General features: G+C 45.4%; 1 protein-coding gene across 1 annotated transcript; it reads left to right on the forward strand.

Moving 5' to 3' along the window:
• Window positions 1–32,336: 32,336 nt before the first annotated feature.
• On the forward strand, window positions 32,337–60,493 carry LOC146188145 (uncharacterized). The gene is made up of 2 exons (XM_084603665.1): window positions 32,337–32,675; window positions 58,124–60,493. Exons 1-2 carry the CDS (start codon window positions 32,455–32,457, stop codon window positions 58,464–58,466), a joined length of 564 nt encoding a protein of 187 aa, XP_084459791.1. The 5' UTR covers window positions 32,337–32,454; the 3' UTR covers window positions 58,467–60,493.
• The last annotated feature ends 455 nt before the right edge of the window (window positions 60,494–60,948 follow it).

The raw sequence follows: 60,948 nt of genomic DNA on the forward strand, positions 1-60,948 counted from the left end.
TCGCTAAACGTTGTCCGCAGTTTTGAGGAGTGTAGTGGTGGTAACAGTGATATGCTGTGCATTGTTAGCCAACTGGAGGACATGACACGGTGCCGTGAACTACGGTGCAAAGCAGTCACGCATCGATGACCACTTCAAGTGAACATCTAAATAAAGGGGCTGCATTGATGCACCAAGGTATCGTGCAGTTAGTTTTCATTCTTCGTCTGTTTTTGATCATTCGAATCCGTGCTTATTTCGAATCTTTTTCGCGGTCCCAAGGACTTCAAATTAACAAGGTTTTACTGTATTTTGTAGGAAGGACTTTGGAAGGAGAACTTTTCGGTGGTTTCGCAGTGCATCAGCTAAAACTTTGGTTTGCAGCTGTTACTCGGAAGTGTTTCGGCTAAATATTGAATTTCTTTATTTTCAAAAAATGTGTGCCATAAGGACAAATTGGCCAAAAGGCTGCATTATGTGGCTAGACAAAGCTCCTTGACAAAAGGTTGTTCACCAGGGGAATGAGGTGTCAATACAAGTGTGGCTAACATATAAACGTGCACACAGCTTCCAGTTTTGGATGGCATTGAACAGAAAACTGCTAAGACGAGTAAAGATGCCATGGAGGAAGATTATAGCTATTAGTTCAAAGAAATTATGAACAGAAGCAAAAAACGTCCCTATTAATTAAGGGAGTCGTAAAGCTTAGCGCGAAATTTGAATGAAATTTATTAGTTGCAAAGTTTCAAAACGATTATGTACATTCACGGGGATGTATATAATTATAATCCTATATGTATGTATGGCCTGTCGTTTGTTCTAGAAAACGAGATGGATGAAGCTTGATATCATTTCATATCCCGAACGTTGCACCACGAGTGAATTTTGATCGGGGCTTATAAACATCACGCGATCAGGTAACTTATACGTCTATGTAACACAAAGCCGTCCGTGGAGTGTGATATACAAGAGGGTATATTGCAAAAAATAATTTCTGCCCATAAAAATAGTAGGTTTAAAACAAATTTTTGTGAGTCTCCTGCCGATTCACCAACATCATACCAGTGTTCCTCGTTTATAGTCATCTGCTGTCTTCTTAAATTAGAAAACTCTGAAACCTACGTAAACACCAGAATTCAACCATTTATGTCGTGCTGTGAAATAATATTTTGAGACAATATCCTACGAAAACGCTAATAATATACCTTTTATGGATCTGTGAACGCACTATCAGCAGCATTTCCTTAATACAATGCATATGCTATAGGTTGGCTTATTTTTTATTTTTATTTATTCATACATACTGCAGCTCATATGTGCGCTATGGCAGGAGTGGGCTACAAAAGCAAAGATATATAAATCGTGTATCATATAACACGCAATCAAAGTACTATACAAAACGCAGAAAAAAAATACATAAGAACATTCACAATTACGCGAAGGGAATAATTGACCAGGGTTATGTATACTGGATGGTGGATGAAAAAATATGAGAATATGATCGAATAGACCCAGGTAATGAATTTCAGTTTTCAAGAGCGGGGAAAGAAACTGAATTTGATCACGTTAGTACGTGCGTGTTTGGCTACTAAGCTGAGGTCGTGATGGCTCCTTGTAGATGATGTTAGCGCGAAGGTAATGTAATTATCACGATAACTCTTAACTGAAGAGCTGACTATGGAATGCAAGAATTTTAAGGATTCGACACGGTGACGTGAAGAGAGCGTGGTTGTTCAAGGAAGAGAGCGTAGAAGAGGAAGAGCAGTCGCCATCGTAACGATGACGTATAAATCAAACAGCTTTTTTCTGAATTGCTTCAAGATTGTTAAATTTGAACTGTTTATAAGGGTTCCAAAGAACAGACGCATACTCGAGAACTTAACGGATTAAGGATTTATACATTAGTAATTTTCTTTCAATGGGGGATTGGTTGAGCGCTCGCATAAAGTAACCAAATGTTTTGTGCTTTACTACATATTGTTACGGAGCACAGTATATCGAGACGACGACGACGTGCTGATGTGAAGTAGAGAAGAAGACGACGCTCAGGCCTAGTTGACTTCGTTCTGTGGTATGCGTCTAACAGTGAACTAGCGTTTACCACTGTGTTCTTTCCTTAACATTTGGTGGAGGATTGCTGGAAGTACGTAGGTCACCAAACCTGGATCTCCGTATTGGCCGCCAGATTGGTACTATCACTATGCCATCCGACGCGACATATTCAGCGGCACCATAAGCTCCCACCGTTGTCTGAACGCCAAAAAATGCAGCTTCGGCCGGCGCCAAATCAAAGTTCTGGGTCATTCGGTTGACGCAAATGGTGTGCAGCCCGACCCTGACAAAGTTCGAGCTGTGCGCGACTTCCCTACTCCACGTAGCTCAAGTGACGTGCGAAGCTTTTTTGGCCTTTGTTCCTACTTCCGCCGCTTCATTCGGAACTTCGCATACATCGCTCGTCCGCTTACCTCTCTTCTGCAAAAAAACGCACCTTTCACATGGGGTTGTGACCAAGCCTATGTCTTTACGACGCTTATTTCGGCCCTCACCACCCCACTTGTTCTGGCGCACTTTAATCCTTCTGCACCTACCGAACTGCGCACCGACGCTAGCGGACATGGTATTGGTGCTATCCTTGCCCAGTCCCAGCATGGTTCCTCCCGCGTCATTGCTTATGCTAGCCGCCTGCTTTCGTCCTCTGAGCGCAATTATTCAATCACAGAGCGGGAATGCCTCGTTCTTGTTTGGGCGCTGACCAAATTCCGCCCTTATTTGTTTGGGTGGTCCTTCTGTGTAGTGACTGATCATCATGCTTTGTTTTGGCTGTCCTCACTTAAGGACCGCACAGGCCGCTTAGGTCACTGGGCCTTACGAATACAAGAGTATGAATTTACTGTGGTGTACACGTCCGGCCACTTACACCAAGACGCTGACTGCTTGTCCCGCCATCCCGTAAATCCTCCCGATTTGTCCGACCATACTGCTGACGACTATGTTTTGTCCATCTCGGACTTTATCAATATCGGCTCCGAACAGCGTCGTGATCCTGCCCTGCAACAAATTATTGACCAGCTGCGCAACATCCTCGATCCTTCCGCCAGCTTGTTTGTACTCCATAACGAGTCATTATACAGACGCAATATGCGTCCAGATGCGCGGACCTTTTACTGGTCGTTCCGGCTCATATGCGCTCTAGTGTCCTCGCCCAACTTCACGACGTTCCTACAGCAGGACACTTGGGAGTATCACGCACGTATGACAGTGTGCGACGCAGAGTTTTCTGGTCTTGTCTCTACCGATCTGTCCGTCGCTACGTCGCCGCTTGTTAGCTGTGTCAGCGCCGTAAGACACCCTCGCTTCAACCTAGTGGGCCCCTGCAACCAATTCCAGTGCCGAAAGAGCCGTTCTCTCGTGTGGGCCTCGATCTTCTTGGGCCTTTTCCGACATTGACTTTTGGAAACAAGTGGATTGCTGTGGCGACTGATTATACCACCCGATATGCTGTAACCAGTGCTATCCCTACCAGCTGCGCCTCCGACGTTGCCGACTTTCTTCTGCATGATTCTCATCTTGATTAATGGCGCTCCACGTCAACTGCTCACAGATCGTGGCCGCTGTTTCCTCTCTCAAGTGGCTCATGACCTTCTCCGCTCATGCGCTACTCGTCACCAGTTCACCACGGCCTACCATCCGCAAACGAATGGTCTTACTGAGCGCCTCAATCGCACTCTGACCAACATGCTGTCTATGTATGTGTCCGATCACCATCGTTACTGGGATGTCTCCTTACCTTTCGTCACGTTCGCCTATAACTCCTCACGCCATGATATCGCCGGATACTCTCCCTTTTATCTACTCTTCGGTCGTGACCCTTAACTCCCATTCGACACCTTGCTGCCTCTTGACGACTCTTCCTGCAGCTACGCTTCGGATGCCATCGCCCGCGCTGATGCCGCCCGCCACATTGCTTGAGAGCGTCTTGGAGCGTCTCAGCGCTCTCAAAAACGTCGTTACGACCTTCATCACTGAGACGTCCACTACCCTCCTCGTTCCCTCGTACTTCTTTGGCACCCGGCTCGCCGTGTAGGTATGTGTGAGAAACGTTTGCCTCGTTACGTGGGCCCTTACTCCGTCTTGCGGCAAGTCACCGATGTGACCTATGAGATCGCCCCTTTACATCCCAAGAACCCTTCCACAACCCCTCATTCAGAACTCGTGCATGTCGCCCGCCTAAAACCGTATAATTCAAGTTCTCCTGTGTAGGACGCACCAGGACGGTGCTTCTTCGGCGCGGGAAATACTGTTACGGAGCACAGTATATCGAGACGACGACGACGTGCTGATGTGAAGTAGGGAAGAAGACGACGCTCAGGCCTAGCTGACTTCGTTCTGTGGTGTGCGGTGTGTGGTGCGCGTCTAACAGTGAACTAGCGTTTACCACTGTGTTCTTTCCTTAACAATATGTAATCAATGTGGTTAGACCTACAAATGTTATGTGTAAAAATAACACCAAGGTACTCAAACACAGGAACTTTATCTATGGTACGGCCATTGAAAGATTAACTGAAAAATGGGGGGGAAGACTTATTACAGAACGGCAAGACAGTTTTTGTAAAATTAATTCTCATTTGCCTTGTGTTACACCAGTTGCAAAACCCATAAAAGGCTCTTGGAGACTCTAATGGTCATTAGGACCATTATTCACTTCATATAAAACACTGTTGTCAGAATATAGGCGAATATTAGAAAAGATATTCAATGGGAGATTGTCAAGGTATATTAAAAAAGTAGTGGCCCAAGGACGGAGCCTTGGGGTACTCCCCATGTCACATCAATAGCAGTGGAGTTAGTTGAGCTGTAAGATACGTACTGTGAGCGAAAGGACCAAAGCTTAAAATCCAGTTACCAAAATGAGGATTATTTCATTTTGAAGGTAGCGCGAAAAACGAGGACCAAGAGTAGAAGGACACAACACGAGCGCTTTTTTACAACTAAATTTTTTATTGAAAATGAGGATTATTTAGTACAGCATTAAGTTTAGCTATAAGTTTAGAGTGTAACACGGTGTCAAACGCTTTAGAGTGGTAAATAAAAATGGCATCGACCTGGTGGCCAACATCAAGGTTAAGGGAGATGTCATGCGAGAACTCTGCTAATTGCGCCAAAACCGTGCCTAAAGCCATGTTGTATATTGAATAGTAAATTATTTGATTCAGGAAAGACCATGATGGGTTTATAAATGACATGTTCAAGCATTTTGGGTGACTGTAATGTCATTGGAATTGGCCTGTTGTTGGACAAGCATCGCTTATCGTCAGATTTCTAAAGAGAGAGCATCTTCGCTAACGTCCAAGAAGATGGAACAGTAGAAGAGGATAAGGACTTATAGAATATGACAGTAAGAAATTTTGATGAACACAACGAATATTGAACTAAGAAAGCATTGGGTATCCCATCTGGGCCGGGGCATTTTTTGGCATTCAATTTTAATATAGGGTGGAGAATACCCTTCCTGCTAATCACAACATAATTGACTGCTATGGAAAAAACGATTTTGGTAAGAGGTGGTATAAAGTTGTATGAAACAAACACGGACTAAAAATATCTATTGAAGGCTTCTGATATTACTGCTGGGTCATTTATGACGTCATTATCTATTCTGAAAGAAGTAGATGCAACATTCCGAGGTAAAATGGAAGACCAAAATTTTCGAGGGTTAGTGCGAGACAGATCGTGCTGATAAAAGAAATCTTCAGCATTTCGCAGCTTAATATTAAGTTCATTCTTTGCTTTAAGAAATCTATCTAATTTACCGGATTATGTTTTTCGAACGCCCGAGTCTTCTAACGCGACGGGACAGATGCAAGATATCACGAGTCATCCAGGGAATGTGAGTGTTTTTTCTATTAGTTTTAAGGGGCGCGAACGTTGAATAAAAGCTTCACAAGACACTCAAAGTAATAAACAATGAAATTTATGTCCTGGCTGTCTGAAAGCGCACTAAACGTATCAAATTTATTTGATGAAACATCTGTAATGGCGTTGTTATCTGCGTGAGTGAAATCATAGAAACTAGAAAAGTATAGAGAGATTTGGAGATTGGACAGGGCAGTGTTAATAAAACGCCTTTGCGGTCGACAGACTGTCAATTACATCAAATGACAAATCTTGTTCGGCAAGATTAGCACTAAGAAAGAATAAATCGAGGATAGCATCAAGCCTGGTTGCAGTAGTACTGACTACAGTGATTCCAAAGGACAAGGGAATGTTTATTAATTCTCAGCAAATGTCAATGCCGAGACCGATTGCAGGCAACGAAGGCCAGTGGATACTGGGAGCATTGAAGTCACCCATGCAGATGGTTCTCGATTATGCAGTGTTAACCTCGCTCATGAAGTCTGTGACAGCATGAAGGACATCATGTGAAGGCCCAGAGGACTATATATGACACTCATTACAATGTGCCTATTATTTAGATAAACTTTACACCATACAGATTCTGTTTCTGAGGAGAAGGCAAGGTGGAAAATCTTAGTTCCTACCGTATGAGCAGAGCCACGCCCTTCTACGCCGCATTTCCTATCTAAGCGTACAGCAACAAAGCCAGGCGAAGTGAACTCGTAAATGTAAATACCACTATGTAGTCCTGTCTCTGCGATACTTATAACATTGACGGAATGGACCGAAATAAGAGACGACAAATCTGGAAGCATTTTGAGAATGCTACGAGCATTAATATTAAGGACGACATGGTTTTCAGAACGAAGTCAGCGAGAGGGTCGGTTAGAGGTTGAAAACACAGGGTCGAAAGAAACTCATTGAAAAGGGACAATTAGCAATAAGTTTAAGCTCACTTCCCAGTCATAACGAGTTTTGTCGATGAAAGAATGATATAAATCTTAACTTCGCGTCACGACCCCTGTCCCGAATGGAGGGTGATGCATCCCAGAGCTTTTTACGAAGTGATGAAATACAGGTCAAGCCATTATGAAATTGTGTGAGATAGCACCTTGTAACGACTATTTATATGGGTCATGATGACGTGAGTGCAAAAAACGCGTTCTCATGAACCTTCCAAGCGAAAGTAAAAAAGACGGGGGAGAGAACTGTTAAGGATATAGCGTTAGGCCCTTATTTAGCTCGAGGGTCGACATCAGCAATTTTCCAGTCTTGGGGGAAATCGTGCGCATATTTGGGGAATGAATTAGTACAAGCAAAAACCAGGCTGTCGATGGTACTTCGACTCCAGCGGCGACACGTTTCCCAAAACTCTGTAATACCACCTCCGTATGCTGTTAATTAATGTAGAGAATCTATTGGCTTACAAACGGATTTGCCATATTAAAATGTTTTCTTTCAAGATGCAGACCTACTCTTGAACAAAGACATAGAGTACCGTGCCTTAGCTGGGCTCTCATTTATATGCTGCCGTGGAAGGCAAGTGGCAGAATGGCTGGTTAATGTTTGACTTTGAAGTTGGAAGCCTGTCAGGCTCATAGAACGAAATCTCGTGCGCGAGAGCTGTGTCGAGATTTGTGCATGGTATCTGTGCACTGATGTGTCACTTTCTAATAACGGATGTATACGCAGGCCGGAGTGGTTCCTGTACGCGGAGGGACGGAGCCTGCTGCCCTGATTCACGACCTGCGGGGAGTCAATGGGCAATAATCACCTTACGTATAGAATTGCTTGTCAACATTGTATACACAATGACATATGATGGCCAGTATTACCCAGCCATTAGCAATGTCTTGCCCATAATTCGGTAATCATGGCATACTTTGGTAAATAATTTCCTGCCAGCATATATGGCTAGTCGGCAATAATTATAGCTTGGCATTCATTGGTCAATATCATCCCGCCAGTCCTAGTGGCTTGCCAGCATTGTATACATCTTCAGTTGCAGTAGCCGATACTGCCCTATAGTGGTGGCCACAGGCCTACATTGGACAGATCATGGTATGCATTGGTAAGTATTGTCCAGCCAGCATTGATGGCTTCTTAACATTGAATATATCTTAGCATACATTGGTCAATATCCCCCTTCCAATCGTGAAGGCTTCCCAACATTGTGTATATCTGCAGATAAAATGGTCGATGATGGCATACAATGGTAAATATTGTCCTGCCATTATAGCTGGCTTGTCGACATTTATTATATCTTCACATATATTGGTTAATGTAATCCCACCTGTATTAGTGGCTTCCCAACAATGTATACTTGTCGGTTCCAGTGGGCAGTATTGCCCAATGAGCTGTGGCGACTGGCCAGCACCGCACCTGTCATGGCATACATTGGCGAATATTGGAATGCCAATGTTTATTGCTTGTCAGCATTGAATGTATCTTGCATACATAGGTCAATATTCTTCTGCCAGTCGTGATGTCTTCCCAACATTGTATATCTGCAATCACAGTGGTCGATGTTGCCTGACAAAGTGTAATGGCTTGCCAAAAACCATACATCTTTACATAGGTCAGTCAATATTATCTTGCCATCAATGATGGCCTGTCAACTCGAAATATTTACTGACATATGACGGTCAATATTTTATTACTAGTTGAGATGGTTTTCCAATATTGTATGCATTATGGGTTTAGTGGTCTATATTTTATGGGTAGCTGCGATGGCTTGCAAACATTGCACGCATCATTGTATGCATTGATTGATATGAACCTGTTAGTTTAGCTGGCTTATCTACATTTATTACATTTTGGCATAGAGTTGTCGATGTGGCCCCGCCAGTTTTGGAGATTTATGACCGAATGAATAGGACGGTTGTAGTGGTCGATATTGTCCACTGAGTTTTGAACGCTGGAAAAACATTGCACATATCATGACATGTGTTGGCCGGAATTGGCTTGCAGATATTAACGAACAATTCTCAACCTCTATATCCTGATATACTTTTAACGTCCCGAACAATACTGTCCTGTCCTTCGCGATGGCTTTCAAGAATGTTTTATACATCGTCAACGATATAGTAGTAGAGAACATTTATTCAAGAAAAATGGCTTAGGATGTAAGGGCACATTGGTATAGGGTCCTCCCCCCATGCTTCGGTGGCTGAACCCCTGCCGGCGTAAGGCTTCATTTTCTTGACAAATCCATGCCATGAGATAAAGGCAGAGAGTCTTGACCCCAAACATTTTGAAAGCCCCGAAATGAATGACTGGGTGGCACTACGCATGTAAGCAGGGCATGTTTCGTGCAATGTTGCCATCGAGTCGGACGCGTGGCTAATGGCGTCTATGAAACGCATAGGAATGCCCCACTGTTAGCTGTTCGCCACTGTGAAGAAGTTTAGTACAGAGGTGGAACGCGAGCAGTTACAGACCCCACCATTCCTTCTATACGTTTTCAGCGTGATGCATAGGGCCAGTCATACCCCAAAAGTTTACGACTACTTCGTGGCCCTCATCGATAAAATCGCAACAAAACAGACGCATAATTAGTAAGAAAGAAACCCATCAAAGAATTAGCGGCGAGGGGGGGGGGGGGGGGGGCAGAAGAGTTCAGGATCTCGCTACAGAATAGATATTCAGCTCTAACCGAGGATGACGACATTACCCTAGAGCAATGAAAAATCATTTCAGAGATATCATTACTGAGTGCGCGGTAGAAGTACGCGGCAGGATAGTTAGAGAGGATACCGGGAAGCTGTCTAAGGAGACGAAATATTTGATTAAGAAACGCCAGAGTATGAAAGCTTCCAATCCAACAGACCAGATCGAATTGGCCGAAATATCAAAGCTAATGAATAAGCGCAAGGTGGCCGATATAAGGAAGTATAACATGGAGAAAATTGAGCATGCTGTAAAGAACGGGGGAAGCCTTAAAGCGGTAAAGAAGAAATTGGGCATAGGCAAAAACCAGATGTATGGGATAAGCGACAAGGCGGGCAACGTCATCACTAATATGGACAAGATAGTCAAATAGCCGAGGAGTTCTATATAGATCTCTGCAGTAGCCAAAGTAGTCAGGACCGTAATGAGACTGGCGGTAGGAAAAAACAGACAGACGTTCCACCAGTGACGAAGGACGAGGTCAAGAAAGCACTAGAAACTATGAAAAGGGGGAAATCAGCTGGAGAGGATCAGATAACTACAGATTTGCGTGCTAGAAAAACTGGCCACCCTGTATACGCAGTGCCTGGTGTCATCGACGGTACCGGAAGCATGGAAGAATGCAAACATTATCCTCATTCACAAGAAAGGGGACTCTAAGGACCTTAAAAATTACAGACCAATCAGCTTACTGTCTGTTACGTATAAGGTATCTACTAAGGTAATCGCTAATAGAATCAGGACAACCTTAGACTGCAATCAAGCAAAGGATCAAGCAGGGTTTCGGAAACGGTACTCTACTATCGATCATATCCATTCCATCAATCAGGTGATAGAAAAATGCTCGGAATATAACCAGCCCTTATACATAGCATTCATTGATTACGAAAAAGCATTTGACTCAGTTGAAACCTCGGCGGTGATGCCGGCATAGCGAAATCAGGGGGTAGACGAGCCGTACGTGAAAGTGCTGGAAGATATTGGCGCAGTTATGACAGCCGACCACTTTGTTTCTACTGCGGACAACCTGGTCATGTGTATCGGTACTGCCGCCACCGCGAAGAGGGGCAGTCCTTTCCGCTTGCTTCTGCTCGCCGCCGCTTCGACACTGATTCTGCCCAAATCGACGACGACCCTCCGGTCAGCAGGGAAACCGAATCCCCGGGCTTCCGCCGCCGCTCCTCCCCATCGCCACAGCGTTATTCGCCGACGCGTCGCAACACTACTGGCGTTAGCGGACGGCGGTCTCCTAGCCCTCACCGGGGAAACTAAGAGCTGCAACCTCGCGAGGGGAGGTTGCAACCAGTCTAAAAGTGTCGAAACCCTCACCACCGCCGCAATTGCCGACAACCCGGGCTTCTGACGCCGCCGCTAACATTGACATTTCCGCACTACCGCCGAAAATGCCGTACCAGATGATCAGCCATGACGACGAGGCTGACAGCGCCGACCTTGCCGCGCTTCCGCCGCAAATGCCGAAAGGGACGATCAACCCAGATAATTTTGTTAGCGCTGACCTCGCCGTTTCCATTGATGGGCTGGCGGTACATGCTCTGGTGGATACCGGGGCAGATTTTTCAATTATTAGCCAGAAACTGGCCGACACCCTGCGCAAAGTAAAAACTGAATGGACTGGGCCAGTAATAAGAAGTGCTGGGGGTCAGCTACTGGCACCGACAGGGAAATGCACTGCCCGGATAGGAATAGGAAACGCGGTGTTTGTTGGCAGCTTCGTTATTCTCCCTGACTGCTGCAAAGACCTCATCTTGGGCATGGACTTTCTGCGTCTTCATGGGGCTGTAATCAGCATCCGTGACAGCATCGTTGCCTTCACCAATAACCATGAAGACCTTGGCAATGCGCAAGTACCACTATTGCCCTTACGCGTCGCCAATGAGACGGTGACATTACCTCCGAGATCATGTTCTCTTGTTGAAGTGAAATGCGACGTGGCGCATACAGGCGATGGCGTCGCCGAACGGGCAGTTACCCTGGTACTCAGCCGAGGTGTTTCTATAGCTCGAGGGCTGGTCAACTTGACCAATGGGCATACCGAACTGCTGCTGACAAACTTCAGCGACGAGCGTCAGCAAATTCCGAAAGGCACAACTGTGGCCTTTTTCGACAGCCTCCCAAATGCGCAGCACTGTTGCTTACTGCAACAGAGAGGATCAGTGTGCAAGACACCCGTAACCATCGTTGATGTGAGCCCAAATCTGTCTTCTTCAGAGCGGGACCGCCTTTTGGATCTCATAGATCAATTTCGAGACTGTTTTGCTTCAGAATCGCGGATCGGCCAAACGCCTTTGACAAAACATCGAATTATCACGGATGACTCGATTCGCCCGATTCGACAAAATCCTTACCGTGTGGCTCCGAAAGAACGTGAAGCCATTCAGCGCCAGGTGGCCGAAATGCTTAGAGACGACGTTATCCAGCCGTCACAGAGTCCCTGGGCTTCCCCCGTGGTACTTGTTAAAAAGAAAGACGGCAGCTTACGATTTTGCATAGACTATCGCAAGCTCAACCAAGTGACCAAAAAAGACGTGTACCCTCTCCCTCGCATCGACGACTCCTTGGATCGCCTACGAAATGCACGTTACTTCTCGTCGATGGACTTGAAAAGTGGATATTGGCAAATCGAAGTGGATGAGAGGGTTCGGGAGAAGACAGCATTCATCACTCCCGACGGATTGTATGAGTTTAAAGTCCTTCCGTTCGGTTTATGCTCGGCGCCAGCAACATTTCAGAGACTGATGGACACTGTGCTTTCGGGACTTAAGTGGCAAACATGCTTGGTGTATCTTGACGACGTGATAGTGTTTTCGGCTACATTTGAAGAGCATCTACTCCGTTTGCTAGCTGTGTTTCAGGCCATACAATCTGCGGGCCTCACATTAAAACCCGAGAAGTGCCACTTCGGTTACGAGGAGCTGCAGTTCTTAGGCCACGTCGTCAGCCAAGAAGGTGTTCGGCCGGATCCTGAAAAGCTCTCCGCAGTCGCCAAGTTCCCAACACCTACGGACAAAAAGACATTGCGGCGCTTCTTGGGTCTTTGCGCCTATTACCGTCGATTTATTGCTGGCTTCTCACGAATAGCCTGGCCATTAACTTCACTGACTCGTGACAACGCTGTCTTTCGCTGGGGTGAAGAACAGCAACAAGCTTTCAATGAGCTGAGGAGGCGTCTACAGACACCACCTGTCCTGGCGCACTTTGATGACGACGCCCCTACACTGCTTCATACGGATGCCAGCAACGTGGGCTTAGGTGCTGTGTTAGTGCAGCGCCAGGATGGTGTGGAAAAGGTAATTGCCTACGCCAGCAGGACCCTATCTAAAGCAGAAGCGAACTACTCGGCAACCGAAAAAGAATACCTTGCAGTGGTATGGGCGGTTATGAAATTCCGCCCTTATTTGTACGCTCGCCCCTTTCAAGTCGTCAGCGACCATCACTCTCTCTGTTGGCTGACGAACTTAAAGGACCCTTCAGGGAGACTCGCGCGTTGGAGCCTTCGATTGCAAGAATTTGACATGGCAGTTATTTACAAATCTGGAAAGAAGCACACAGATGCAGATTGCCTTTCGCGAGCGCCGGTCGAACCATCCACTATGACCGATGAAGACACTGCGTTTTTAGGTGTCATAGATGACGCAACTCTTTCCCAACAGCAGCGAGAGGATCAGGAATTGCTCCCTCTTATTGATTTCTTGGAGAAGCGAACTACGGTTGTTCCGAAGATTTTCGCCCGAGTAATCTCTTCATTTTTTATTCGCAACAACGTCCTTTACAAGAAGAACTTCCGTCCTGGGGGAAACAGTCTTCTGCTCGTCGTCCCATCGGTTCTCCGCACTGAAGTTTTGCAAGCGTGCCACGACGAGCCAACCGCCGGTCACCTAGGCTACACCCGCACGTTGGCTAGAGTACAGCACGGATACTACTGGCCAAAACTGCCGGCGACAGTGAAGCGCTATGTACGTACGTGCATTGACTGCCAGCGCCGTAAATCACCCCCTGTAAAACCAGCTGGCCTACTCCACCCTCTTCAAGTGCCAGCGACACCTTTTAAGCAAATTGGCATGGACCTCCTGGGACCATTTCCGACGTCTACAGCCGGGAATAAATGGATAATTGTCGCCACTGATTATCTGACCCGCTACGCGGAGACCAAGGCTCTGCCAAGGGGTACCGCCGCCGAAGCAGCTAGGTTCTTCGTTGAGAACATTGTCCTGAGGCATGGCGCTCCGGCACTTATTATAACTGACCGAGGAACTACATTTACGGCCGAACTTTTGGAAATCGTTCTTCGCCTCAGTGTTACCAGTCACCGTAAAACTACTGCCTATCACCCTCAAACCAATGGGTTGACGGAACGCCTCAATAAGACCCTCGCAGACATGCTTTGCATGTACGTCGACGTAAACCACAAGAATTGGGACGAAATACTTCCCTACGTTACGTTCGCCTACAATACGGCCCGCCAAGACACCACTCGCATGACACCATTCAGCCTCCTTCACGGGCGACCAGTAACAACTATGCTGGATGCAATGTTGCTCCCGAATGCCGACACCGATTATCTCGATCAGGACGCCGAGGAATTCGCTCAGCGTGCAGAGGAAGCTCGCCAACTAGCTCGTGTGCGGATTCAAAATCAGCAGGAGCACGATGCACAACGCTACAATCAGAGACACCGGCATGTAATGTACGAACCTGGCGACAAAGTGTGGGTCTGGACACCTATTCGCCGCCGTGGACTCTCCGAAAAACTATTGCGACGATACTTTCGACCCTATGTTGTTCAGCGACGTTTAACCGACGTCACTTATGAGGTGATCCCAGACGGGGTGTCGACATCAAAGCGACGCCAGCACCAAGCTGACGTCGTCCACGTCGTGCGTATGAAGCCATACCACTCAGCCTGACCTTAACCTCCTACTTCCTTTTTTTTTTCACATCGGGACGATGCTTCCTAAGGAGGGGGGCAAATGCCGCATAGAAGACGACGCAAAAGATGACGACTATGGCAACACAAGCGCGAGCTGAAAGAAGAAGGAGGAAGCTTGATCGCAAGACTCGTTCTAGGCCAACAATCAAACCGTCTTATATTTCGACCCTCCTTGGCGTTCTGTCGAGACGTGACAATATATATAGCGGCTGCACAGCAACCATAGTTCTGCATAAAAAAGTAACAAAATTGCCATAAAGAAAGGTGTTAGGCAAGGAGTCACAATCTCCCCAGTACTATTCACAGCTTGTTTAGAGGAAGTATTCAGAGACTTGGAATGGGAGCAGTTAGGGATAAGGGTAGATGGAGAATACCTCAGTAATCTGCGATTTGCTGATGACATTGCCTTGCTAAGCAACTCGGGGGATGAACTGCAAATAATGATTGATGACCTAGACAGAAAAAGTAGAAAGGTAGGCTTGAAAATCAATATGCAGAAGACTAAGGTAATGTTCAACAGCCTCGGGAAGGAACAGCAGTTTACATTAGGTAGCGAAATACTGGAAGTAGTAGGCGAATATGTCTACTTTGGACAGGTAGTAACCGCAGATCCGGACCATGAAAAGGAAATAACAAGAAGAATAAGATTGGGATGGAGCGCATTTGGCAAGCACTCGCAGATTATGACTAGCAGCTTACCGGTATCGCTCAAGAGGAAAGTATACAACAGTTGCATCTTGCCTGTACTCACCTATGGGGCTGAAACATGGAGGCTAACTAAGAGAGTTCTACTTAAGTTGAGGACAACCCGGAGGGATATGGAACGAAAAATGGTAGGGGTAACATTAAGAGATAGAAAGCGTGCAGAGTGGGTCAGAGAAATAACTCAAGTTAACAACATTCTAGTGGAAATTAAGAAGAAGAAATGGACATAGGCAGGACATGTAGTGCGAAGAGAGGATAACCGATGGTCGCTGAGGGTAACAAACTGGATTCCAAGGGAAGGAAAGCGTAGCAGGGGACGGCAGAAAGTTAGGTGGGCGTATGAGATTAAGAAGTTCGCAGGGGTCAAGTGGATGCAGCTAGCACAGAACCGGGTTAAGTGGAGAAATATGGGAGAGGCCTTCGCCCTGCAGTGGGTATGATGAGGCTGATGATGATGATGATGATGACCGAAAATCCTCGCCGGTTAACTATGCTCCCAATGCATCGGCAATGTAACCAACATTACTAATCTGCGTTTTTAAGGCTGTAAAGCGTTTGGTCTTATAGTTACACGCGGTTAAAAGGTTTGGTAGCAGACGACGCAGCCCTCTAACGGCTTGCTAAGCAACTCAGCATCAAACAGGAAATTGCGTACATTTGAGACGCTCCGCCGCTCCGCGGCTCCACTACCACTGCCGCTACCCGTGCTCGAGTGGCCCTTTCGCTTTGCTATCTTCGCGTGCTTGCTTTTGCGCTGCTGCGTCTCGGTAGTCTCGCTGCGAATGCTGACTTGGCTACTGTGGCGTCAATATCTGAATTTTTGGTGCCATGCCAACCAAATGCGTCGCTGTTGGTTGCTCCAACATGCACTCGGTTCCGGGGGTCAGCCTTCATCGGTTTCCGAAGAGCGATAAGCGGCGCAAGTTATGGGTATTGGCGTTGAAGCGAGACCGATGGGAGCCGAGCAAGACAAGCGGTCTTTGTTCGGAGCACTTCAAAGCTGAGGACTTTGTGCATGACGCCGACATCGCCGCAAGTTTGCCGTGCAATCAGCTGAAACGACTTTTGAAGCCCGATGCGTTGCCTTCAGTTTTCGCACACTGCAAACGCAGCGAGAACCTTCGGCCAGCCTTCAAGAAGCGCCGTCGTATGGAGGTGATTATGCTTCTTTACAGTTGATATTACAGTGTTGCACCACAGCAGCCTTTATAGTTTTGTATTATTTTTGTAGATCGTGAATAACGCCTTAGCGGCGTCTGCTACTGCGAGCGTGGGCTCGTCTTCGGCAATCACTGCAGCGCCTGAAAGGAACCCAGGGGCCGTATTACAGACGGCTCACACTCACAATCACACTCACAATCTTCCTATTGGCCAGCGGCAACACGGCGGGAGTGGCCATCCTTTACATCATCGACGTCTGCTATTTACGTCATGAACACACTTGAAGTGATGACGTTGGCTACGGGCCAATTGTGAGCGGGGGTTGTGAGCGACGCGAGCCGCTCACAACTTGTTTGTGAGCGCTCACAAAGGGAAAATGGCGGAGATCTATGCGGCGGCCGGCGTTCTCGTGAGGCGGTAGCGGCGGCGCCCCGACGCGATCATCGGCGAAGGACGGTGTACAAAGACTGTTTGACGTGCCCGGCGAGATGTTTCGACGCTTGTTGCTACTCGAGAAGGATATAGTACAGTGACTGTGCGACGCGATGAAGTGAGATAGGTGTGTGCGGCCGAGTGCGCTGTGTGTGCGGCGGCAGATAATCTGTGCACTGCGCTTTTTCCGAACTGCTAGTAGCTTCCATGCCGCTACTGGCAACGAGGCGAACATCGGCTTCGCGCAGCCGACAGTTCGAAAGCGTTTGCGGCGGCGTACAGCTTGGGCGGCGGAGAAGAAAGGCTTCCTTCGTCACGGCAGCATACCCGGCGTCGTCGGGTTTGTCGACGGCACATCGGTCGTCTACGAGTAGCCTTGTGATGTCCCTGTTTCAGATATGAGATGCCAACATGATTTTGGCCATGAACCTCCCTACGTGGGATCTTGGCATGATGCTTTCTTCTGGAGATACTCTCGGCTGCACACAGGCATGACACAGGTTGAGGCCGGCCTGCTGCGAGTCGTCGAATTCACGACACTGAGCCGCGCTGCTGTTTGCAAGATAAATTACGGTACGCTCCACATGCCTCACATGTATTACCGTTTTTGGGCTTTTATAAAAGCTGGAACATAAGACACTAGTACATTGCTGAAATGCCTACGTAAGAAACGAAGATGGGGATGTGTGTGTTTGATGCCTGTATTGAGTATGAATGGAGCATCATTTATACCGATATGAAGTGCAAGGCTGTCCTTACAGCAGTGTTGCTGAAACGTTCAATCATTCATTGTCTGCACGCCCATGAATGTCATCGTCAGCAAAACCTGGCACTGAGCTACTTAATGCGACTCTTCCATTGTGTCAGTAAGGCTGTTAGTTAATGAGGCTGTTGAGGTCGACAACGACGTAACGAAGAATGGGCTTAACAGCGTGCCATTTTCGGTTATGCTGGTGAGAGGGGCACCTGTTGGAGACATGACTGCCAGTGCCATGGAATCCCGGTCCGGACTCTCCATAACGGTTATAGAACAAGGCATACACCTCCACAAGGTAATGGTTGATAACTGCATCGACGTGCTGTAGACCCGCTTCCAGTGCTTGCAAAAATACTAGACGTTCCTCTACCAGCCAGAGCGTGTAGCATGTGCCTTGTTGCATAACTTCGTTGGATGTCTTCCTGCCTGCCTGCAGACGAGAAGGGTGCTGCTGGCTTGGACAAGAAAGGGTCACATCTGTGCACTGGCTACTTGGAAGTGGGATCACTATTGCCATGCATACCTCTAGTGAAAAGTCATACAGAATCATGTTGTGAGCCTGTTCCACAGAACCTACCACCAGAGGCTGGCACAGCTGCCTATGGTGCGGCAACCGCTTTGGCGTCCATCACAGCACAGCAATCGGCCGTGATAAACCACACGTAGCTGACCAACTCATCACAGGCAGCCAAGTGCAGCGCCTTCTCGTTTCATGTCTGTGCCAGAAACCTGTTGAGATAAAGCTGCATCTTCTCGAACCATGCGTTAACACACCTCATCCGTCAAGTCAAATTTGTCTTTGTACACCCCCCCTTCACGGTTGCTTACAACCGTGTATGTTGGTGTTTGTGTGTGTGTGCATATGATTGAGTACATTATTAAAGTGTTTCACAACGAGGCAGCAATTGTGATGCCTATCGATATGGCAAGGCCTCACAGAAGTTTTTTAGAAACACTTGTATCCACTGTGCACCTTTATTTTCCTGCAGCATTTCACACACTTGAATATGCAGCAGCGAAACCAACTTCCTGCAATAGCATCGGCAGTTATTTGTCGTGCTGCACAATTGTGCTACACAGAGAGGACACACAAGAATAATTTTTAGAGCCTGTAAGCTGGCACAGTACTCATCGCAGGTCTGATATACTTCAGAAGCCAGAAATGAAAGTATTGCGCATAAACCTGCGACACAGAGGCAAAACACAAAAGATTAGTTGCTTAATGTTTAAAGGCTTGCATAGTAGTTGTCATAGGTTTGGCACATTTCAGAAGCAGGAAGCAAAGTATGGCACTTAGCAGTGCAGAAACATGACACAAGTAGTGCTATGTACAATGTTTGCATAAGGTAGTCTCCATTAGTGAACCTTCCAGGACTACAGGCCTGCATATACTGTTAGGACGCATAGAAAGCATTTGCCTAATGCTAAACAGTGTAAAGCTGACAAATTGAATGCATAATACTGCGAGTTTTAGTGCTCACAGCGATTGTAGCGTACGCAGAAAATCCCATAGGTATATAAACTGGTGCGAAAACATCACATATGCATCAAGCAAATGGTGTGTGGGCAGAAGGTATCGGTCAAAAACAAAGCAACTCAGTCATGAGAACAAAGAAAAAAAATACAGAGCACACTACAAAGAAAGCTACATCGAAAGCCCTGTCACGGTGGCACTGCAGTGAATGAAGGCTTCGGGTTCAGTCACGGCAGGGGTGCAAGCATTCCCATGATCATTATCTTTCCTAAACTATCCAGCTACATACAAACAGATGATTATGCAAGGACAGAGCTTCATTTTGGCCTACACTACATGCTTCACAGTCGTTTTGTATTTTCTAAAGAGAAACAAATAGAACCACGGAGCCTGCACGTTGCACTTTCAGCACTTTTCTCATCGATACTAGTAGGCGCCGACCGAAAACACCTTCGCAAGTTGTCTTTGTCCATTTCCGTGTCAAGCGCTCCATGAAATTTTATCGCTGCAGGCCCTGAACTTCGACTGCATTCTATTAGATTTTCAGCATGCTCACGGCACTTGCACGGTACTTTGATTACCGACGACGTTAAAAAAAGCAGCACCTTCTCGGGGAATCAGCTGTTTGCTTGCAGGCCGCCATGTGCACGCCATGACGCCGCCGGCGCACCCTCGCGGCAACAAAAGTTACCTAATAGCAAGTATAACTACAAAACTAAGAGCGCTTCAACTTGAGCTCAATGTTAATCAATACTAAAAATAGTACCTTGCCAAAATAAACCTTTGTTTGTTTTATTTATTGCGTATTAGTCGCGTCGTGTTAGAAAAAGTTGGGAGACGGTCCCTGCTCAGTTTTGTGCCACACTGTGGCATCAACATTTGCCGAGGATTCGGGACTACTAGGGCGGAGCCACGCTAAAAGTCGCTGGTAATTGGACGATTTCGTACTTCGTCACGATTGACGTCTCAAGGCTGCGTCACAGCTTCGTAATTTTGACGTCACGCTCACAAACTTGTGAGCGGAGTCCGTAATACGGCCCAAGATATCTGTCTCGATGTTTGCAGTAACCCTGCAGTGTCAACATGTGATGGTAAGTTGTATTAACTTACTTCAAAAAAGACGCTTTAGTGCGATATGGATAGGACACTGTCGCTGCATATGTGGCCGCGGCGCGCGAAAGCACTGACGTTTGGTGCTTGACAGAATTAAACCTCGCTAAAACTTGTATAGTTCTTTACAAGGAATAGCTTTTCTGCCACTGACCATGGAATGGCCACAATGGCCATGGCACATTTAGTGATGTATCGTCAAGTGACACATGGAAAAAATAATAAAAAATATTGTTTACTGACACCTTCCTGGTCACTTTATTGTCACAGTGCATCTCGACCCCTCGATTTCCAGCACCTATCTGAGCTTGTAGTTTCGTTCACCTTTCATTATGTTGGTCTTACTGCTATACCACTTTTGTTGGCTGTACAAACTCAGTTGTTTTTTCTACCGGTTTATACGTTTTGTGTGTCCATTGTTTGTTCTAATAAAGGCTGTTATCTGTACTTGTCTCCACGTTCTGGAAAATGGCATCTCTAGTTTCTCATTAGCACCTGATGTTGCACTTGTCTACATTGGCGCGTCTGCTATTGTACCCTATGACAGATTTTATTTTTCAATATACATATTGTTCATTTTGTTTGGATAGCCACTGTTTCAGGGTCACTGATATTTCTTTTTTTTAATAAAGCATAGTAGCTTATAGAAGGAAAAATTTAGATCAGTTCATCTGTCCACCGGCCAGCCGTGTTAAGTGCCTCGTCGGGCGGTTCGTTCCGCGAATGATGAGACGAATATTCATGGCTCTAGATATTACTTTTGCCATGACAAAGCTAGGCAATTACTTTATCAGCGAAAACGAAACTGAAACGCATGTTTTGCCTTTTGGCTTTTGAGGTACATAACAATGACAACCTACCACATACGTGACATATGCTTCATTGTACAAGCAAACATGTCGGATATTGAGTACACGGGCTTCAAGTGGTCCTAGGTAAGAGTGTTAATAAACTCGCTTCATATATGACAGGTTTTTGTGTACCGTACCTACTAAACTACGTTATTTCTATACAGCGGCATGATGCTCCGAAGTACGATACCTTCCCATCAACGCCACCAGCGTCATTTCGTGTTCATGGAACAAAGAGGAGATTCTGATTTTGAAAGACTTAAAACTTTCCTGCTTTCTTCGTTCACTTTACAAAGGACATCTATTCTTCTTATGTAATCGGCCTGGACGCACCGTACTGTCACTGAATCACCTCGCGTTTTTTACCCCTGCTCGGATTTGCCATGCAGTACCCGTGTTTGTCTGTAGAAATGAATTGAAGCAAACGGCTGTTTGCTCTTGGGTTATACTGGATTATGCTTGATTCATTAAATGTGATCCGAACTCCGCACAGGCTCCAATTAAATACTTTAAGGCGAATACAGCTGCGTGACACGTGTAGTCCGAGCACTTTGGCCACTGTGAAATGCTTTCAAACCTGTCGTACATAGACCACAGGTATTTTACCCGAATTTAGGTGTTCACAGGCGGCATCGCGTGTTCGTTTACATATTATAGTCGTATAAAAGCAAGAAGCATCACGCGCAACCGCTGTCAGCGCTTTGCAACAGCCGCCCCAGCAGACGACGCACACGTTTCCTGTCTCAAACAAGCGTCACTTCCGGCGATCGGTAATGGCGCCTGTTTTTCCAGTTTCGGTTCTAAAAATGCTGACTTTTGCGTCCCGCTTGCGCCGTAACTTCTCGGGCCTGAAAGGTTATATTTTTATGGTAGCATGCTCTACATGTATACTATACAAACGTAGCTTTTTTGATGCCTAGAAAATTTGGGTAAAGTAGGCCTTTAAGTGGTCCAAATCGAGCATTCTGCCTCCGAAAATGGGCGCATTTCCGCCATTTAGCCTCTGCAATTGTGCCTGCGTCTCCTTTAACCGCGCCTGTTCCGCTTCCAGAATTAGCATTCTATCCCTTTCTAGTTCTTTTCCTCTACCGAGGTTTCAACTTAGAAATTTTCCATGCGGACCCACGCACCCTTAAAACTTCCCTACCTGCTCGAACGCAGACAGAAACGCGAAACATGGACCGGGAAAACTCGCGGTTTCGATGTGTTGCTCCCCTTTGTACGCACTCCAGTGTCGATGTCAGCCGTCACCCTCATTGGAGCCCACGATGCGCTGTCGCTCGCCTCGGGCCTTGGGTGCGTTAAATATCGAATTCCGCGCGATTCTAGTTGAAAATCTTCTTTATGGTTCTTTGTAATACATCACAAAAATATGCCCCTTCCCAATATTGCAAAAGAAAAAACAGGATTTATTGTTTCCGGCTGCCTGAAGAATAAACAATGTGCTCCCCACGGTAAAACAAGAAAAAACCTTCCCTCAAAAAATTTCTTTACTGGTAATGTAATTTTTCAAAAAGGTCTTAGCTCCTAGCAAAACTTTCATTCTCTTACTCGATTTAATACATCTGTGCCAGGGCCTCCACTGTATATGGCCCTGTACAACGGTTCTGAGAAGACATTAGCCCACAGACCACGGTACAACTTTTTCTTCTTTACACCAAACAAATATTCCAGAGAGAAACTCCCTGAAAGAAATCTAACACTCTCGGTGACCTACCTGTAATATTCATAAATCCCACACGCTAATACTTCTCTGGAGACGACAAACTCAGGCAGCAGGCGCCGCAGCCTAACTTGGCAGACGGGGCGCAAGAATGGGTCAGAAACGTCGCGAAAAAACAAGAATCGATTGATAACCTGGCGTAAGAAGGGATGCCCCAGCCAAGAACCATCATCTTTAAACCGCCGGAAGAGATTCGTCTTGTTTCAGCGTTCCCATTCCGCCGCCCAAATGGAATTGGCAAAATTACTCGCGAACAATGCAACACTTGTAGCGCATAAAACACAGGCTCCTGAACCGTGTGCTTTGTTACACTGATACTACACACAAATCACGCTTCCGTTGTTACCTCTATACCTCGGGGACTCGGCTAGAGTGAATATGTCTGCATCGTCATCTGGATGGACACTTCCACTCTGCAACCTAAGATGTTCAATTATTTATGGGCATCTAAAGGGTCTAGATAGCAGCGCCTAGGCGAGACCCCGCCGCCGCTCCTGCTGCCGTAGTCGTAGTCTGCAAACTTTGATTCGCAAGCGATAATAGACAGATGAATAGAAGGGTGGATGGATTGATGGATGTTAGAAATTTCCGTTTTGAAACTGGGTGTGATAGTCTTCACCATGCTCAACATTTCGTTTTTTACGTTTTGAAGCGAAAAGCTTCACTAGGAGTCTCGCGTCTGCGCCGTCGTTAGAAACATACATAACTCCCCGCTTTAACCAAGCCGTAGGAACGTGCCTTAGTGGTCTATGGGGGTAACGTGAATGCAATGGTCCTGGCAGGCTGAGTTTGATATAACCGTCCCATGTGAAACAAGAGACCCAAGTTGGCAGCTACTGCCGGGGGACCACGGTATGGACACGGACACTGACACGGAACGCAGCGACGAGCGGTTATACATGACGTAGTATTGCTTTTGCAATAATAGCCACAGCTGCGCATGCGCAAACTACGTGAAGTCACAGCTAGGAGAGGCGCAGGTGGTCGGAGCCGCCGCCACGACTCCGCCGGTTGACCTTTAGCCGGTGCCGCGCTCTTTCTCCGGGCTGTGTTTATGTCTATACAGAAGTGTAACGGTGATGATGATGCGAAATCAGAGTAAAGTTTAATCTTATGTGATGTACGGCTGTAATCAATGTTTCACCGTGATGACAAGCCGTGGAATATCTACAAGGTGCAACCGTGAATAACAAGGCAAGCCACGACTACGCCAATGAACCACAAGCTAAGCCGTCGCATCACTGAAGCTTTTCGCTTCTGATATCCAGGCTTAACCAAGCCTGAATATCACTACCAATTTTTAACTTAGATATTGCTTCCGTCTCGACTGCGGGATATGGTTCGTTCGAAACTCGCCTCCGGACACCCACCGGTAAAAATGGATTCAAGCTTCCTCCGGCCTGGCGCTCGGCTCTCACAGGGATGTGTGCTTGGAAGAGGCCCCTCAAACACTGCTGCGCTCCCTCTGGGACAAAATTAGTTCGACCACTAAGCCTGCAAAAGTAATTCGAGCTACCATATTTCACAGGGTTCAAAACTGAAAACGAGGCGTGTCTTGCACATGTGAAAACACAGAAAAATCCTTGCAGTTTCAAGTGTCAAACGCTCTTAACCAGCTCGCTGAAAGACGTAAAGGTTCACCATCACTGATGAAAATCACTTCTTAAAGAATCACTGTCGTCCAGGGCAAGTTCACATATCTGGCTGTCTGAGTTTGCGAGAAGATATTTGTTGCAACGTTGTAATGACTACAATGTTGCAAAAAAAGCGCTTGTCGATAGCACTTTCGGCTAGCAGCCCTAAGATTGTGGAACTTTTCCAGCTTTCGCTGTAGCGAACTTCACTGCTTTAATAAACATTGGAGTTTAGAAAGAGTGGCTCCCTATAGTTTTGATAGCAGTACATGTTTTTTCACTTTCACTCCATGATGACGTCACATTCAGCATCAGCGTTTTACTGTGTTTGAAATTCCCCCTCGAAGATATTTTGCTACGACGTCCCTTGGTTTATTAGTGCGACGTTTTCTTCACCACACCGCATTTCCTTGCACATTAGCCATACAAAGTTATCGCTTTAAAACTTCACGAGTGTGAACATCGGCTCCGAGAGTGGGAAAGAAACGTTCTAACTGGTATTTACATGTTCGACTGTCGATCTACAGGGCCTTGAATATTTGGGGGCTGGGATTTAAAAAAATTCCTATGCAAAATCTACTGCCCCATTCGAGCTGAAATAACGTTCACAAAGTAGCAAAATATCGTCTACGTTATCTGATAAGTGATTCAACATTGGTACTTGCCTAGATTTTTCGAAATCGAGAAAAGCTGCTCTCGGCGGCGTGCACAATTTTCGCAGAAGAGAGTCGAAAAGCTATTTTGACATGATACGTCATCTGTCGACCAGTGAGACAAGCTCCATCCCGGCCGTTGGCACGCTTGCCTTGCTGCCCGACAGATGACGCATCATGTCAAAATAGCTTTTCGACTCTCTTCTGCGAAAATTGTGCACGCCGCCGAGAGCAGTTTTTTCTCGATTTCGGAAAATCTAGGCAAGTACCGATGTTGAATGGTTTATCAGATAACGTAGACGATATTTGGCTACTTTGTGAACGTTATTTCAGCTCGAATGGGGCAGTAGATTTTGCATAGGAATTTTTGAAATCCCAGCCCTCAAATATTCAAGACCCTGTATATTGCTCCATAATGTTTTTTTCTTTGATCGTATTTTGTGGTTGGCCTCCGTTCTGTTGCTGTCTTCATGTGTTGTTTGGCAACTACATTTGCGAGATCATGTGTGATGCAGCATTGCTACTTAAATTCATTTTTGTTTTGTAAAAGGCACAGTCATATTTAGCCTTCTTTCTTTCCTTAGTGAAAAACAGTCGTTCTGCCGTACGTGCACCGTTTCTCGCATGGGTTGCAATATGTCGCCAATCGGTATTGTTTTATGCATAATCCCACAGCGTCGTTAGGCATTACAGTAGGGGGGATATATCGAAGCAAAAAATAAAATCGTACATGCAGCACAGTTCCTCTTGACAACACATGACGATAGTGCACACTTTTCACCTCAATATCGCGGCACACAGGACAGCTAAGCATTAAGACATTGCTTTAAAATAAATAACAAGAAAGGGGACTACAAAAGAGAACCTTAAGTGTTCAGCGCTAAAAAGAAATCGTCAGTACATAAAATAAAAGCCACAGAAACTGGCAAATTATTCCACTCCTTCACCGTTCTGAGACGAAATGTTTGAAATAATTAGTTTTGCATTAAAAGGGTCGGATCTTTTTCGAGTGGTTTCTTCTTTGCAATACATAGCTTGGGGTCTCAAGGTAATTTAATTTTCTGATCCCAGTGCGATTGTGAAATATATTATGCAATAACTTAAGGCGGAGGCATTTTCCCCTATGACTCAACTCTTGCCATCCCAAGCTTTGCTTAACGCTTGTAATGCTTAGATTCCTACTATAGTTACCTATAACAAAACGGGCAGCTCGGTTCTGGATAAGTTCAAGTGTCGCTGTTAATTTTGCGGTGTCAGGATCCTACACCGTGCACGTGTACTCTAAAATGAGCGAACATTCGAGAAACAAAGTCCTTCTTTCAGAGAACGGGGTACGGTTTTGAAATTGCGATACAGAAACCCAAGCATTTTTGCACTCTTCGATACTGTGTAGTCAACGTGTTTGTTCAAAGATAAATCTGATGTCAGGATTACACCCAGATATTTATATTCATACACATTTTTCACTAACACACTATCAATGAAGTAAGGAAAGTCAGGCATTTGAACACATTCTGAAAAAAGGGATGTGTACGGTTTTGTTCAAGTTAATGTCCATTTTCCACATCAGGCACCAATCGACAATTGAACCAACATCTTCTTGTAGAATCCTTGAATCATCACTTTTTCGCGCTGTTCTATACAAGACGCAATCGTTCGCAAAAAGACACACAGTGCAGGCGACGCTGTCAATAATATCATTCACGTAAAGTAAGAACAACAGCGGACCAAGCACGGAGCCCTGGGGGACTCCGGACGTGACATCAGCAGATGCGGATTCGTAGCCGTTGAGGACAACGTACTGTTTTAGAAAGGACAGGTATTCCCGTATCCAGCATATAACCTCGTTTTCCAGTTTGTAGCCATGCAGTTTTTCTATTAACAAGTCGTGCAGAACGACATAACACGACTTACTAAAAGCAAAACACAATCAATGCTGTTTCGGTCATCAATAGCTGCCGCTATCTGATGAACAAACTCGGTTAATAGATTGACGCATGAAAAACTATGACGGAACCCATGTTGGGAATTATCAAAAAGGTTGCATCTGCTTTACATGAGCTGTGATGTTAGTACGTAATATGTGTTCAAGTGTTTTACATGCAACACTTGTCAATAAGATCGGCCTACAATTAGAAACAACGTTCCTGGGGCCGCTTTTATGTATTGGAATGACCCGGGCAGTTTTCCAGTCCGCAGGCAAAGAAGAGGTACGTAATGATTTTTCAAGCAGTACATGAAAGTACAGGCAAATTATACTGGCACATGACTTCACTATAAAGACAGGGATATCATTGGGACCAACTTACTCATTAACATTAAGTTCACATAATGTATTTAAGATACCTTGAACTTCAAAACTTATGGGGGGCATTACCTCGTTAACAGATGGTCTATGGAAAGAAATATGACAGTGTGACGGTGGATGGAAAATAGCGAAAAAGAAAAATTCAGTATTTCGGCTTTTTCTGCATCGTCGTGTACGACTGTATTATCATATTTTAAAGGCAGTATAGATTGAATAATCTTAGCATTACTGCACACGTACTGTCAAAATTCCTTAGAATTATGTTTTACTCTTTGCTCAAGAGCTTCAAGAAACTAATCCTTACCCTGATTTATTTTAGCTTTGACACACGCTGCTAAGTCATAAAGTTTGGGCTTATGCACTGGCACTCTTTAGAGCAATATTTTTGGTAAGCTCGTCGGATAAGAGCGCACAACATGTGATTCATCCATGGCTTATCACGAGCACGCGTAGGGGAAAGAACATGCGAGGGAACAAATCAATTTATTTATTTTATTTATTTATTTATTTATTTATTTATTTATTTATTTATTTATTTATTTATTTATTTATTTATTTATTTATTTATTTATTTATTTATTTATTTATTTATTTATTTATTTATTTATTTATTTATAGATACTGCGATCTGGTACAGATCATAGCAGGGTGGGAAAAACAAAAAGAAATACAATTGATTAATTCGGCGATTTTCGACTTGAAAATGCACCAACGGTCTTCAACGCTTGAATCTTCTGCTACAGTTTGAAAAGTTGGAAAATATAAATCAAGGGCGCTGGTCATACTGAAGTAATCTGCTTTGCTGTAGAAGAAAACCTCCCGTGGTTTATGAAGACTAGAATTTTTAGTTGCTAAGTTAACATGGGCAACGACTACGTCATGATCGCTGATCCCAGGGATGACATGAGTATCCGAAATCATATAGGGTGAATTGGACAGAAGTAAATCTTGTGTGCATTTACCGTGTGTAGCCTTTAATACATGCTGGTCAAGTGCGTACAAGTCGGTAAGGTTGAAGATGGGTATATAATAATATAATTGACCACCCATTCCAGACCTGAAATTCTTGCCGCTAGGCGCGGTAATTTCAGCACCCACGAAATCATCTGGTGTGTGCGCTTTGGTTAGAAGGAAAGCAGATGCGTTAAAATGTGAGCACTATTTCTATGCTAACCATAACCTAGGTATGTACAGTGCAGAACGCAGGTAATTTACAAAATTTCCCTTTCATGTGACACATACTACATAGGGCAGACTGGCCTTTGTTTGAATGTCTGCCTCTTTGAACATAGTAATTATTTAACCCCAACATCACAAGATAATGCAAATGCGATCTTGTCCTCCTGCTCGACATAGCGAGAGAGAAATTATCGATGCATATCATATCACGAAAGGAGGGGACAAGTGAGTTAGCGAAGCATCCATTAACTTAACAAGAACTGAGAATACTTAACTTGAATCAGTTGTCAGGTAGTTTTCCACTTGTTTTGAGTATTTTCCAGGCTTGCTTTTTCCTCACCTTTTGTCAATTCATCTTCTTTTTATGTTTTTGGTTTTTATCGTACGCAGTATGTATTCTGTTCGCGTTACAATTAAAAATCAGTTGTGAGTTAGCGCTCGTGAGTGTTTTCCTTCTTTCGTGTCGTTGTCTTTTTTTGCGCTACGTTCGTAAAATGCAAACGCAGCAACTCGCCCCGTTCAGCATTCTTGTACAGTCGAGCCCTATTTGAAGGTTATCGCGCGAGCGTCGACCGAATATGTGAACAGCGCCATGGCCCAGAATTCTCTGCCGAGGCGAGGGAGGCATCAAGCCAGCTTCCCTCACTCTTTTTGCTGTTCCTTCAGCAGCCGTCACTCCCTGCTGGGCTATCAGTTTCTTTTTTTTTTTTTTTCTTGGTTCTGCAAACAGGCAATGATCGTAGCGCGCACGACGTATTCTTCGGTATTATCTGAAATTGGACACTTTATTGCAACAGATGTAAAGCTTAGAATAGAGAGAAAGGGCGGTGAGTGTCGCGGGAGTGATAGTTGTTGTATAGAACAGCGAACGAGGGAGAGAAGAGTGCGAAATCGTGATTTTTCGTGTTCCAAAACCGGCCGCCAGGTGCCTGGAGTGCTATTCCGGTCGACGCTCGCGCGATAACCTGCAAATCGCGCTAGACTGTACATGGTTCCGTCTTCTCGGTTGCAAAGGCACGTCGGTTCTTCCACTTACCGTAATCAGCATTATGAGCTATAACAAAGTTTGAGCATTTATTTATTTATTACACTATAATTTTGTTTGACAATAACATTTTATTTAATTTTAAAGAGGTTTCCTTTGGATGCATAATATCGGTAGGTCGCCATGAAATTTCATAGACAAATACCGAGAATGTTCGCAATTTTGTGCAAAATGGTTGTTTTTGCTCATATTGCTCATCACTGTACATCGCTACATTCTCATTTGGTAGCTGAATGAGAGTGCTCAATATAAGGTCGGCCCGTTCATAGCTGTTGCTCCTAGTGTAGGACTCAAACAGGTAGCGACTAAAGTCCTGCCATGTCGGCAGACTCTGGCGGTTTTTATACCACATCTGAGCGGCATCTTCTAAGCTGAAGGAGACGTTCCGACTCTTAACACGGTCGTCCCCGCCATTGAAACGCGCCATTGAAACTAAGCGGTGGTAGCAACAAACATGCTCGTCGACCGTAGAACCAGGAACGCCCGTCGCACTCGTCAAAGCTAAATTGACCGGCTGCTCAGAACAATCTAGATAACGTCGCAAATTGCTACTAGCACAAGCTGAAACATTATAGAAATATACATGAGTGATCGGAATATTTGAGACAAATCTCGGCGCATCTTGCGCAACAACGAAACTGATAAAGGTGCGTCTCGCGATATCGAGCATTAACAAACAAAGGATACGGAACTGATACGCTATCCAGAATCAGAGTGATAAGGCCGCATGCAGGCGGCTTCCAAAAAACAACAAATACATTTTTTTAGGTTTTGCTGCAATATGGAATGGTGATATCAGAACCAGCTTGCCAATACCTTTTGCAGTTATCCTTAGGCCTCGCAGGCACATTCATACGGCTCTCTTTAAGCGCGGCTTTATATGTTGGCTGGTAGCTCACGCCATCGCATCATCGCGAAGGTGGGAGTGAAAACAAAGAATGAAGGGCCGTATTGGAGGGCTTCAGATCACTGCGCGGAATAGGCTTTCACCTCATCGCAGTTTAGGGATCCAAAGTGCTCCCTAGAATTTTTTAAGACAATATTTGTAGCGATAAAGGACGACACAGGAAGGAGAGAGGCACGGGACGGTGCTACACATTAAACAATACTTTATTATGAGAAATGAACACAGCATGTATGCCGCATATTATTTTTTTATGTTCTACTATCTTTCAAATCTATCAAGAAATACGTATTCATTTTTGCGTAGTATCAGAGTAACCACCCTCACGCATCAGGAGCCAGTTTTTGTCAACGTGATAAGAATCATTTAGCTGTCATATGATCGCATATTTGCATTTCTTCAAAATGATTGCATAGTTCAAGAGCCCTGGAAAACTCCCATCACCCCGTTTCCTACATTACAAAAGAGGGTTAGAACCAGTGCCAGTTCTTAACGATTACGGCGATCCAGAAGCCTTGGTTTAATACATAGACCTATTTCGCAGATGTATACCTTACCACAAGTGAGAGGGATGCTATAGAACCCTCCTTCGGTGCATGCTACGTATGTCTTATGGTGATTATTTTGCGTATAGAGATTTCTTGTTTCCGTTTAGATGTTCCCTCAGACAAGCTGCCGAACTTGCTTAGCGCAAAAAATACTACTCGGATATTTTGATTTCTGGCTATATTCTTTAAGGTATGGGAGATGCGACGAGTGTATGGGACCACTGCAGGTTTGTTCCTTTCTGCAGAATGATTCTTCTAGGTCCTTGTGCCTGTTTTCAGTCTTTGGGCTAGTGTTTCAGAAACCGCAAAGGGTGAAGAAATGGGATACACTGCTGATTGAAGCGTTCTGATCTGCCTCTTAGAGCTAGCTCTAGCCATATGACATCAATTATTGGGGCGAGACTGTAGGCGGAGCGATGCTATTGTTTGTTTATAGTTTTCAAATGCCTGCTTTGGCTATGACCACGACTATGCTGAAGGCGAAGCTCGGGACTCATACTATGTGTTGGAACAAGACCAGCCGAGCGTCCTGGGCTTAGCTAGGCATATCAGGCTTCCAGACGTAAAACACGCCCCTAGTTAAGGCTAACTAGTTCGTTTTTTCGACTATTTAACATTTCTAAATTATCATCTTCTATTGAAGGAAGAGTACAATTTTTAAACATTGAGATGCCCTGCCGTGTTGGCACAGTAATTAAGACGCCCGACGGCTGTGTCGGAGTGCCCCAGTGCATGCTATCATGCGCGGTATCAGTGCATGTTAACGATGCCTGGCGGTCCAAATTTTCTGAACACTCTACAACAGCGTATCTAATAGCCTGTGTCGCATTGGTACAATAAAACTCCTTAAACCTAACCTAACTAATATGCCCAAAATGGAGGCTGTCACATGCAACAATTTTTTATTTCAGTTTTACTTGAACTGAATTTAGGAGCTCTGGAAAATAAAAGCTGTGCAGCTGACTTGAGGATGGGGAAGATAAAGTAATATGAAACAAGCTGAATACTGGGAAAGGAGGTCGATTTATATTGGCAAACAGGAAATAGATATGAACAAAATCACCCAGCCCATGTACTATCACGAAACGTAAGATACCTGTTAGGCAGGCAGCATCCACCCATGTGCATGCGTCCGCCACTTTACTAAGCACTTTTGGTGTAGACATGTGTACACTCCGCTGTAGCGGGTCTTTAGTGGCGGACCGCGCCGGCTTTGAAGCCAGGAATGATTCGACAGGTGCTGCACGCATGGAACTTTCCATGGTTCTATAACCGCTTGCAAGAATATCATGGCGCTTGGTTTGATAAGAATTGCCTACTTGCTTTTTTTTGCATTCATCTGCTGTGCTGCCACCTAACGCAAGCAACAGCACAGAGCATGGTAATTCGAATTAGACAACGACACGCACAATTGAGTGCATCTTTCTCCCCTCGTACTTCACGTGCCTCTCATACTAACCATCAAGAGTGCAAACGGGCATGGAAGCGGAGTTAAATATTCATAGCCCTGACTATGTTCCTTATCAACTCAGTTCCTCCTGCGAGTATGAAGCTAGTTCTCCGCATTTACCCAGGATCTTCTTTTGCTACGAATGCGGAGAAGAATTCCCAGTGAAAGAACAGCTGGAACAACATCGAAAGAGGGAACATCAGCAAAAAAAGCACCGCTGCGCCTACTGCTCCTACTCCAGCAACCACACGTAAGCCAGAATGATGCTCATCATTGCGTTTTGCTATTGATATATAGTATAGCTGTCAGCAGTGATGGCATTATACTGCAGCAACATCATTGTTTGTCGCCCTGGCACACTACGCAGGCGTATATCAGCAACGCATGTATTTTCTGGGACGTAATATTTTGAAGGAGGGTAGGAGTGAGACAACTCGGTAATTTTTCAATTACATTACCAAATGCATAGTTAAAACCTGATGTATGCAGTGGCATTGCACAAGGAACCGTTCTTGAGTTTCGCCTTCCATCAGAACAAAGATGTGAAACAAGCGCCGCTACATGCCTCTGTCAGTGTTGCAGCGAGCTCAGCATTTTTAGCCTTGACGTCAAGAAAAGAGCTCACTTCGTAAGAGTGACGCGTGGCAGTCATTGCGCCAGACGCTGGTCCGATTGCAATGGTGCCAGATAAAGGGTGGTTTGTCACGGTAATTTGGTGGCTGCAATTTTTCATCTAAAACTATGGAGGAACAGAGCGGCGCAAATTAAAATAAGCATTTGGTGTTTATACGCCCACGGCAGGCAGCCCTAAGGACGTTAGCAGTTATCTGTTTCCAGACGAGATTAGGAAGGCCGTGAAGAGAGCGCGATAGGAGTGGCTCGTGGTCATCAGCCATTACCGGGACACACGCTGTTCCTATAGTCACTTCAGTGGATAGAATACTTCCGTGTCATACACTCTCAAAAGCTTTTCAGAATCAATCCGAGCTGGTCCCATTGGTCGCATGTCTAAAATCACTAAGCGATGTGTCAGAAAACTGCTCCTTTCCCCCATTATTTATATTTTTTGCAACCAAGTTCTTCTACACCTGATCGCGACATCCATAATATGTCTCCTATAACACATGATATCACAGATACAGTATAGCGCGATTTGAAACTCATCACGCAAGCATCGACCAGCCTAGCGTTCCTGGCACTAGCGGCAGATTTCGCGAGAGGGAAAATTATAATTTCGTCCCCTTCTCTCCTTCGCTCGCTGTTCCATGCTAAAGTCATCACCCCGGAGAAGAAATTCCCCCATTTTCTTTCTATTCTATGATTTCCATTAACTGCGATTGAGAGTGGCCTTGGTTACCTTTTATCTTCACGAACGATATAAAAAAGTTTGAAATACATCGCGCTTATTGCGATCACTGCCTGTTCACTAAAGCAAGAAAAAAACAAATAAAAAGTGTACTTGCCGTGCAGGTAGTGATTAGAGAACTTGACTACTGTGCCGAAAATGGGGGATCGAATCCGGCCGCCGCTGCCGCTTATCGATGTAGGCGAAACTCTAGGCGCCAGTGTGCTAGGCGACATCAGTGCAGGTTAAAGAACCCCAGGTGGTCAAAATTTCTGGAGACTACACTCCGGCGTCTCCCATAGCTTGAGGCACTTTGGGGCATCAGACTTCATAAACAAACCATAATCGCCCAGAAGGGAGTGGTGGACGCCCAAGCAACAGCAGAGACAGCGAGGAAAGCTGGACTTATACCTCTTTCGTCACAACAGAGGGTTCTGGTTGGCGCGCTGTTCATTATCTCAGCCGACGCTCACGCCTTAACTTTCAAATCGCGCTAGACTTTACACTATACATCCTATACATCTCAGCTCTTTCAAGGTTACTTACAACTTGACATGGAGACGACCTATAAATTTCTGCATCATTGGTACTCTTGACACCTTCGGCTTCCCGCCTTGCTCTAGTCTTCAAATTAAAGCGATGTATGTGGATATTGTCAGCGCCTTGTTTCTTGATGGTTGCAATTGTGAGACGTTTATTTCACACCCGTGGCGTTCGTCAAGGTTGCCACCGGTCCTCCCTTTGTTTTTGCTGGAATTTCAGCCTTTCATAAAATCGTCTGCATATAGCCACGTTTGTAGAAGCGGTCTGTATTACCAGGAAACGGCACAGTGTGGGTCATAGCCTATACTGATGATATCACGCTTCATCTTTGCACACAACATGTCCGTGTATTGCGAGCTGGTGGGCACTAAAGCGGCTCTTTTTGAGGTTTAGTTTATTAGCGGCACAGTTGAGGCAGGCGATGACCTGGCCAAGTGCAGTCATGTAGCAAAGTTGGCCACGAAGACGACTATATGATACAGGTAACACAAACAGATGTTCCATTTCAGGCCGCGCAAAATGATGTCCATCATTTTTTATAATATGGGTAAAGCATTACAGAGTCCGAATGGCATATCCTTAAATTCGTGTAGTGTATCTGGGGTAACAAAGGTGGTCGTCGCATGATCCGCCGCTGCCATGGGCACTTGCCAATACCCGCAGCACAAGTCCGGGGAGGAAAAGAATTCTGAGCCTTTTAAGCAGTCTAAGGCATCGTCGATTCGTGATAGGGGGTACATAGCTCGACAAGCAATTTTGTTGAGATGGCGACAATGAAAACAAACACGCATTCAGCTGTACTTTTTATTAACTGACACCACAGGAGAATACCATTAACTACAGAATGCTCTAATTACTCCGTGTTGCAGCATGTCATCGACCAGCTCGGCAATAACACGGCGCTCAGTCGGGGACACAAAACAGGGCTGCTGATGTAGAGGTGGGTGAGCGCCAGTGTCAATGAGGTGAAAAATGGTAGGCGGGGTGCCGAACGAGGAGAGAAATTGATGTAGAAGGTCAAGAGGAGGCGCGGCTCTGGACCGCTGTCTAGCGAATAGTCATAAATGTCCCGCTGCAACCGGTTGCAAGCCACACGAGTTGGAGTCAAAACGTCCAATTGCCAAGGAGGGATTGAGACATCATCCCAGGCGAACAGAAGTTCTACGAGCTCGATGCGGCCGAGGCACTCCCCTTGAATCAACATAGCGGGAGCCGCAAGAGGATTGGCCACCAGAAGAGTGCAGGCGCGCTGTTCATGTCAAGGACGGCAACCGGCAACGGTAAGTGGCGGCGGAGGCAGGCAAGGTTAGAGGGCACGAAGGACTGTGGCGGTGGTGAAGGAAGAGGCAGTGAGCAGAACCAGAACTGCGGTAATTGGTGGGATAGTTGTGTCATGAGCGACGAGACGTTTGGGCGCAAAACGAGGACATGGCTCATGGAGCAGGGAATCGTATGGTACATCAATTGCTTGAATGAAATCTACTTGAGAACCGGCGCAGTCAGTCAGTGATAGCATGATGCTGGGACACGGAATCGCAGCCGAGAAGGGCGTCATGAGAACATGCGAGGAGAACAACGAATTCGATGAGGTACAAGGAAAAGCAATGACGAAGCGGGCAGTGGAGACAGCTGTCGGCTGCATACTGTGAGCGGATGCGCTACGAAGTGATAGTCCCGTGAGAAGCGTGGTCACTTTTCGGATGGAGCGGCAGAGTTTTTGGCTACAGAAACACCGGCACCGGTGTCGACGAGCGTAAGAGTATGAACACCTTCAAAGATGGCAGCAATAACATTCGCAGGTTGAAGCCGAGGACTTTGGCGTCCTGTCGAATAAGCGGTGAGTGTGTATTTAACTGCGGCTGCGTCATCGATGCAATGGCGAAATGGAGCGGTGACGTGGTGAACGCAAACGACGAAGAAGGACATCTGGACGATCAAGGGTGCTGTTCGTAAACCTGGGTGGACTGGGAACTATGGGAACAAATAAGGTGGCGCAGGCCATGGAGCAAAGAACACAGATAAGCTGAGCAAGCAATAGTGTGTATTATGCCCAGGAATGCCGCAGGCATAGGAAATTGGCCTGTTGTCTAAAGTGCGCCACAGAGGTGAGGTCTGAGGCAAATGAGGAGCAAAAGCAGTTGGCTCCGGAAGCACAGGGGCGAAGCATAGGCATATGATGGTGTAGGAGATGGGCTTGAAGCGACGTCGGCACATGTACAGTGCAGTTCCTGAAAAGGCGTCACACACACATACACACGCACACGCGCACACACAAACATTGACAATGTTGCACTGAAAGCTATTTGTATACTTCTTCCTTCTCTATTTAATAGTGCACACTACCTCATCTTTCACTGCCCTCCCAGTGATCTAAAAAGTCTATCTTTCTCGATAAGAAAACAGAAGGCCTTCTGACACAATCATCACCTGGAAAAGAATCGCCTATGCTTCCAAAATCTCTCTCGTCAATTTGTACTTATTCCTCCTCAAAACTGCAACGTTACTAATTTCGGTTGTGGCTTTTCTTACTTAGTTGAGTCTTTGCTGTGCAACGCAAGATTAGTCCCGGACGTATACAGAATTGCAGAGGTTTGTTTTCTTATCCTATCATTTATACATCAACCAATCAATCAATGAGTTTATTTCCGCATACAATGTACAGCGAAAAAGGGTGACATGACAAAAACAGCTTGACTGAGCTCCACTCACCCAGCAGCATTGACGAACGATGTACTATTTACGTTTGTAGATAATTTGACTACATTATATATACATAATGCACTTATACATAATACAGAAACATGAGCATGCAAAATACATATTCAAAAAGGGGTACATGATCAAAGAAAAATGAGCGTGTTAAATACATAAAAAGGTGTACAAAAACAAAGACTCCAATTATTGCAAAGACACATATATTGCATTGTCTTGTACCTTTTCTGCTCATCCAACTCCTTATGTAATACCCCGCGAGGGGTCTTAAGGTAATAAAATGAAAATGAAAATTACTAGGACACACATAGCATATTATACCACAATACATTATATACGGGGCAGTAAACGGCACTATATAAACAGTTCAGCAATATCCTTTTGCGACAGTTGTGCGATATCAATCTGAAGCATATCGCCCGGTCTGGCCGATATATTTCTTGCCACAGGACAAGAGAATCTGTTAAACTATACTTGGATGCGTTCAGAATAACTTGTTCAGTGGGTTGTTTTGCATCTTGATTTATTGCCGTTCCCATTTACACGCGCACATATACATTTAGCTTTGATTACCTTTGTTAGGAGCTGTAGGAATAATGTGAACACCGTGTTTTTTTATCAGTGTCCATCATGTTGTGGGTAGAGCCATGGACATAGGGCACCAAAGAACCTCTTCTGCCTCTGAATCACATGTTCATTCCCTATACTTTGTCTCTGATTCTGGATCAACAAGCCTTCAGCTAAGTTGTAAATAAATCTACGTGAATTCCTACTTCTAGAAGCTTCTCATACTGGTTTAAAAACATTGCCTGATACTGTGATGGCATGATTTCGTAAGAGTAGAAAGCGAAGTCGCCTTCTCGATACCTCTCTTCACTGCCTTTGAAAAATTTGACGTACATGGCAGGAATTGCTTCTTCGCTCGGGGGGAGGGGGGGGGGGAGGTTGATAGCTCCAACATAGATGTCCAGCCATGAATTCGAGTGTCCAATCAAGGAACCGAAGAACACCTACTCCTGCGAGCTCTCAAGTAAACCGGAGACCAAGACATCTTTGAAAAATTACCAGCACTATGTCTCTGAATTGTTCTGTTTCACTTCCTTCACATAGCACAAAAAATTCATCGACGTAACTCGCGACTTATACTGACCGCTTGTCTGTTAATTCATCCTTAATCCTTCTATAGCAGGCCGCAAGGTACACATCACTCAGGAACGTATTTTATCGGCCTCTGTCATAGTCAGGTTAATGCAGGGACACAAGTCAATAATGTCTTCAATGTAACTGGTGAACGTTCACTGGTCAGCTGCTCTAGCGATCAAAGACGCTGTTCCGAGCGGAGTTTATGAACGGCGGGAAGGCCGAAGAAGTAACAACATTTTGTCTTTAAGTTAAGCCAAATGGAATGTCCTACTCGTGGTTTCGAAAGCACAGATTACATACGTCACATAAGTAAAAGATGATGTTGAGCTTCCAATTGTCACCCCAGTTGTGAAGGCTAACCCGTTCGCATATTGCCTAACCATATCCCGTAGGAGCACTCGAACAGACGACGCTCTCAGCGAGTTAAATGGCAATTGTTGCTGAAAAGGTTTGTCTGAACTCACTGAAAATGGAGATTCACGCTGAAAGGTGTCTGTGAATGCAACCTACAGGTAACATATTCACCGAGGGCAGAAAATAATTATGGTGAAAGTAATTGCTAATTTTAACCGTTGTCATACCGATAGCTGCTAAAAGGTGCCCTTAACGCTGCCTAAAGGTCATCATCATCAACCTGACTATACCCACTGCAGGGCGAAGGCCTCTCCCATATTTCTCCAAATAACCCGGTTACCTAAAGGTAACATCCATTCAATGACTGCTGGAAATGACTACGGTGAAGATATGCTTATTGTATTCGTTTTCATACCATCACCTCGTAGCGGTGTTCGCGGCTGGTTTTCGTGCTATTAAGAACCACATTAAGAATCACATAATGCAACCTAAAGAGGAACACACCCCAGGAAAGTAGCTGGTAACGTCTTTTGGCGTTGTGAAATTGACAAAACAATATTCAGAAAAATATTGCAATACAGGATTCGAACAGATGTTCTATTGGCATTAATGCTGATATGAGTAGTGTTAATCCATTGCGCCACAGAAACGAGAGGGTTAGTGTCCTTTGAATGCGCTCTTATTCGTTTTGACAATAACTACACTATTTGGCGCCAGGTGAAGCTGCTCACGCCCAGGTGCTTATCGCCGGAGATTCCAACATGAGCAGGTGCAGTCGAGATATCATGGAAGGTGTAAAGGGTGATAAGCGAGTATTAGTTCGAACCTTCCTAGGGATGACAATGAGTGCAGTGCAGAAAGAAACCAAAAATAGGCTGTCAAAAAATTCCGCAGAGCGCAATACGGTGATAGTAACCGCGGGGCTGGGCGATGTCCTAGACGGTGATGATGCAGGAGTGGTAGAAAGTTTAGCTCAGAGAGTTGTAATATCAGGGTGATAGCACAGCAAGCACAGATCGGTGTGTGCACAGTACCGAAGGTGCTAGGAATGAACGGAAAGCTTGAAAAGGACGTGGCGGCAGTTCATTAGGACAAAAGAAAGTTAGGCCTGAAGAAGCATTTCGAAGTGGTTGAGGTAAACAGAGAAGTACATAGAGCAGATTTTGGCAGGGCTTTTCTGCGAGATGACATCCATTTTAACAGTGGGCGGGAGAAGAGATCGGCTGGCGCCTGGCAGGCAGGGCTGTAGCTTTTAAGAGGTCCGCGAGAGCTCCAGGCGCAGCGGTAGTTGGAAGCGAAGCAGAAGAAAGCGTAATAATGGAGGCTAAGCCCTACAAAATGACAAAAAGAAGGTCGACAAAGAAAAGTACAAAAAAGAGATTTAACACTATGATCAGCTACATAGACATACAAGGGGGTAAAAAAAGAGCGAAATGGCTAGAGATAGAACAGCAGTTGAAGGATGACAAAATATAGATGGGTACGCTAATGCGAGACTCATCTCAGGGATCTAGAAGATCCATCGTTTATAGAAGGCTACGTCTAGGAAGGGTGCAACAGAACGAGAACGGAAAAAAAGGGTGGAGGGGTAGGTATGTTGATACACCAGGGAACAAATTGGCAAAGAATTAAATCATCTTGTAAAGAACATATCTGGGTTTCAGGAACAATTGCCGGCATAAGGACATGGCTAGGGGTAGTTTATTTAGGAACAGGACATCAATGCAGGCAAGAAAACAAGGATCTTGTTGAATGCCTCAGTAATGATATAAGCCAGTTTGGAAACGGGGCCAATATTATTCTACTGGGGGACATGAACGGCCACATCGACGATCTGGATGGATACACGGATTGTAACGGGAAGCTAATGCTAGATTTCTGTGAGCGACACGATCTGGTTATAGTAAATAGAGAAACAAAATGTGAAGGCGAAATCACGTGGCAATTCCGCAACAGGCAGACGACCATTGACTATTGTCTAATATCGCAGGAAATTTATAGCAAGGTCATAAAAATGAAAATAGACGAAGAAGGGGAGTGTAGTCTGGGAAGTGATCATAAACGTATTAGTCTGCAGATGGGACCCTTGATGAAAAGAGCGATGGAACTTAGACAAAACGTAAACACAAAACTAAACGATGATCAAGCAGCAGACATAGAGGAAGCAATAGAGAAAAGCCTCATGGAAGACTGGGATTATGAACAGGTAGAACAACTAATAAGGAGAAATATTAAGGAGGTTAAAGTAGCAAACCGCTGGAATAAAAAGAGGAAGCCACGGAGCTGGAGGAATAAGAAAATCAGCGAAGCCATTGAACAAGGACGGGCAGCTTCAAGGGAACACCGAGAAGCTAAGAAAGCACAGGTATCTCAAGAGGACATAGACTAAAAATTGGAATTGTATCGACAAAAGAACTTGATGTACAGGCCCTCGTACAAAATAAAATAGAGCAGTCCACCTACCGCTGGATGTCTGAAATACGCGATGCCACTAGAGGCGGATCGAGAAAATTCTGGAACCATATAAACGGGCTAGGTAAAGATAATCGAAGAAAGCAGGACCGGAGTCAAGATAATGAGGGAAATTGTTTAAAGGGAGACAACGCAGTGAACTACATTACATCCGTTATAGCCGAGTCATTTAAGAGCCACGATAGGGTAATCTCCGCAAATCAGGAAGTAACACAAAATAGCTGAATAGAAAACAGCTTAGATGTGACCAATCTAAACTAAAAAAAGGCAGAAAATAAATATAGCTAAAGCACATTTAAAGAATGCATAAAACTCTGATGAAGCTGAATAATAAACTTGGTCCACAAACTAAGGAAACGTCGCTAAAATCTTTGGAAACGGTCATTACGATAAAGCAAATTCCGGATAACTGGCGGCAGAGTAAACGGAATTTCATTTATACAAGAAATGGATATTGGATGCACAAAAAAAGCGACAGGCCGATTACCATAACATCTGTTATATATACAGGTTGGCCATGCAGGCGGCGAAATTAAAGTTGCAAACATGACTAGAAAGTCAGAAGATACTTGGAGAACTTCAGAACCGCTCTAGAAATGGTAGGCGCTTAGATCATAGCCCGTTCGTGCTTGCCCAATGCATCGAAATATCTAGAGTGGAAAATAACCCTTTGCAGTTGGCTTTCCTGGACATAAACGGGGCGTACTAGAAGGTAAACAGGGAATCCCTGTGGAACATAATAAAAGAAGGTATCGGTCACGAGATAATAGAATTTCCTACAGTAAATATACCGGGATAACAAAGTAGAAATTTCATGGGAAGGAATAAGAAGTACGGAAGCTGTCAAGGTATGCAAAGGATTAAGACAAGGTTCTCCTCTATCACCGCTGCTGTTCATGTTTTATATGACAAATATGGAACGGTGTATGCAAGAAAGTAACCTAGGTTTTAACCTGTCATATAGATTAGGTGGAAAGTCGGTAGAGCAACGCCTCCCCGGTTTTATGTATGCAGACGATATTGTGCTGCTAGCTGAGAGTCTGGAAGAATTGCACACTCTAGGTAAGTATTGCGGAGACGAAGGGGACCCTCTAGGCTTCAGTTTTAGTGCAGTTAAGTCGGGTCTGATAATTTTCAACGGCTCAACTGATTAGGATCTTAAAATACACGGCCATGAAATACCCAAATTGGCAGAATATAAATAACTTGGGGTATGGGTAAATGAAGGATTGGCATACATTGAAAAGCATGAGCAATCACTTTGGGCAAAAGGGCGAAGAAATTACGGGATAATGAAGCATAGGGCATTGTGGGGTTACAATAGGTATCAGGTGTTGAGGGGTACTTTCGAAAGGAATTATGGTGCCCATGCTTAGTTTCGAAAATGCGGTTTTGTGCTTAAAAGCAGAGATACAGCCGACATTAGAAGTAAATCACAGAGCCGTCAGACGATTAGTAAAAGGTGCATACAGCAAACCAAAATATGAGGCGGTACAGGAAGATATGGGTTGGGCATCTTTCGAAGTACGGGAAGCTCAGAGTAAAATATTATACGAGGAACGCCTGAGGAAATTGGGCAGTAGCAGGTGGGAAGATAAGGTATTTAAATACCTATATCTAAAAAGCGTTGACTCATCATGGAGGAAAAGAACTAGAAAACTAACCAGTAAGTATGCTGGTCACAAGGACGAAGAAATAAAGTGCGTTTAGCAACAGGTGAAAAACACAGAAGGTAAAAGTTGGATAAATTCTATGGAAAAGAAACGCAGTGTGGAACTACACCGAAAGTGGAAAAGGCAGATCAGGAAGAAAGCTTTCTTTGATAACTCAAGAGGCAGTGCCCTACTTTTTGAAGCTAGATCAGGGTGTCTTAGAACACGCAGGTACAAAAAGAATTCTGTTTTTAACCTGTTGCTTAATGCTCTTTATTTCTCTGTCCTTGTGACTGGCATACTTACTAGTTAGTTTCCTAGTTCTTTTCCTCCATTGTGAGTCAACGCTTTTTAAGTACAGGTATTTAAATTATTTAGCTGCCCATCTGTTACTGTCCAATTTCCTCAGGTGTTCCTCATATAATATTTTACTCTGAGCTTCCCATACTTCGAAAGATGCCCAGCCCATATCTCCCTGTACCGCCTCATTTGTAGTTTTGCCGTGGGTACCTAGTGCTAATCGTCCAACGGATCCCTGATTTATTTCTGATGTCGAATATACCTCTGATTTTAGGCACAAAAGCGCATTTCCGAAAGTAAGTCCGATCACCATAATTCCTTTCCAAATACCCCTCAAAACCTCATGCGTATTGTATCCCCACAATGACTTATGCTTCATTATCCCGGCATTCCTTCGCCCTTTGGCCTTAAGTGATTGCTCATGCTTTCCAATGTATGCCGATCCTTCGTTTACCCATACCCACAGATATTTATATTCTGCTACTCTAGGTATTTCATGGCCTTGTATTTTAAGACCGTGATCAGTTGAGCTCTTGAAAATTATCACACCCGACTTAACTGCGCTGAAACTGAAGCCTAGAGCGACCCCTTTATCTCCGCAATACTTAACTAGAGTTTGCAATTGTTCCAGACTCTCAGCTAGCAGCACAATATCGTCTGCATACATCATCTGGGGAGGCGCTGCTCTACCGCCTTTCCACCTAATCTATATGACAGGTTAAACCTAGGTTACTGTCTTGTATCCTCCGTTCAAGGTTTATCATATAAAGCATGAACAGCACCGGTGATAAAGGACAGCCCTATCTTAATCCTTTGCATACTTTGACATCTTCCGTACTTCTTATCCCTTCCCATGTAATTCCTACTTTGTTATCTCGGTATATTTCCTGTAGGAACTCTATTATCTCATAACCGATGCCTTCTTCTTTTAATATGTTCCACAGGAGTTCCCTGCTTACGTTGTCGTACGCCCTTTCATGTCCAGGAAGGCAAAATACAGAGGTCTTTTTTCCACTCTAGATATTTCGATGCATTAGGTAAGCACGAACAGGCTATCATCTGAGCGCCTACCATTTCTAAAGCCGTTCTGAAGTTCTCCGAGTATCTCGTTACTTTCTACCCATGCTTGCACCTTTAATTTCACCGCCTGCATGGCTAACCTGTACATAACAGATGTTATGGTAATCTGCCTGTAGGATTTTATGTGCATCCTGTCTCCTTTTCCTTTACAAATCAAATTCATTTTACTCTGCCGCTAGCTGTCCGAAATTTGCTTATTCGTTATGAATGTTTACAGAGCTTTTAGCAACGTTTCCTTACTTTTGGACCGAGTTATTTAATCAGCTTGATCGGAATTCCATCTATTCCTGTAGATGTGTTTTTAGAAATATTTTTTTCTGCCTTTTTCCAGTTTAGATTGGTCAGTTCTAAGCTTCTTTGTATTCTGCTACCTTGTGTTGCTTCCTGATTTGCGGAGATTACCCTATCGTCGCTCTTAAATGACTCGGCTACAACGGATATAATGTAGTTCCCTGCGTTGTCTCCCTTTAAACAATTTCCCTCGTTATCTTGAATCCAATCCTGCTTTCTTTGATTCTTCTTCCCAAGCCAGCTTATATGGTTCCAGAATTTTCATGCTCTGCCTCTAGAGGCATCATGTATGTCAGCGGAGGAGTAAGGTCCCAGTGCCACGATTTCGCAGCGGCGGCTAGGAGGATACACCCCTGTGCGTAGGCATTGGAAAGAGTGCGCCGCTGCCGCTCTAGTCCGGCAGTGGAAGATCATACGGTCAATATTACGGACAATATTGGTACTGTGATGCCGTCAAATCGGCGTACATCACTGTCGCTCCATGAGCCCGCATAGCGTCGTCGTCGCTTCCGGACCACGTACGAGACTGCCGGATTGTTTGAGCTGTGCTGCCCACTCGCGGCTGTCTGGAGCGAATGCGACCCGCCTCGCCGTGGTGCTGCAGTAGTTAGGGCTATTGTCTACTTTGGCCAAGGGTGCTGAATCGAATTTCGGCCCCGGTGTAAAATTCTCACTGCGCTGCGGTGACAAGCAAGGCGCCAGTGTGCTGTGCGTCTTCAGTGATTTCTAAAGAATCCAATGCATCAAAATTTCCGGAGCCCTCCACTACAGCGTCTTTCATAGCCTAGGCCACATATAGGACGTTAAGCCCATGCAGCAACTAAACATAATGGTCATCGTGCATTCCACTGCATTACTGAACTTGCCGTTCACGCACTCTAATCGCCACGCCACCGCGACCTTCAAGTTCGCGAGAGTCCTCTGACGCGCTGTTCATGAGTGATTCCACGGACAAGGCATTGGTTCATTTTTCTCGCGTGGTCACTTTCTGAGTTGTTTTGCACACCTGTGAATAGCGACAAGCTTGTTCAATTTATGGCGAAGTAGTTGCGGTGCCCTATATGACACCTTTGACAGCTTGCCGCGTGGACTTTAATCTCGGCCGTATATGTTGTGAACTTATCAGTTACTTGTCAAAAAAACTATTTTCCTTCACCACAAAAGTTGCTGAAGCAATAACATTACCATTTTATTTGTTTGGTCAACAACCATCTCATGCTAATGTTTAACTCAAATAAGAGATGATGCGTCACCTCGAGGACGTCCTTTTATCTATAACTACATTAGAATTTGTTATGTGTTCCCGCTGTATTCGTGCCCTTTTTTCCTTGTATCGCTTTAGGAACCCACTCTGAATGTTCTTCCGAGAATCTAGAGCACATGTTCACGTGTTATATAGCCGACTAATTGTACATCCCAAAATAACAATCTCAACACAGACACGAACCCACACACACAGATATATATATTGTGAGCACTGTGTGGCGCTTCATCTTCCACACGGCTGAACCTGCTGCTTCATCTTCATCCTGCTCCCTCTTGTAGATACCCATCGTCATCGCGGAGTGTGTTTGGCTGCAGTGTGCGACCAAGGCTTCAGGTCTGCAATAAAGCCTGATTCCCCAAGTCCGACCTTCGCGTTACCTTAAACGTGGCGGAGGTGCGCCTTGATTTCCCCGCTGCTTCGTCACCTGCATCCACCTGGAGCTTCGTTCTGGCCGCTGTTTGGCCCCGACCACCATCATTATGACTCAAGAGGGCCACTCCGCTATTCCGGCTGCTACCAACTCGACTCCAGCTCCCCTTGCCACTTGGACTGTCAGTAGCCGTCAGCGCGACCCGCAGATGTTCGCCGGTCTCCGCGGCGACGACGCTGATGACTGGCTCGACAGCTACGACCGGGTCAGCGCTTTCAACCGATGGGACGATTCTCTTAAATTAATTAATGTGTCCTTTTATTTGACGGATGTGGCCAAAACGTGGTTTCTAAATCATGAATCGACGATTCCGGACGGGGCTACCTTTAAACAAAAGTTACGCCAGATTTTCAGCGCTCCTACTGTTCGCACGGAGTCCGCCAAGAAGAAGCTAGAAGCCCGACTTCAGCGGTCGAATGAGACCTATACCTCTTATATCGAAGATGTTCTCGCACTTTGTCGGCGCATAGATGACACCATGCCAGAGGCCGAGCGGGTTCGGCACGTACTTAAAGGTATTGGCCCACTCGCCTATAACGCCCTGGCCGTGCAGAACCCAACCACAATTAACGCCATCATACCAACTCTTCAACGCCTTGACGAACTACTGTCAATACGCCTGCAGCCTGATCCCACTTCATTTGGTTTCACTGCCGAAGCTGACCTCCGTGCGCTTATTCGCGGATTGATTCGTGAAGAGCTCTCGGCTCAAGGTAATTTGTGCCGCCCTGCATCTGAGCCGCATAATTCAAGTGCCGGCCTGCGTAGCATTGTCAAAGAAGAGCTGGCCTCAATGACCTATTCCCCGCCAACATCGGTCGCTCCTACCATCTGTCAGGCACCAACGTACGCCCAGATCACGTCCTTGCCGCCCGCAGTTGGAGCGCCTACGCCACCGGCGCGTACCACTGCTCATGTCGCTGCATTGTCACCACCTACCGCGGCGCCGACATACTACCCCAACTGGCGCCCAGCCCGCCCTGTGTGTTATTACTGCGGGTACCGAGGCCATATTTCCGCTTCTGTCATCGCAGGCTCCAGAATGAACGCCGCGGCTACGAATCATTTGAAGCAGACTACCCTCCTCGCTTTTCCGGCTCTAAACACCGTTCATTCCCTGATTATCCCCGACGTTCATCACCCCTGCCAGAAAGCCCCGCTCCGCCTGAGAGTTACAGGCCTTCAAGACGCCGTTCTCTTTCGCCTTTTCGCCGCTCAACCTCGCCACTCCGTCAAGCTTCTCTGACGACCCCCCGCCTGTGGGAAAACTGACCACTGCAGTTTTAGGACGGAAAACTGCACTCTTGGGCCATCTCAAAAATCCTCCGGAACGTCCCTGGAATATTATTTTAGTGCGGGTTAAAGGATTATCTGTTGAGGCTTTGGTTGACACGGGCGCCGCTGTTTCTGCGATACACACTGACTTGTGCTCCCGCTTGCGAAAAGTAAAAACGCATTATGATGGACCTGAACTCCGCGGAGCTAATGGTGCAATAATTCGGCCTTCTGCTAAGTGTACTGTGCGAGTTTTTGTTGATGGTGTCCGCCACCATGTACAATTTGCCGTGATGTCACCGTGCGCTCACCCAATTATTTTAGGCTGGGATTTTCTATGCCGCATCAGCCAGCTTTTCGTGTCGCGACAGGGTCATTTACATGAACGAGAGCGATTCGTCTTCTGAACCTCCCGAGCCACGTTATCGCCTGCTTGCCGCTACTAACTCAGTGTTGCCCCCTGGATGCGAACAACTTGTCGCGCTTACTTCTACTGACATTGATAACGGAGATGTGCTAATCGTGCCTTCTGATCGCCATCTGACCCGTAGAATCGCGCTACCACCAAGTCTTGTTCGGTTTGAGCATGGCACAGCGCTTGTCGCTGCTTCGAACACTTCCCCAGAGCCCAATGTGCTGACTAAAGGGACATGTTTTCCTTGTGTCCTGGACATTCACCCGGTGTCCCTCACCACCCTTACCGCCCCCTCTTCCTCACCAGCAGCTTCTTCCGATGCTTCTCTCTGTGTTCTCTTTGGCACCGTCAATCCTGACCTTCCTGCGACTCACCGCCAAGCTTTGCAGGAATTACTTCGAAAACACCAAGCCTCCTTTGATGTCACTTCTCCGACCTTGGGCCGAACGTCTTCTGCACAGCACCGCATTATTACAGAAGGTACTTCTATTGTTAGCCGCCGCCCTTACCGTGTTTCCTTATCAGAACGTAAAATCATAGAAGATAATATGAATGATATGCTCCGGCGAGACATTATTCGGCCATCAGCTAGCCCCTGGTCATCTCCGGTCGTCTTGGTCAAAAAAAAAAGGATGGGTCCGTGCGTTTTTGCGTTGATTACCGCGCACTTAACAAAGTCACTCGAAAAGATGTTTACCCTATGCCACGAATTGACGACTCCCTCGACTGTCTTCAGGGCGCCGAATATTTCTCCACTTTGGATTTGCGTTCCGGTTACTGGCAGATACCGATGCACGAAGCCGACAAAGAAAAAACCGCATTCGCTACTTCCGATGGGCTTTACGAATTCAATGTCAAGCCTTTTGGACTTTGTAATGCCCCCGCTACGTTTGAGCGAATGATTGACACTGTTCTTAGAGGACTTAAGTGGAAAACATGCTTGTGCTACCTGGACGACATAGTTATTTTCTCTGCGACTTTTTCTGATTATTTATGCCGCCTTGATCAAGTATTAACGTGCCTGGCATCCGCCGGTCTCCAGCTGAACGCAAAAAAGTGTAATTTCGCCAAGAAAAAAATCAAGATCCTGGGCCACCTCGTCAGCCGCGATGGCATTCGACCCGACCCTGACAAGCTTGCTGCAGTTTTGAACTTTGCACGCCCTCAGCGGACTAAGGAACTACGCAGTTTCCTTGGCCTGTCTTCGTACTTTCGCCGTTTCATTCGCAATTTCGCTACCATTGCTGCACCGCTCCACCGCCTCCTTACAGACCGTACTACTTTCAATTGGTCCGAAGAATGCGAAAAAGCTTTCCAAACCCTAAAGAATTCCCTCACTTCGGACCCTGTTCTCGCTCACTTCGACGACACTGCTGCTACCATTCTTCACACCGATGCCAGCAGCCTTGGTATCGGCGCCGTACTTCTGCAACGTGATACCGCTTCTCGGGAAAAGGTAATTGCGTTTGCCAGTCGAACTCTAACACCAGCGGAACGCAACTACACCATCACTGAGCAAGAGTGCCTCGCCGCCATTTGGGCAGTTCAGAAATTCCACCCCTACCTCTACGGCCGCCATTTCACGATCGTTACCGATCACCACGCTCTGTGCTGGTTATCAACCCTCAAAACTTTGACCTGACGCCTGGGCCGTTGGATTCTGCGTTTGCAGGAGTACCACTTTAATGTCATATTCAAATCGGGACGCAAACATTGAGATGCCGATGCTCTTTCCCGCTGCCCGCTATCAGAATCACCACCTAGTGCTTCCTCGAGCCTTCCTGCGTGCACCCTCGACGTCCCAATGTCGCCCAGAGCTCCAAACATCACCTGTGCTACTCCTGCCGCTGCTCTAGATCGCTACGCCATTATTTCACACCAGCGAGCAGATCCCTACTGTATTTCCCTAATCAACCTTCTCACCGGTGCTTCTCACCCTCCTACCGCTAGGATGCGCAGGCAACTCCCAAAGTTCAAACTTGACAACGGTGTGCTCTCCCGTCATATTTATTGGTCTGAAGGCACCCGTTGGGTCCCCGTTATTCCGAGAGCGCTTCGCACCCGTATCCTGGCGGCTTTCCACGATGATGCTACAGCCGATCACTTAGGCTTTCATAAAACTTACCACCGCGTGAAAACCCGTTTCTTCTGGCCAGGCCTCGCCTTACGTGTGGCAAAATACGTCGCCTCTTGTCTGCCATGTCAGCGCCGCAAACGGCCCACTTCTCCTCCTGCTGGCCTACTACAGCCACTACCTTGCCCTGCTACTCCTTTTGCCGTTGTTGGCATAGACTTATACGGGCCACTTCCATTGTCCGCACGAGGTAATCGCTGGGTCGTCACCGCCGTCGACCACCTAACACGCTACGCTGAGACCGCTTCCCTGCCTAATGGCACAGCACATGAGGTCGCGACCTTCTTTTTGGAATCGCTCGTACTGCGCCATGGGGCCCCTCAAGTGCTTCTCAGCGATCGTGGTCGGATATTTCTGTCGAAGATTGTAGCCGAAGTTATTGAGGCCTCAACCACACATCAGAAATTGACCTCCAGCTATCACCCGCAGACCAATTGGTTGACTGAGCGGTTCCACCGCACGCTTTCTGACATGTTGTCTATGTACGTCGACCAGGACCACCGAAACTGGGACGTAATACTTCCTTTTGTTACGTTCGCCTACAATACGGCTGTACAGCGGACCACAGGTTACACCCCGTTTTTCCTCGTTTACGGCCGTTCTCCCACTATCTTTCTTGACGCCTCTTTTCTTTCTACACATGCCAGTTCCTCATCCTCTCTTCCTGACCAGTTCCTTTCCCGAGTGGCCAAATCTCGCCGGCTTGCTCGCGTCAACACGGAAGCTAGCCAGGAAGACCGCAAGTGCCGCTATGATGCAACCCATCGCCAAGTTTCGTTCCGTCCCGGCGACGAGGTGTTACTTTGGACCCCATTACGCACTCCTGGCCTTTGTGACAAGTTACAGCACCGTTACATCGGTCCTTACACAGTTCTTGCAAAAACCTCCCCGGTCAACTATCGCGTCTCCCCTGTTTACCCTCCTCCGGAATGTCGTTACCGTGGCACTGAAGTTTTCCACGTTTCACGTATGAAACCTTTTATTCGGCGCAATCCTGCGGACTAATTGCGGCCAGGCTGGCCGCTTGAACTGCGCGGCCGAAATAGTGTGAGCACTGTGTGGCGCTTCATCTTCCACAAGGCTGAACGTGCTGCTTCATCTTCATCCTGCTCCCTCTTGTAGATACCCATCGTCATCGCGGAGTGTGTTTGGCTGCAGTGTGCGACCAAGGCTTCAGGTCTGCAATAAAGCCTGATTCCCCAAGTCCGACATTCGCGTTACCTTACAATATATATAAATATATAAACATACAAGATGCCACATAACTTTCTCGATTACCCTATTTAATTCTGACAACAGTTTCGTACGGTGGACCGTCCTAATTCAGCTACCTGAAGTATCGTTTAGACCCCACAGGTCCTTGTATAAAGTCCGCGATGATATCTCGAAAAATGACTTCATTGAACTCGGTGAAGAAGAAATGCAGGAAGAGCTCGCTGATCAAAATGTAATACAAAGTTCAAAGGATAAAGATCTGAAAAGAAAAGAAGGAAATCCCTACCAAGCATCTTGGTCTTACGTTCATTAGTTCCACGCTCCCAGAATCAATTGCGGTAGGCTACACATAGATTTCTGTCCGTCCATACATACTAAACCCTCGGCGATGTTATAACTGCCAGAGATTTGGCCATGGATCTCAAAGTTGTCGTGGCCACCAAACATGCGCCAAATGTTCTTCCAAAGACCACAGCTCAGATAACTGTACAGCAGCCCCACGCTGCACTAATTCTGAAAAGGAGCAAACAGCATATTCTAGGTCTTGCCTATCCTGGAAAAAGAATAAGGCATAATTACATTGAAAACTACAGAAAACATATCATATAAAGAAGCTAGAACACGCATTGCAACCTCGAAGACATTCTCTCTAGCTGCGAACACTAACTTCGTCGGTGAACATGTATGGAGCGGTGCATCGCACCGGCTTTCGGCACCTGCAGAGACCGCAGTCCGCGCGGGGGCTGTGGCAAGTCCATCCTCGCTCCAGGTGGAAGCAGTTCATGCTGCTCATCACCTTCAAAGCAGGCCACGTGGCCCCTAGGGTCAGCAGGACCCAAGGCCGCGCCCACGAGGCAAGGTCTACTGGAAAATGACCACGTGTAGCATGCACGCACGACCAGCGTCTCTGATGACACAATGAACACGATCCAAGGTAGCTACAATGGCGAGAAGTGGGCTTAGTTGATTATTCATAGTGGTTAAATGCGCTAACACGCGCTGACGTGTTTACTGTCGTTCTATGTGTTAGCGCGTTGAACCACTATCAAGGTAGCTCTGTCGTCGCAGAGACGACGGAACTTCTTCGGTCGACCAAAAAAAGAGAAGGCCCTAAACACAGGGCCTGAAATAACTTAATTCTTTCCTTTCGTACAAAAAAGGTGGCATTCCTAATTCATTCAAATCATAGATGAGCTTTAAATAAATTTACTGACATAAAAGACATTTTAGAATCATGTATTCCAATAAACCTCTGCTTGCAGGAAACAGCCTCAGGCCCGAAACATACAGGAGTATTGAAAAAATACAGTGTCTTCCGCCACAACCGGGAGCAGACAATCAAGCCCTAAGGTGGAGAAGCTATCATTGCTCAAAGAAGCATCGCAGCGTATGAAGTTAAGCTAAAAACAAGGCTGGAAGCTGTAGCAGCCATCCTCCTTACATACAGGACCATTACAGTGAGTTCTATATACCTACAACCACACCTGAAAGTAACTTTAAAAGAGTTGAAAGACCTTTTAAGCCAACTACCATAACCATACTTTATAGCTGAGGATTTTAACGCACATTCTGTATTTTGGGGAAGCGCTAAAACGGACACCAGAGGCGACATTTTATAGGAACGTATTCTTTCAATAACGTTTGTTTGCTCAACTCCGGTAAACCAACGTACTGCTCTATATTGTCTGAAAGAAAGACTGTTTAGACCTGTAATTTTGTTCACCATCTATATTTAGCGATTTTACATGGGGCGTTTTAGATAATTCATACGGGAGGGACCACTTGCCTCTTTTTATTAATCCACCATCGTCACCGGCTGTCTTCGCAACGAAACCGCAGCGTTGAAAGCTGAATTTAGTAGATTGGGGAATCTTTAAGGAGAAAGACAGATTACACAAAATATATTCAGAAACTCTTAACGTTGATGAACTGAATGAAAAAGTCATAAATTGTATTCTCGTTGCAGCACAAATTGCCATCCCAGTCTTCCGGAATAGTTAGGTTCAGCACAAAATTTGGTATGATAAAGAATACAGGGAAGCAAAAAAGGTGCAAAATAAAGCTTAAACATTCAGAAGGAACCTCAACCTATGATAACCTAATAAACTTAGAAAATTAAGTGCAATGGCATGGTACATCCGAAGAAATCTCGAAAAAAGCACGTAGAAAAGTTATGTGCCGTCGATAAACAGATAACATCGTCCAAAAAAAAGAAATGTGGGCGCAGGTGCAGAAGCTAAAAGGCAGGTTATCACCATTTACAATTCCTCTATTAACAGCACCTGGTATCCAAACAATTCAGAAGCACCAGGCAAATATATTGGGCGAACATTCTGAGGCAGTTTCTAGTTGTTTGCACTACACGCAGGCATTTTTAAAATACAAAAACATCTCTGAAAAACACAGACTTCCAAAAACTGGCAGCACAAGTTAATCCTACAACAGGTAAACTACCATCCATGAAATCAATACAGTACTGTCTGCCGGAAAACAAACTGCCCCAGGACCCGGCCCACAGAATACATTGTGAAATGCTGGCCCATGCATCTTTCTGATTCTGCTGTACATGCAGTTTTGAAATTTTTTAACAAAATATTCATGTTAGGAAAGCTATTAGAAGCCTAGAAAACAGCTGTTGCAGTCCTAATCCTTAAACCTGGAAAGCCAGTAAGTTCCCCAAGCAGCTACAGGCCCATAGCCCTCACGGGTGGCCTCGTGAAATTTGTTGTAAGCGTTTTAAACATTAGATTACACTTTGTTTTGGAATCACGCAAACTTGAAGACATCCATCAGTGCGGTTTTAAAAAAGCATGCTCAACAATAGACCATCTTCTTAGGATTGAAATTGCTGTCCGAGAGGCATTTATCCACAATAAATATTGTCTTGCCGTCTTCTTCAACATGTAGGAAGCCTATGACACAGCCTGGAGGTTCGACACCATGCGTGACATAGCAAATATAGGTATCCGTGGCAGGATGTTAAACTGCATGAACGACTTCCCATAAAAGCGTTCATTTAAGGCACGTTTGGGATCAGCCCTGTCCAGGAACTTTATTCAAGAGAACGGAGTTCTCCAATAGTGCATTTTAAGTACTACTCTGTTCTTTGTGAAAATTATTTAATAGCCAGAAAAATCCGCAAATTTATTATGTACTCACTCTATGTTGATGATCTCCTGATTGCATGCACGTCCACTAACGTATCAATATGTGAGCGGCAAATGCAGTTAACCATAAATGGACTAGCTACATAGCAGATAAAAACGGTTTTCAGTTCTCTCCACAAAAATCAGCGCTCAAACGAGGCTTACGTACCGTCCCGAACCTACACTTCAAGTAAACCGCACTTCCTGTAAAAAATAGCATAAATTTCAGGGCATTACCTTTGATAAAAAGTTACCATTTTTACCCCGACATAAACAATCTAAAAAAAAAAAAAAGCAGCTCAGTCTTTAAACATACTGAAAGTAGTCTCAAGAAAACACTTGGGGTCCGACAGGGCATACGTAATACGCTGTAGCTTAAATTACGGAAGCATAGTCTACGGCTCAACGAGACCCTCGTATCTGAAACGTTTAGTTCCAGTGCACAACATGGGATTGCGCCTCTCTAATGGCGCGTATAGAAGATCTCCAATAAATAGCCTCTATATTGAAACAAATGAGCCACCCCTCACAGACAGTAGAACAATGCTGACATGCACATATGTACTGAAAATAAGGTCCCTATAGAAACATTTATGTTACTCAATAGTCTCAAACTGCCCATCTAGAACTCTCTAACAGCCAACCCCGAGCAATCAAACCACTAATTCTTCTTTTTGAACAGGCATGCCAGGAATTAAACATACTGGATTCACCAAATATTGTCCGGAGACCAGTTCCCCTGCCACCCTGGTTTCATTTTCCCTCTGTGTGCGACTTCACATTAACCCACTTTCATAAGAAACAAATACCGTATGAACACATATTACAAGAGTTCTTCGCACTGAATGAATAATACAAAGATTGTACACAATTTTATACAGATGGTACAAAGACAGCGCATTACACTTTAAGCCCTGTAGGACAAGGTAAATGTGAGAAAGTAGCACGTTTGCCTGAGTGTGCATCACTTTCACAGCTAACTGTCATGCCATTTCTGGCTGTAGAAGAAACATGAAAGAAAAGTATTGAAAAAATATCATTCATGCAGATTCCCTGAGCGTAATCACTGCAGGGCATCACAGAAATGCTACGGAACGTTTAATTGGAGACATAATACACAATGTAATCAATGCAGAAACAGAGAGGCACTCAATAGCGTTTTGCTGAGTGCCAGGCTATGTTGGAATCCACGGCAACGAGAAAGCTGACACATGTGCTGCAGCAACCTGTAACGCTGAAATAAAACTCATAAACGTACCACATAGTAACGTTAACAAAATATTTAGGGAAATACGGAGAAAAATGGCAGGTTTCATGGAGCAACAAAACAAACAATAAATTACACTTTGTCAAACCATCGTCAAGGAATGGACATCGTGTAGCTATCCAAAACGCTTTGTTGAAATCATTCTTCGATGCCTGCGTATCGGTCACACGCAACTAACACATGACTTCATTCTAAAGAAAGAAAACAAACCTCTATGTGAAAGGCGTGCAGGTGAACAAATAATAAATCACAATCTACTCTCATGCACTAAACTAGAGAAATAAAGAAAAAAATATTGTGCACCGTTTTACAATGAACAGATCCCTATCCATCACAGCCTACTTTTAGGAGAGGATGCACTCGTTAACATTTCTCATACTTTGGATTTTTAAAAGAAAAAATGCTTCTCAACAAGCTATTAAAATTTGAGAAAAACAAATTACCCTGTTCTTGGCGCTTAAACCTTAAATGCTTATGCGCCAAAAACCTCAACACAATACATTCCTTTCCCGCCGGGGTGACGCAGTGGTTACGGCGCTCGACTACTGTTCCCAAGGACGTGGGATCGAATCCCGGCCTTGGCGGTCGCTTTTCGATGAAAGCGAAAAGCAAGGCGCCCGTGTGCTATGCGATGTCGGTGCACGTTAAAGAACCCCAGGTGGCCGAAATTTCCTGTGTCCTCCATTAAGGCGTCTCTCATAGCCTGGGCCGCTTTGGAACGTTAAACCCCACAAACCAAACAATACATTCTTTTACCAGCCGAAAACGCCCCCTGGCGCAATAAAAGAGCTTGGTCGTGAGTGCGGCGTCCCTTTAAAGCCTGGAGACGAATTCGAAATAACAAAATTTGGTATTCTGGGCCGTTCTCTTTAACATGAAGCTTGTTGTATGCACATGGAGAGCAAATTAAGATAACAGCTGGCCATGTGAAAGCATATTTGAAACTCTATAAATAGGGCGGCGTGAGTAGCAGGGTGATGGAAACGAACAACGCAGCTAGCTGTTTTTCCAGGACATCTAGAACCTGTGTTTTGACAGTTTTTCTGAAAATACCTAAAATTATAGCTGATTAGTGCTTTCTAATTAATGCTGGTCAAAGAACAAAATTACAAGATATTAGTATAGGTGGCTCTTAATAGCTCTGAATTAGTTTCACTGGGCTGAATCCCACAGAATTATTAAAAGATTGGTCTACGTCCCAGCTAACTTGAACCAAGTGTTAAAAAATACAATATTTCAGTAGGCCAGCGAAACTAGTTGCATAATACTACTAGCTACCTTGCACACCAGAGGCAATATTTTGTCTTGCAATTACTTAATTAGCTATCTATTGTAATTTTTTCATTTGGGGAATATTGACTATAGAACACAAATGTGAATTGGAAAGTTGGAGTGCACCTTCAGAAACTCCGATTTCGTTATATGCGATAGCAAAAGCGTCACGTCTATCTTTTTCCAGGCTGAAAAGAAAGCCCGTGAAATGCAGCTAAAATCACGTGACTAGCTTATTCTTGCGCCACAATTGTGGTGCTCTCAGTCGTGGTTTGAGCGAAAGAAATCAGTTGCGGCCGTGTTTCTTCGTTTCCATTATAGAGGCAGCAGATATGCCTGCGACTTTTCCTTCGCCCGCCTCAGCCAGCCGTCGCTCGTGACAGTCAAGTAGAACCGGTCGCGGCGAGCTCGCTACAACAATCGTCAATATGTCAGCCTGCTGATGCAAGGGTCAGCCTGCTGATGCCGCAGCTGATTTCATTCGTTCAAATCATTACTGAGAGCACCACAATCAAGGCGTACAAATGAGCTGAAAAAGAAAGATAGACGTGAGACCTTTTTTTATCGCAATCAAAGAATGGGGCTCCTGAAGGTGATCTCAAACTTTCAGATTCATATTTGTACTCTAACGTAAATATTCAGTAAATTAAAAAATTCACATAATTAGCTAATTAAATAATGGCAAACCAAAACCTGCCGGTGGTGCCCAAGGCAGTTGTGTACAAGTGGTTTGTTTCCCTTACCTACCTAACCCTTGGTTCAAATTAGCTATACTTCGCATTAAAAGATATCTACAGCGCTGTGAAAGGAAGATGAGCCCATGCAATTGTACTCGTAAGTGCCTCTCGCCCCTGAGCACCATAATAGAGAATTGCGCTCCTATTGTCCTCCCCCCCCCCCAATTTGGGGGCGAGAGGCGCTTAAAAGCACAATTGCCTATTGTAGTACGCGTGATCCTGAATGACCCGGGGTGCCTCTACCTTTCACAGTGATCTTGTAAGACAAAGTATACCGCGTCTAGTATATCTTCTAAGAGTACATAGGTTTCTATGTGGGCAGTCATAAAATCTGTCGATGCCATATACCTTCATGTTTCGTGCCGATCTTGCCATCATTTTTCTGGGATCTGATGTAAAGAAAAAGGTAACGTGCTATAAGCGCTATCCTAATCTTTATTAGTCTAGCTCACTTAAGTCACCACTGCGCCAGCTGTCCTTATCACAGCTTCAATGCCCCCCCTGTAATTGCCGTTAGCTAATGCAAAGCGAATGAGGTGGTTATCGTATGATGCAGTGACAAATTTATTTTTCATTTCCTGCACCTGCAATGAGGCTTCTGTTGGTTATGTTGTGACACCTCCCTTTTTTCGTGTTTCCCGCCACCAGAGGCCATCTCGCCACACACGAGCGGACCCACTCGGGTGAGCTGCCCTTCGTATGCGACGTCTGCGGGAAGGGATTCACTGGGCGCTCCGATCTCACCAAGCACCGAATGGTCCACTCAGGGGAGAGACCGCACGTTTGCACCGAATGCGGAAAAGGGTTCATCCGAAAGAGTCGCCTCAAGGATCACCTGCTATTCCACGCGGGGCAAAGACCACATGTGTGCACCGAATGTGGAAAAGGATTCATTCAGAAGAGGTACCTGAAGGCACACATGCTGAAGCATACGGGGCAGATATGCCGGACCTCCTCATATGCCGTCCAGAAAGACTTTCACGTGCAATAAGCAACTGAAGATGAACACAGTGGTGATATATGACCGGCAGCACGCTATATACTGGCCGTGGTTTGTGCTGAGCTTATGTGTATCCTTGACCTAAGACAATGTGTGCGCACTCGCCACGTTTCTGTTAAAAACGACAAACGCAAGAGCAGCGATTAGTGACAAATCGCAGTTGCATGGACTGAAAGTGAAGAACTCAAAGGTACTCGGTGTCATTTAGGGTCATTGTCAGTGAAACGATTTCGTGACATTTTTAATAAGCCATCGTCTGCAAATATGCATTAGTGCTTTGTATATTGAAGATGCATTTGCCATAAACAACACTGGTGATGCACGTCATCATCATCATCATCAGCCGGACTATACCCTCTGCAGGGCAAAGGCCTCTCACATACTTCTACATTTAACCCTCTCCTCTGCTAGCTGGGTCCACTTGATTCCTGTGAATTTTTAACCTAGCTAATCCGTCAACCTGACTTTCGCTGCCCCCTGCTACGCTTTCCTTCCCTTGGAATCCAATTTGTTGTCCTTAGCGACTATCGATTGTCCTCTCTTTGCGCTACATGCCCTGCACATGCCCATTTCATCTTCTGGATTTCCATCAGAATGGCATTAACTCTAGTAATTTCTATGAGCCATGCTGCACTCTTGTTATCTGTTAACGCTACACCTATCATGGCCGATGTCCAAAGGTCTTGAATAAGCTCATAGAACATGCGGGTTACACGATACGTATTATTTCCTTCTGGTGTCAGTACACGGATGAAATGATTACGTGCCCTTCCCCCTCCCCTGCATGACTAACGCACGGTGACTTATGCCATCTTCTCTGGGATTGCAGTGGTTTTTCTACTGGACGGTCCTAGATGGAACCCTACCACCTAAACTAACTTTTCCTTCTAGAAACAAATAAGAACATACAAATATTTGTGAAATATAGCTTCCTCGCTGCCCTGGTCAGAGCAATGTGACTACTACCGACGTATTCTGACAATGAAGACTGTTTACTTCCCATTACCCAAATCCTAGTTAATAAGGGCTTTCAACTCAACTTCAGATTGCATATCTCATTAGATTAGAATTCTCAAACGTTAGAATCATGTATATGGACTCACGAACTGCAGGACTCAATCTTTCTCTTGAATGCCATAGCGGTACTCTTGTATTGAGAAGTTGAGAACTTGCGGCGAAGGTGACTGGAGGCCAGGAGGGCTGAATTGTCGGAAGAGAAATGAGAACGATGGCTGCTAAACAGGCGCAGAAGACTGATTCCTTGGAGGCCTGCGCCTAGACGTTGTCAAGGGCTGAGACAAGGAGACGTCAATAGTGAGTCGCTAAGACAGGCATTTCGTAAAAGAAATCCGGCGGTTATCAGTAGTTCGCCATGGATTTCGGTTTGTGGGAGCCAGTTGAAGATGCAGTGTTGCAGCTTTTGCAAGGCGCTACCAGCGGATTATAGGTAGGCGGTCAAGATCTCACGACGATGTCGGCGTACGTAACGGCAGAGGCAACAGGCGTTGTGACAACGTAGGCGTAAATCAGGGTAGCGGCGACAAGTTACGACTCACGGGCAGTCAGAAGAGCCTCAGTAACCTGCTCTTTATAGTATGTAGGGGAATCAGGAAAAGTTTAGTATCGGCTTTTGAAGGCCGGGCAAATGGGGTAACTGACGCAGCAATTCTTTCTGAATATAATCTGAGTTTCTACAGCACAGTAGAGTTGTCTGCTGCAGACGTCACTCGGTGAAAGCCAACCTGAGCTTAATGCTCAAGAGTGAATGTCCTCTGTAGTGCTTGCGCAGCTGCCTGAAACGATAGTGTGAAGACGTCGACAAAAGAGGAGCACTACCCACTCGATAACATCTCAAAGACATCGTCGACATCATCCACGCTTTGTTCTATGTTTTTCCTTTTGACATGTTGAGCTTCATTCACTTGCAAAACTCGATCCCATCTTCTGTGTAACTTCAAAAGGTCTTGATGACCAACTGTTGACATTAGCGCTCTTCGGCAAGGATTTTTATCGATCCCGGTGACTAGAAACGTGTAAAGGTTGTCTGTAAGGTGGATCATGTTCAGTTGTAGCACTCGTATAGATACTACGCGTTAGCCACACCGGTTTACATTTTATTTCTCAGTGTTGTTGAAGTTCAACTGTTCGTAAAGTGTGAGTCCTTTTAGATAGCCTTGCCCAACTGGTGAAGAAAGTCTGCACAGATGACAACCGGACCAGCATGCACGGCTGGATACTGAGAGCCCTCAGACATAAAAAGCGCCTGGAAAGTGCGCCTTCGGAGCTCCAAGGCTGATGTTGCCGCCCAGCACCTCCCCAACTTAGGTGGGGTTTACTGAAACGGATGACAAGGAGGGTGGCGACTTAAAATATTGTGGTAAGCTAAATCAAGCAACAAACACGTTTGGCGACAGCAATGCCTCTGAAGAAGTTGTTCGTATTCCTGTCTTTAGATATTGTACTTCTTTATCAC

The sequence above is a fragment of the Amblyomma maculatum genome, chromosome 5 (assembly GCF_055883805.1).
Source record: "Amblyomma maculatum isolate TAMU_Amacu chromosome 5, ASM5588380v1, whole genome shotgun sequence".
NCBI classification, from domain to species: Eukaryota; Metazoa; Arthropoda; class Arachnida; order Ixodida; family Ixodidae; genus Amblyomma; species Amblyomma maculatum.

Coding starts and splice junctions, on each gene's coding strand:
- LOC146188145 (XM_084603665.1), top strand. CDS start 32,455: ATGGAAGCGGAGTTAAATATTCATAGCCCTGACTATGTTCCTTATCAA. Junction 32,676..58,123: donor TCCTACTCCAGCAACCACAC/GTAAGCCAGAAT, acceptor TCCCGCCACCAG/AGGCCATCTCGCCACACACG.